The sequence below is a fragment of the Leucopleurus acutus genome (genome assembly GCF_964270905.1).
Source record: "Leucopleurus acutus genome assembly, chromosome: 18".
NCBI lineage: Eukaryota > Metazoa > Chordata > Mammalia > Artiodactyla > Delphinidae > Leucopleurus > Leucopleurus acutus.
The window spans coordinates 55,533,472-55,605,560 of record NC_139160.1 but is presented as its reverse complement, the minus strand read 5'-3'; positions in this window follow the sequence as shown (position 1 = coordinate 55,605,560).

Sequence of the window (72,089 nt, the reverse complement as noted above, 5' to 3'; positions counted from 1 at the left end):
ATAACAGCTCCCTTCAGAGCAAAGGTTGGAGAGTTTACCCCCTTTTAAGATTGGGGTTTCCTATGCTCAGGGTTCCTCACCTGTGACACAAACCCACTGTGTGTGCAGTATCTACCTAGGTCTTCCTCAGCATCTTCCACTATGGGAATTGGTGGACAACAAAAACAGATGCAAACATGAAATTCACACTGTCAGGCTGTTGCTTTTGATTCAGGAGTCACCAGTCTTCTACTAACATCTATGAAACTGTGGCGAAATAAATTGTTGGGTTGCATTAAGGTAACATCTCATACCCTCCACAATTCTTGTTAGTTGTTTTCAAAGAACTACTTTTTTTTTTTTTTTTTGATGAGTATATCTAGATACAAAACATGGACTCCTATTATAACAAATGAATATACATTTTATTTCTTTTTCTAACAAAGAATCTAGGCAAATCTTAAAGCTTTGTGTAAAGTCATAAAAATGCTGGAGCTGCACACACATACATGCAAATACCTATTACTTTAAAAAACTTCATATAAATAATATCTTTAAAAGGAAGTTTTTGATTGGGGGGAGACCTTCAAGATGGCAGAAGAGTAAGACATGGAGATCAACTTCCTCCCCACAAATACATCAGAAATACATCTACATGTGGAACAACTCTTACAGAACACCTACTGAACGCTGGCAGAAGACCTCAGACTTCCCAAAAGGCAAGAAACTCCCCACATGCCTGGGTAGGGCAAAAGAAAAAAGAAGAAACAGAGACAAAAGAATAGGGACAGGACCTGCACCTCTAGGAGGGAGCTGTGAAGGAGGAAAGGTTTCCACACACTAGGAAGACCCTTCACTGGTGGAGATGGGGGATGGCGGGGCGGGGAGGTAAGCTTCAGAGACACGGAGGAGAGCGCAGCAACAGGGGTGCGGAGGGCAAAGTGGAGAGATTCCTGCACAGAGGATTGGTGCCAACCAGCACTCACCAGCCCGAGAGGCTTGTCTGCTCACCCGCCGGGGCGGGCGGGGCTGGGAGCTGAGGCTCGGGCTTCGGAGGTCGGATCCCAGGGAGAGGACTGGGGTTGGCGGCGTAAATACAGCCTGAAGGGAGCTAGTGTGCCACGGCTAGCCGGGAGGGAGTCCGGGAAAAAGCCAGGACCTGCCGGAGAGGCAAGAGACCATTGTTTCAAGGTGCGAGGAGTGGGGATTAAGAGCACCTCCTAAACGAGCTCCAGAGACGGGCATGAGACACTAACGTTGCTGCTTCAGCCACCAGGAAGCCTGTGTGCAAGGACAGGTCACAATCCACACCTCACCTCCCAGGAGCCTGTGCAGCCCGCCACTGCCAGGGTCCCGTGATCCAGGGACAACTTCCTGGAAGAACACACGGCGCGGCTCAGGCTGGTGCAACGTCACCCCGGCCTCTGCTGCCACAGGCTCGCCCTGCATCCGCACCCCTCCGTCCCCCTGGCCTGAGTGAGCCAGAGCCCCCGAATCAGCTGCTCCTTTAACCCCGTCCTGTCTGAGCGAAGAACAGACGCCCTCCACTGGCTTACACGCGGAGGCGGGGCCAATCCCGCCTCAATCCCCTGAACATCAGGAGCTGTGCAAACTAAGAAGAGAAAGGGAAATCTCTCCCAGCAGCCTCAGGAGCAGAGGATTAAAGCTCCACAATCAGCTTCAACCTGCATCTGTGGAAGACCTGAATAGACAACGAATCATCCCAAAATTGAGGCAGTAGACTTTGAGAGCAAAGATATATATATATTTTTTTGTTTTTCTCCTTTTGTGAGTGTGTATGTGTATGATTCTTTGTGTGATTTTGTCTGTATAGCTTTGCTTTTACCATTTGTCCTAGGGTTCTGTCTGTCCTTTTTTTTTTTTTTTTGTATACTTTTTAGCACTCATTACAATGTGTGCATTTGTTTTTTGGTTTGGTTGCTCTCTTCTTTCCTTCTTTCTTTCTTTTTTCTTTTCTTTATTACTTTTTATTTTTTTAATTTTAATAATTATTTTTTATTGTAATAGTAACTTTATTTTATTTTATTATTTTTTTCTTTCTTTCTTTTTTGTCTCCCTTTTCTTCTGAGCCACGTGGCTGACAGGGTCTTGGTGCTCTGGCTGGGTGTCAGGTCTGTGCCTGTGAGGTGGGAGAGTCAAGTTCAGGACATTGGTCCACCAGAGACCTCCCAGCTCCATGTATTATCAAATGGCCGAAAGCTCCCCCAGAGATCTCCATCTCAATGCTAAGACCCAGCTCCACTCAACGACCAGTAAGCTACAGTGCGGGAAACCCTATGCCAAACAACTAGCAAGACAGGAACACAACCCCACCCATTAAAAGAGAGGCTGCCTAAAATCATAATAAGGTCACAGACACCCCAAAACACACCACTGGATGGGGTCCTGCCCACCAGAAAGACAAGATTCAGCCTCATCCACCAGAACACAGGCACCAGTCCCCTCCACCAGGAAGCCTACACAACTCACTGAACCAACCTTAGCCACTGGGGGAAGACATCAAAAAAAAAATGGGAACTATGAACCTGCAGCCTGTGAAAAGGAGACCCCAAACACAGTAAGTTAAGAAAAATGAGAAGACAGAGAAACACACAGAAGATGAAGGAGCAAGGCAAAAACCCACCAGACCAAATAAATGAAGAGGAAATAGGCAGTCTACCTGAAAAAGAATTCAAATAATGATAGTAAAGATGATCCAAAATCTTGTAAATAGAATGGAGAAAATAAAAGAAACGTTTAACAAGGACCTAGAAGAATTAAAGAACAAACAAACAGAGATGAACAATACAATAACTGAAATGAAAACTACACTAGAAAGAATCAATAGCAGAATAACTGAGGCAGAAGAACAGATAAGTGACCTGGAAGACAGATGGTAGAATTCACTACTGTGGAACAGAATAAACAAAAAAGAAAGAAAAGAAATGAAGAGAGCCTAACAGACCTCTGGGACGCATTAAGCACAACAACATTCACCTTATAGGGGTTCCAGAAGGAGAAGAGAGAGAGAAAGGACTAGAGAAAATATTTGAAGAGATTATAGTTGAAAACTTTCCTAACATGGGAAAGGAAATAGCCACCAAGTCCAGGAAGCACAGAGAGTCCTATATAGGATAAACCCAAGGAGAAACATGCCGAGACACATAGTAATCAAACTGGCAAAAATTAAAGACAAAGAAAAATTATTGAAAGCATCAAGGGAAAAAAGACAAATAACATACAAGTGAACTCCCATAAGGTTAACAGCTGATCTCTCAGCAGAAACTCTACAAGCTAGAAGGGAGTGGCAAGATATACTTAAAGTGATGAAAGGGAAGAACCTACAACCAAGATTACTCTAGCCAGCAAGGATATCATTCAGATTCGATGGAGAACTCAAAAGCTTTACAGACAAGCAAAAGCTAAGAGAATTCAGCACCACCAAACCAGCTCTACAACAAGTGCTAAAGAAACTTCTCTAAGTGGGAAACACAATAAAAGAAAAATACCTACAAATACAAACCCAAAACAATTAAGAAAATGGTCATAGGAACATACATATCGATAATTACCTTAAACGTAATGGAATAAATGCTCCAAACAAAAGACACAGGCTTGCTGAATGGATACAAAAACAAGACCCATATATATGCTGTCTACAAGAGACCCACTTCAGATCTAGGGGAAGTGGATTGGATCTAAGCCTGGATTGGATCTCAAATCCTGTGTTAGCCTCACACACAAACTTTCAGTTATTTTTTTCAGGGATAATGAAAGTGAAACTCATCTTAATTATATCCTGAGACATCCAGGGTTCATGATGATCTCTGTGTGGATTCTAGGATCATAACACATGTATATTTTGTTTATGTATGTTTATATCAATAAACTGATCAGGTGCATATGGTTCTCTGATGTTTAATTTTTCTACCATTGCCATTTAGATTTTATAATGAGTACTTATGCAGGCATAATATTAGAAAATTTATCAACATCACATCATTTAAGTAAATAGAATATTTATTATTTACAGTGATTCATGCATTAGAGAGAGAGGTTTTAAATGACTTTCTACCTTTTGAAATTTGAGATACATCTTTAAAATAAGGGTACACCATGAAAAAATAACTTTTGGGGAATATGTAAGTAAACAATATTTTTAACTTATCTAATATCTAGTCAAAAATTATTTAAGGAGTTCTATGTGCAAGGCACGACTTTACACATTGCAATGTCAGTAGCTGACAAAACAGTCAGACAAAGAAAAAAACACTCCTACCTTCATTCTAATGGGAGGAGATAAATGTAAAAACCAAATATATAAACAAGACATACCATATAAACAAAATCAATAAATATAACACATAATATATTAGATGAGGAAAATAAATCACAAAAAGGGATTAAGTACTGTTAGGATAGGATCTTCCATTTTAAATAGCCAGGGTAAGCTTCATTGAGAAGGTGGCATTTTTAATAAAGACCTGAATTTTGCGAGGTATTGAGTAATCTGTAAATTTGGGGGAAGCATATCCCCAAAAAAGAGAGTGAAAACACCGGTATTCTGAGGGAGAAGAATGCCTGATGTGTTTGAGATACTACAACAAAAAAATCAAGGTTGATGCAAAGATATCAATACAAGGCAAAATATGGCTAGTGAGGAGTTGCTGTTAAGTGAGATTAGATGTCTGTAGAAGGAGTAGGCTTTGGAGAAAAGATCAGAAATTCAGTTTGGGGTATGTTTGTGATGCTTAGTAGATACCCACATAGAAAGGCAAAGTAGGAGTAGAGAAGAGTTGAGTAGAAAAGTCTGGAGTTCTTGGAGAGGTCCGGTTGGCAGTGAAACTTTGGGGGTTGAAATACCAACTGTGTTGCATTTTGTTGGCATCAATCCAGCTCTGAGATGAAATATCAAATTTCAAAAGGGAGTGGGTTTAAATAGAGAAGTAAAAGTATCAAGAGTATGATAGGAAGAAAACCATGAGAGTGTTGTGCCCTGAACCAAATGAAGAAAGTATATTCAGGAGAAAGTCGTTATCAACAGAACAAATGCTGTTGTGAGGACTGAGAATCGTCAGTGGCTGCAGCTGCCTGGAGCCAGAGTCACTTCCAGGGATGGGCCTTGAAGTTCATGTTTTATAATATGAATCACTGCGTTTAAAATTAGGTACAATATTATATGTTAATTTAGAGTGACAAAAGAGTTCACATCATATTACAGATTTTTTTAGGGAAGTGGCACATACCACAAATATTATAAAATCCAGACAAAACTAATACAGTGTTTTTATTAAGTAACTACCTGACATAAATCTACATTTTTTTCTGTACATTTTTGTCTGCATATTCGTTGTTAACGTCTTATATGTATGACAAGGATTTTGCAGTATTGTTTCTGAGGAGAAGTAAAAACATTAGTCTTTTCTCTAATTGTTTTTTTTAAATTTTCATTATCATTTAGAAAAGTTTCTTTCATGAATTTTGACAATAAAATTCATAGGTTTCTGTGGAGATATGAGTTTGGGCATTAAAGTTTCTACCAGCCTTCTTTCTATTACTTTACATTTTTTATTAGTCACATGTGAATTTGTACAGGACCAATAATTCTGAATATTAATTTGAAATTAAGGCAAAAAATAACAATTCAAATAAAATGAATTGTAACTATAGTCTATTAAGTAACCTAATGTTCAAACGACTTATTTTTATGTAATACACATTGAATTATTGGTAAATATTTGACGTTTTATCCACAGAATTTTTATTTCTTTAAGCATATTTACTATAAGAGTAGAATCACCATACTCTTCAAGATATGATGTATCATATATGCTCAGATTCAATCCAATAGGTGAAGATTCATTAAAATTTTACTTAACACATAGATGTATTTACTGCTTATATTATGGCCCTGCAAACATATGATTTCTGATAAATTCTGTTTTTCACAATTCACATAGGAAAAAGTACAGTGATTATATACTTACTTGCTCTGCATTGTCACGTATATTCCTGACAGGTGAGAACATTCATTTTGACTAGGCATCTATAAGAACTAAAACATTGCTTGCAATTCTACACATCTGATGACTGGATATATTTCCCACAGTCTAGCATCTAGCACTGAATATTTCAAGATTTATATCTCCTATACTGCCTACATACTTCCAAATTTCAGAGGCACAGGCTATATTCACCTGCACCTTTATGTCACAATTGCAGGTGAATTTGCAAACTAAGTAAGAAAGTATTCCTAGAAGGTATTCCTATCGCACTTTGGCCAGTAATAACCAAATACATACAGAAGTGACTATAGATAATATGATTATGTCCTAATAAGCCAAAATTCAATGTCTCCAAAGTAACTTGCTCTTGGCTGGATTCCTAAAATGCCCAGGACCACTGTTCTCCAACTCAAGGAGAAGTATGAAGAAGAAATATGGAAGGGGAAGAGGGACTGGTCTTAGCAATTTGAGGTAAAATATTCTACTTTTCCAAATTTTATTTAAACATATTGTAATTAGGACCCTCCAAATTACAGAAATAGAAGTGGCCCATGAAAGTGAGTGGTCCCCGACCTTAAGTGTAATACGGTTCACAGTAAATCCACCTTGGCTTGGAGCTTAATTAAAATGTCGATAAAACAATTTGGCACAATGGTGAGAGGCAAAGCCAAATAGTAATGGAATTAAGAGAGTGAGAGGGGGCTTCCCTGGTGGCGCAGTGGTTGAGAGTCCGCCTGCCGATGCAGGGGACACAGGTTCGTGCCCCGGTCCGGGAAGATCCCACATGCCGCGGAGCGGCTGGGCCCGTGAGCCATGGCCGCTGAGCCTGCGCGTCCGGAGCCTGTGCTCCGCCACGGGAGAGGCCACAACAGTGAGAGGCCCGCGTACGGCAAAAAAAACCAACAAACAAGAGCGTGAGAGGAAAAATTTAATAACCTCATCCTCCAGTTCTAACGCTGTCTGCACTCTAATGTTGTCTGCCGAATGAGCTCTAGCACGACCTCCTCTCTGAAGTCCTTCCTGAAACCAGTACCTACCACACCGGAAGCAAAGATCATCACAGCCTCATTTGTGATGACCAGGATTTTCTTTGATGGGGGTGGGGGCAGGTTTGGAACTCACAGTACAGTATTATAGAATTTACATACATATATTTTTTGTAAAATATTCACTATGAAAGAGCAATGCCTTTTAAATTTGAGGTTATTTCAAATTTATGCCATACACCTTAGAAACTGCTCAATGAGTAGCTCTTGAATATAGAAATAAATGTGGAAACACAGGCTTGGGTAATAAAATAAAGGTTATAAATTTTTAGAAATGCTATCTCATCTGCAAAGTAAAAGAAGGCCTGAATATCAGTGAAATAACTCAGGTGGAAAATAATTTTTAAAAAAACAGGTAATTGAGGCAACTTTCTTTTTTATAGTAGTATCTGAGTAATTATTTTTCTTTAATTAATTTACCATGTCTTTGTCATATAATTATTTGCTAAAAAAAAATTCCAGTGTTTAAATTTTTCCAATTATTTTCCATATGGGAACAGTCATTTTCTGTTCATTGGTACCGGAAATAGAACCATGTTATGCATAAAGCATAGTATGATTTTTCTTTGGTTAAATACAATTTAAATTTTCTCACATTTGCTCACAATATACCCTTGATTTTGAATTAATGTAGTATGTGTTAATCTGTATTATACATACACACATTGCATATTATTACCTTCTATTGTGCAACATTTAAACATCAATATTCTGAAGATGCAACAGAAGTCCTTCTCTCTAAGATAATATTCTGGGTCTATAATCAAAAGTTTATATACATTGATGTTCTTTCATTGTCAATAATAAATATTATTAACACAATAATAAAAATTTAAAATCAGAGATTAATGGATCAAGACACTGAACTACATAAAAATAACAAACTATATTAACGCTGACATTTTTTAGCAGTTCTGTTGAAACGTCTAGAAAAATGTGTTAACAATGCACACTATATGATCAGCTTTTTGTCAATGGCTATTATTTCCAATATGTGTATCTTGCTTTTTACCTGCAATGCTATTTAAAGAATAGATACTCTGTGACTGTGTGTAACTTACTAGAAGAGATAACTTACAAACAGAAATCAAAATAAAATTTATTAGGCAACCAGCAAAGATGGTCATTACAAACAGATAATAAAAATACTAAATCATCAATTTCCTGTTTGTCTTGTTTCTTCACCATTACTCTTACATCTTTATTTTTACCTCAAAGAGATAAAATTCCTTGAATAAAAAGAGTTTTATACTTCTTTTTATCTCTAGTAACTGCCTTACTACATAAGAAAATATAGATACTCTAATAATGTTTATTTCCTCTGCTGTTGATTAAACCTGGACCAGCTGATAAATATGAATTGACAAATTCAAAAATGTAAAAATTAGGATGGCTTGGGCTTCAGGTAGATGTCTCAGGTTATTAACCTCCAAAAACTGTGTCCTATACTTTGCCTCAACCATCCACTACTATGGTTGTATGTCACAATCTTTTCCTAACTAATAATTACCTCAATACCAAATCCCAATATCAAGTATTCTGTTCCATTGTATTCATTTCTTTAAGTATTCTTCTTAGTAAAATTATCCAACCCCACCAAGATTTCCAATCCTGTGGGGCTGGTACCTTTTTAATCTCTGTAACTCACGACCTTGTATTTCTCATTACTTCCTAGTACAACTGAATCCATGATCCAGCAACAGAATTAATTGATTGTATATATCATCAACTCTCTTGCCTTCCTTTCCCCCCAGATTACCAGCAAAACCCTACTTAAACTGTATTTAAATTCAACTAAGCCTACTTTATTTCTGCACCAGAGAGGTTTCTCAAAGCTGAAGGAATTCACATAGCGATGCTGACTGGATTTACTCTAAGGTTTTAACCACAAATCTTAAATGCAGAGATCTGCTGCCCCACCTGCTATACTTCCCTTGTGAATTCATTATCTCACTTGCAAGTATGTATTTCACACCCGCTCTTCCTCCTTGAGCCTTTCTCCACCTTCACCCTCTCTTGATTACCTTCTAGTTCACTAAGAGAATATAATCAATCAGAAGAGGATTTTAATTTCCCTCTAAAACTGTCTCCACCTACTACCACATACTCTGTCTTCCCTCTTGGTTCAACAGTTTCTATATTAGGCAATCTCTTCTCTGGCACAATCGATTTCTACTCAAAGACACTGCTCTGGAAATTATTCCCATCCTCTACTATGGCATTAATGTTCATCTCTACTGGAGCATGTTCATCAAAATAAAAAGCTGCTGCAAAAGCTCTTCCTTATTAAAAAAAAATCTGGGGGCTTCCGGGAAAAAAAATAAAATAAAATAAAAAATAAAAAAAAATCTGCTGTCAATTTCTTCAATTACTGTATAGGAAAACACCCAGAAATGTCAAACCTACACTACTGGTCCCACCTTATATGTTATTTCTTTAGTCTACTTCAAAAAGTCTTATGAACCCATGTCTTTTTTAAAAAATTTTATTTATTTATTTATTTTTAATTGGGTTATAGTTGTTTTACAATGTTGTGTTAGTTTCTACTGTACAGCAAAGTAGAGTTCCCTATGTTATATAGCAGTGACCCCAAGTCTTTACTGAAAATACTCCCATTGAGTTTACTGATATCTATATTGTCATGCCAAATGGTCTCTACCTTTTTCTTTGTTGATTTCTGAGCCACTTTTGATTCGATTGATCTCACCATCCTCCCTGAAGCACTTTTTTCATCTAGATTCTGGGAAATCACAATTTCTCAGTACTTATTTTTCTACCTAGCTTGCTGTTTTCGGGCTTCTTTGATGGATATGCTACCTTTTTCCTGCTCCAAGTTGCTGAGTACTATAGAGCTCAGACCTGCAAACTCTTCTCTTGCTTTCACTATGTCTATGGTCATTACCTAAGTAAACCAGATCATGGCAGTGTGCTGAAATTCCACTTATAATCTGAACAATCTATTTTTTAAAAAACTTTCAACCCAAACTTCTTCCAGAAATGCCAGAAATCTGAGAATGAATATCCAAATGTTTTCCCAATATCTCTACATGTTAGGTATAGCAGACATCTCACGCATAACGTATTCAAAACTGAACTCTTGATTTCTTGCCCCTAAAACCTTTCCATTCTCAGCATTCTTATCTCAGTTCTCATCATTCAGTGATTCCTCTCCCCACCCAAACCTGTGCTTTCTATGTCACTTATGAGGCAAAAACCTTGGCCTTAACCTAGACTACTCATTTTGGCTAACCCTCCATATCCAAGCTGTAAAGAAATATTATAATATATTCAGATTTTGAACTGTTTCTCACAAATTCTGTGACTAATATTCTGGTCAAAGCCAGCCCTCAAAACTTACTTGGGGGCTTCCCTGGTGGCGCAGTGGTTGAGAGTCTGCCTGCTGATGCAGGGGACATGGGTTCGTGCCCTGGTCCCGGAAGATCCCACATGCCGCGGAGCAACTAGGCCCGTGAGCCATGGCTGCTGAGCCTGCGCGTCCAGAGCCTATGCTCCGCAACGGGAGAAGCCACAACAGTGAGAGGCCCGCGTACCGCAAAAAAAAAAAAAAACAAAAACAACTTACTTGGAAGACTCCTACAAAATCAATTTGTTGTCATGCCCCTTCTCCTTTTCAATAGTTTCTGCTTGAAACGTTACCAGTTTATATCAACATCCTGAACAAAACACCGCAGTAGGCTTTCTCAAAGAAAATGTAAATCCTCTGTCATGATTCACACGTCCTGCTATTATATCTCTGATTTTTATGCTCATTTTATAATGTTCAAGTTATACTTATCGCCTTATTAATTTTTTTACTTTCTAAGCATGCTCACAACTCAATTTACACTTTTATTTTCTCTGGAAAGATCCCTTCCTTTTATTTAAATAATCTTATCCTTTCTTCAAATAATACCATAAAGAAGTCTTTCAAGTCGCTCTATCTAAAATATCACCCCTTAACCTCTCCATTCTCTTAAATTACCTTACTTTATTTGTCTTCTTCATTGCTCTTATCACTGTCTGGGCTTATATTCCATATGGATTTATTTGTTTATTGTTTATTACCAGTATCCTGAAATAGATTGTAAAGTCCACAAAGGTATAGACTTTATCTCCAGCACAGTTAAAGTGAGCACATGGTACATGTTCAATACTCCTGATAAATTAATAGGAAACTGCCTTAACCTGTAAAGAACATTTTAATTTATTTTTCTGAATTTTTTGAGGTCTATGAGAAGTTGGATTATGGTTTGTATTATTTAGGGTTTGGTCAAAGAAGTAGAATTACTATGAGTAATACTGAATAAAGGATTTATCTTTGAAATTAGCACTCTGCAGTTATGAGAGTTGGTTGGTCATCTTTCTTTGTACATCCTCAGGACCTCTGCATGTGGTGTCTCTGTGTGAGCTAAGTTAGACTTTCTCACAGTATAGTGGCTTTAATGACATAGGACCTTGTATTTTGCCAGCTTAGGTTTCCAAACCAAGTGTCTTAGTAAACCAGGCAGAAGTTGAATTACGTTTTATGATATAGCCTCAAAAATATTTACCTTCACTTCTGTTCTCTTCTGTTGGTTACAAGTGAGTCATAGGCCACCCTAGATACACGTTGAAGGGATTTAGACTCCCTATTATAGGGTAGTGGTAAAGTCACATTGTAGAAGACCTTGTGGTTCCATGTATAATGGTTGCACTCATCTTTTGAAAATATGATTTTCTATCATTCACCCTCTAGCCACAACAATTCATATCCTTCCCACATGCAATACACACTCTTTCCTCCCCCCACTCCAAGTCCGTTCAAGTCTCGATCTATTAAGGAATCAGCTTGAAGTTCAGAAGTCAACTTCTAAATCAGGTCCAGGGGATCATGAGCTCCTCTGGTACAGTTCTTTCTACATCAGTCTTCTTATTTAGAAGATCTGGGAGCTAAAGAGACAAGTTATCTCCCCCAGTCCACCACACACACACACACACACACACACACACACACACACACACACACACACACACTCAGTGGTATGACAGGACAGGATGACCACTATAGATAACACCCATTCAAAAAGTAGAAAGGGAAAAGCACACAGCAATGTCCATAGCACTTATGAAATCCAGCAGGTCACACGTTGCTAATTTCTTGATTAGGGCTCAGTCCTATTTGATAATTTCTGTCTGTGAATATTGGCTCTGTCATCTATACGTTTGATTGCACCTTGTAAGTAATCCTTTCTTCTTCATAAGAAAACTGACTTTGCAACTGAGTAGACTTCTCACCATGCTCCCTGCCAATAAAAGTTTGTGCATCCAAAGGCCCCTTTTCATTTTGTATATTTTCTGTAACTTTATAGTTCTAGCCATAGGTAATCTCCACCAGGAAAAAAAAAATCTTAAAAATGTGTGGGCTTTTTTATTGCATTGTATTAGAGTACATTTAATTTGAAAAAAGGAACAACCAACAATCTCTTTGAGACAAATCCTTGCCTATTTTAGGCTCTGGGTGAGGTTGCTACAGAACAATGTTTTTAGGTTTCTTGTAATCTCCATTGTTTAAGTGAAAGGATCTTGAAGGCATGCCTTTAAGATCCACTGAAGGATTTTGGTCTATTTGAAAATGTGAGTCATTTGTATAAACCTTTCTGAAACCTTAACAAAAGATTTTACAATCGCACTCTGATTTTGATTTTTATACTAAGGTTCTTACTTTCGAACTCTTGCTGGCTGAAAAGATTATTCAGAGCACTTTACATTTTCTCCAAATGTCATTCCAATGCAGAATAACTCATTCTTTAGTATACCTCTCTCCTTATTCCTTTTGTTGTAAACTTCCTCTAGGTGGTAGCCTCAACATTCTGCCTACAAGTGTCCTGAGCAAGATCATCAAGTTATTAGGTATATTTTCTATTTTCCATGTTAGCACAGGTCACAGTTTAGCTGCACTTCCTGGCACTATAACATGGGTCTCCTTTCTAACAGCTTTCAATAAGTTCCTGACTCTTTAATGCCTTATTGATAATGCCTCTAGGTCATTTAAACTTCAGTATTTACTCTGATCAGTGCCATACCTGCTTCAATTAACCATCCCCTCAAAGGCCTTTCAGCTTTGTCCTAACTCTCAGTTCAAAAGCCAATGTCATATTCTTTTGTAAAAACATACCCTTTCCTATGATTAATTTTACGTTTAAGTATGGAAACCAATTTATGCCAATGAACGGAAGACCTGCCAGTTGGATACAAAGAAAAAGCTTTTTTTTTTTTTTTTTCAGTTTCATTAAAGGAAAAAGGGAGTTATCAAATTTATTTTTCTGCTGAATATTTTAATGAAAAATGAAATAACTGGAACTAATATAGCCTTACTACATTTTGAAGGAAAAGTGGCTTGGATGAGGTGATTGATATCACAGGGAAGCTAAATCTCCTTCACACCCATCACAGATCTCTGGCTATATGTATAAAAGGGATAATGATTCCATACAAATAGGTATTTCATGAGGAATAAAGAAGATGTTTTCAGGAGATTTCCTGATAAATTTTATCTGCTTAAAATATTATAGTCCTCTCTTTCTTTTACTAAAACAAACTTCATTTGTTTTAACTATAAGTTGAAGTTACTCAGAACTTCACATGGATCATGTGGGGAATATTCTTGGTGCACAAGACTGAATAGTTTATGATTCATTTATACTCCATTAATAATATACTTAAATACTTGAAACACTAGACATGTGTATCTTCCAACTGTCCTATATTAATAGGTTAGGGATCGGGGCTTCCCTGGTGGCGCAGTGGTTGAGAGTCCGCCTGCCGATGCAAGGGACACGGGTTCGTTTCCCGGTCCGGGAAGATCCCACGTGCCACAGAGCGGCTGGGCCCGTGAGCCATGGCCGCCGAGCCTGTGCATCTGCAGCCTGTGCTCCGTAACGGGAGAGGCCACAACAGTGAGAGGCCCGCGTACCATTAAAATAAATAAATAAATAAATAAATAGGTTAGGGATCATAAAATAACTTCAGAAAGTTACAAAATATGTAAAGTGTCAAAGGCTAGTGAGTTTGGCCATTCAATGAATTGAGCAAATTGCCCTCTTGAATAAATATTTTAAAATTACCAAAACTAATCCTAAAAATATATGATATTTAAGTTAATTTCATCTTACATGAAGAAAGCAAGGGAGAGGGGCGTGTATACTGGGCACTTCCTATTTTTACCTTATTCCTGTTGAGTTCAGCATTTACTCAAGCCATTGCAATGACAATCAGCTTTTCTCAGGTGTAACCTGACTATTCTTCCACCAAGTTGTGCCATGTATTTCTCAGTTTCAGACCCAGACCACTGCTAACACTTCAGTGTGGAATTAAGCCCCAGTTGCCTACACATTGCTGACCAAAGTGATCATGCACACTTGTATTAAATTTCCATTATTGTCTTTTTTAATATACACTTTATTTTTTATAGCACTTTTAGATTCACATCAAAATTGAGTGGAAAGGGACTTCCCTGGTGGTGCAGTGGTTAAGAATCGGCCTGCCAATGCAGGGGACACAGGTTCAAGCACTGGTCCAGGAAGATCCCACATGCCATGGAGCAAATAAGCCCGTGTGCCACAACTACTGAGCCTGTGCTCTAGAGCCCACGAGCCACAACTACTGAGCCCGTGCACCACAACTACTGAGCCTGTGCTCTAGAACACATGCACCTAGAGCCAGTGCTCCACGGCAAGAGAAGCCACTGCAATGAGAAGCCCACGCACCGCAATGAAGAGTAGCCTCCGCTCGCCACAACTAGAGAAAGCCCACATGCAGCAACGAAGACCCAACGCAGCCAAAAATAATAAAATAAATAAATAAATAAGTAATTGAGTAGAAAGTACTACCTGAACCCACACAGGTGCAGCCGTCCCAACTACCAACATCTCTCACTGTAGAGCACATTTGTTACAATTGCTGAACCTACATTGATTGACATATCATCATCACCCAAAGTCAATAGTTTATATTAGGGTTCACTCTTGGTGTCATACATTCTATGGGTTTTGACAAATGTACAAAGACAATAGAAAACATAGGGAATAGTTTTACTGCCCTAAAATTCTCTGTGCTCCACTTCTATTCTCCCCTCTCCACTAACCCCTACCAACCACTGATCTTTTTACTGACTCCATAGTTTTGTCTTTTCCAGAATGTCATGTAATTGAAACCATACACTATGTATCCTTTAAAGATAAGCTTCCTTGACCCAGCAATCCCACTACTGGGCATATACCTAGAGAAAACCGTAATTCAAAAAGAAACATGCACCCGTGTTCACTGCAGCACTATTTACAATAGCCAGGTCATGGAAGCAACCTAAATGTCCATCAACACACGAATGGATAAAGAAGATGTGGTACATATATATAGTGGCATATTACTCAGCCATAAATAGGAATGAAATTGGGTCATTTGTAGAGACGTGGATGGATCTAGAGACGTGGATGGACCTAGAGACTGTCATACAGAGTGAAGTAAGTAAGAAAGAGAAAAACAAATATCATATATTAACGCATAGATATGGAATCTAGAAAAATGGTACAGATGACCTGTTTGCAAGGCAGAAATAGAAACACAGATGTAGAGAACAAACGTATGGACACCAAGGGGGGAAAGTGGCGGGGGTGGTGTGTGGTGGCGGTGGCATGAATTGGGAGATTGGGATTGACATGTATACACTAATATGTATAAAATAGATAACTAATAAGAACCTGCTGTATAAAAAATAAATAAATAAAATAAAATTTTAAAGATAAGCTTCTTTCAATTAGTAACATGAATCTAAGTTCCTCCATGTCTCTTCATGGCTTGATAGCTGATTTTGTTTTAGTGCTGAATAATATTCTGTTGCATGGATGTACTATAATTTATTTATTCACTCACCTACTGAAGAACAACTTGGTCACTTCCAAATTTTGTCAATATGAATAAAGCTTCTATAAACATCTATGTGCAGGTTTCTTTGTGCACATAAGGTTTCAATTCATTTGAGTATCATCTGTTTTTCCATTCAGTCATCCAATCTTCATCCCTGACATAAATATTACATAAATAAACTGCACAATACTACATAAACTACTTACATTCAAACTTTTTATCATTTGCTGCTTTCTGAGAGACCCCTGGGTAAAACAGTTGGTACCAGAGGGGACGACTGAAAGCACACCTTCAGTATGAAATTCTGGAACTGGATCACTCAATAGTTAATTAGCAATACTATCTATTGCTGATGGTAAATAGGGTGGTGGTCACCTCTGATACACAGGAACATCACAATTACTACCATATTCCCTGGTGGCAGGTTGGGATGAGTTGCAAGAAGAAAGTGAGCATATGCAGTAGCATCACAGTTATTAAGACTTTCACTGGCTGAGAATCGGAAAGAGTTTTAGGTGGAAAGTGAAGCACTGATTTATATAGCAGCAGTGGCACCTGAACACCTGTATGGGGGAATGACTTCAGATGCCATAAAAAATAAGTTCAGGCTAGGCTACTGTCAAAAGAATTCTGTAAAAATCAAAATACCCCTATGACAGTGTGAAAAAGACCCTTATTGACTGCAGCTTTAGAACAGACTCTGAAAATCAAGACTGGGATTTATTATGAGACCAAATGACTACAAAGGTGCTGAATGAACAATGCTAACATATCGCCTATGCCTAACTCAGGACTGTGAGTAAAAACTAGTGGAACCCTGGGACAAAGGTAAGAACGTTTGAGTGGATGCACCTGGGAACCATGAATCTCCAGATTCCTTTGAAACTTTAAGACTGAAAGAAATGTTTCTATCATCTTCTTAACAACTCTTACCTCAAACATTGTTCTGGCCATCAGCTTCCAACAACTGAAATACAGGCACCTCATCTAGATGGACCAGTTATCTGTCTTAGAGCTTCTCTGGCACCAGAGTTGGTCACCTACAGGAAACACTGGGGATTTGAGCTCACACAAATTAAGAATTATAGAGACTTAATACCTCATTAGGCAACTCCTGATCAATGTCAGAAGGAGTCATTGGATAAAGGGTTCTTTCAAAACTGCTCTGCTCTTTTGAACTTTAGGTGAACTATTCTAAATTTCATTCTATATTGCTTCTTGAAAGATCCCAGATGGACTGAGCCTCAGCTGCCCACACTGATGGACCAGCTTGATAACACACTCTTATACTGACTATTTTCTGTCTAATTTTCCCTAGTCCCCCACTCCTGGTCTCTAGACTTTCCAAAGAAACAATTTGTGTCAAGGCTTCCACTCAGGCTTTGAGTTTCTAGGAGAATCCAGGAAGAGACCCAGACCAAACAGTAGATACATGTTTACAGCTTAATGAATCTATTAATAACAGGAACTTATTTACTATTCAAAGAGAATAATAACTCAGATTTGTAAACACAGAAACGCCCATCTCTCTTCTTTACCATAGTTCATCCATTTGGTGCTTGATTTGTCAAATAAAAATAAGTTGCTTCAGTCTCTGGGGCCCCATTTAATTACTACAGCACCTAGATAAATTCTATGACTGTTTGCTCAATAAGCAAAGTTTTGGGAGCTGCTTCTAATAAAGTTTTTCTTTGCCTCATTGATTTATATGGTAGACTGTTGCTGCAAATTAAATCTATCAAAAAAATGCTAGCCTTTTCTTCAATATAAAGTCCAGTTTTATATTTTAAGAGAAAACTAAATAAAATTGAAAATGACTCAGAGAAGAGAAATAGCAATAGTTAAAGGAATGGAAAATGGAACTTAGAGTAAAGGCACTATTTTTGTATCTCCAAGACAACAAACATTGGTTAAGGTCTACTTTCTCTTTCAAAAAATGTGTATCATTTACATCTAAAATTAATGTAATTCACTTTTTATAAAAGTTTGATTATAAGTTGGGGATTTCATTAGCTTTTACTGAGGAATAGACTACAACCTTGTTTTATGGTTAATAATGATAGCCCTTTGCTCTCCAATTTTGGATTTTAGTTTTAAACTAACAATTAAACCAAAACAGTTTTGATGAAATTATTAGTCTGGAAAAAAGTGAATTTCAGAAGAAAAATTAACCTAAAGAACACTTAAATTTGTGATGTCAAGATAATATGTTTTATTAAAGCAAAGCAAGTAATACTAAATCTTCAATGTTTGTAATTTCAAAAGTGTTAAGTTAGTCAATATTTTTTATGCTTTCTTATTAGACATCAAAAGCCACATAATATTATAAATTCTTAGTCAAATGTAAAGAATGACATAACATAAATCTAATAATAGAAGATTAATTTAATTGCATAACTTCTCCAACTTTATTACAGAACATTCCTTTTGACTCATTTCACAAATGAAACAGATGAATTATTTTCAAAATTTTAAAAATATATTGAAATAGAAACATTTGTCAGGTAAATGATTTTGCATAATCATCAAACTATGAGAAATATTAAAAAGTGAAGAAAACTAACAAGGCTCAAGCAATGAAGCATAAAAACTAAGGGCATTTTTATCACATGTATAAAGGTATTTTATGTCATATATGTCAAATTAATGTGAGTTCCAAAAACGCTAAAGCAAATGGAAGAAAACCCTGAGCTAGCAAATATGATAAAAGCTCTACAGTTCTCCAGGCCCAAGAGGGCATTATCATTTACATAACGTGGGACTGAGTCATTTTGATCTCTCAGAGAATGTGAAGAAAAATAAGGTAACAAAGGGTACACAGGAAAATAGAACAGAACAGCATCCATAAAATAGATGGTACATTGATTATGGGAATTTCAATTACTGGGAAAATGTCTTGCACAATAGCACTGGAGTCAATAAAGTAGAATGCACAGTCTTAGGAGGAATGCTGGATGATTCGCATACACTATTTGTTATGGAACCTCAACAGCAAAGTAAGAACAAGAGCTCCTGAACAGAATCCTGATGAGCAAAATCAGTCACCGTGAAATTTCTAGAGCCTGGTGATCACTAGACTTTAAAATATTTTTAGTTTCTATTGAAGTAGATAATGTCTGTTGTTTTTAATAAAGTCTGTAAACTACCACAGCTTTGATTCTTTGTCTGCTCTTACCCAGAAATCTTCAATTTTGTTGCCTTTTAAAGCAAAAGTTATTCTCATGCATCACACTCAACAATTTTAAAATCATGACCCACACCTTTGAATAATTGTTTTCTCTAATTTAATTCCCCCCCAATTATCCTAATTCTAAATATGTTTATCATAATTGATATATCTTTTTGAAACCTCCACCTACTTGGCTAATTTCTGTATTTTTCTGCTTCAGAGTGTATTCATATGACAAGTTTAACAATGTTTTTAAAAAGAAATTATTATTTAGTGTAATTTAAAATTGAAACAAAAAAGACACCTATTTTATTCATGTGAAATCCAAAACTAAGTATCTAACATGCATTAGTGGTATTATAAAACAATTAGAGCTTTTTGTTTAGCCACCACCTACCAACGTGTTCAGGTAAGAACTATTTATTTGAAAAACAACCCTCATATACCTATATAAATATATATTTCACTTCATTCTCAGTGAAGAAAATGTAAAATTCTAACTTCCATAAACTTGCCTTTCAAAATCTATTACCACATCTGGGATATCTCAGCATCATGAGCAAATAAAATTGACAAAGATAATACTAAGAAGAAAGAGGAAGAGAAAAGTTTAAATGTAAATTCTAAATATTAGACTCCTCTGATATAACAATATATATGTAAGAACATTTTGTGATTCTTTATGCAATGAACTAAAATCAAATTAATGGTACAACTGATGAATTCAATGAAAATCACATTTCTTCTTTAACTGAATTACCTAGTCATGTTAATATAAATGACTGATCAGCAAATAAAATAAATTGAGTAAATAAATTATGCCTACAATTGGTATTAAAATCTACAGGTGAAATTGTATGTTTGAACACTGATTACATTATATATAAATCATAGATGAATTATATTTTGAACGCTGAGATATATTCACTAACATGCTCTTTTTTGAACACTAATTTTGAGTAGAAACTAATTAACATTGTAGAATACTCACTTTGACTCTATATTGAAATTTTTGCAGATCCTAAACACTAATAAAAAGAACTGCAGTGAAGATTCAATACAAAAATAATTTAAAGCAAAAAAAATTTAGAAAGAAAACTTAAGGTGAGATTTAATGAAAGTTAAATATTGAGTGATTTTTTTTTTTTAAAGGTAAAATAGGCAAAAAACTCTATACAGGGCATTTTTTACTAAAGACTAGAGAACATTTTTATAAATGGCATTTTTCTCTGAAGAAATACATCGCACATTTACCTATAAGAAGGCACATGACTAGCATATGTTCCAAATAATTAAGCTCTTAAATCTGGTAGGGCATCTGTTTTAGGCTCATTCACGGAGATAACAATTGAAGGGCAGCTTGGACTGAAACCTGTTGTCTTGCTAATGAAGAACCTCTCTAACTGTGGGAGCAACAGACAAATGCACTCACATTCGCTTTTTGCTCTATCTTCTCTTTATCATTTACTTTTCTTGTTTTCTCTTTCTCTTTGTCCTTTTCCTCACCTTTGTTTGACTAATATAATACGTAAACACAATTTATATCATCAAATGGGATGCCTTCTATTTCCCTTGGAGATCATTCTGAGAATCTACCTTTCATATCCTGTTGTGGAAGAAGATTTGAGGGACATACAGAAACACACAGACATCATGCACCATGAATGAAGATGGTGGAGTCAGATGGGTAAGAATTCTGGATATGTATTAGATCAATGTAAAGTTATAATCTTGTTTCCACCACCCGATAGGTAACTATGGGGAAGTTACATAACCTTTTTATGCCTCATATTCTTCATTTAAAAATGTATATAATAATATTCGATTGTAGGACTATATACCTATATAGGGTTTTATGAGAATTCAATGAGGTAGCACATGCAACAATTTTTTTTTTTTTTTTCGATACGCAGGCCTCTCACTGTTGTGGCCTCTCCCGCTGAGGAGCACAGGCTCCAGACGTGCAGGCCCAGCGGCCATGGCTCACAGGCCCAGCCACTAAGCGGCATGTGGGATCCTCCCGGACCGGGGCACGAACCCGTGTCCCCTGCATCGGCAGGCGGACTCCCAACCACTACGCCACCAGGGAAGCCCTCATGCAACAATTTTAATACTTTTTCATTAAGTGCCTGTATGTGTCAGATACTATATTGATAAATGTTTAATAAAATTTGTTTCAAATGTTGTCCCATCAGGCATCTAAATGACAGTAAATCAAAAGACACAAATTTAAAAATGACTGGATTCAGAATGTCTATCTGGCAATAAAGGCTAGAGAGATAGCACTTAAATCAACTCATCAAAAGATGGAAGAAATAGATAAACCAATAGAATAATCAAAGAACTGTAAGAATTTTGACATAAGATTTGTATATTGTTGTCCCAGACCTCTTAATATTGGTATTGATAACAGTGAGGATGATGGTTATGAATATAAGAATGCTCAAGATGTTGATAATGATAATAGTAATAATAAAACGAAGTATTCATTATTGCCTTGAATTGCAATATAGTTTTTGCAATTTTAAGTAAAATGCAAGTGAATTTATAACACAGTATATTAACATAAAGCATCGGGATTTAGATTTTCTTTGTATCTCAAGAAATACTATGAATAGAACTACTAAGAATATTAAGACTTTGCCTTTGAACTTCTAGTATTAAAAAGTAGACAAAAAAACTGTGATAGTTATGAGTGGAAGATACAGGAAGAGAGGTGTGTGTGTGTGCATGCGCGCATGCCATGAGAATAAACAGAACTCTGTATTAGTTACTTGTCATTCAGAATAATGATGAAAATCTAAAATAACAGGAACTACCACATTTATCTTGATTACAAATCACTCATAATTATGGCTGATTGACACTGAATGAGTTTCAGGTAGTATATTCTCTCTTCAAATACAGTATCCAGAAGAAAATATTATTTTTCAGATGTAGTCAAGTCATCAGATTAGAGTTATTAGTTCAATTTTTCAGGATATTACTCTACCATAAAAATTGCCTAAATTCATGTTCACATTACACTGTTGTCTCACAACTGAAATAAATGTTGATCATTCTCCATGGAGTTACTTAATCAAACTCCTTCAAGAGTCACTATCAATTTTTCAACTGTGATTTCTTCTCTTCACCATGCTCTTCACTATGTACTTAAGGAAATGAACTTTATATCTTCTATGCTTCTAAAGAAATTTGAACATACTTTTTTTTTTTTTTTTTTTTGCGGTACGTGGGCCTCTCACTGTTGTGGCCTCTCCCGTTGCAGAGCACAGGCTCCGGACGCGCAGGCTCAGCGGCCATGGCTCACAGGCCTAGCTGCTCCGCGGCATGTGGGATCTTCCCGGAGCGGGGCACGAACCCGCGTCCCCTGCATCGGCAGGCGGACTCTCAACCACTGCACCACCAGGGAAGCCCGAACATACATATTTTAATGATACACCATAATTTGTCATTTATTAGCATATACAGTTAAATTGTTATCATTTTTGGTCAATGCCATGTAGTCAGCTTATAGTTCATGTTTACTGAACAACTGAATGTGTATTTAAGGATTGACTCCAAATATCTAATAATTTGGTCATACAAATGCTTGGAGTAAAATATGTAAAATTTTTGAGAAAAAATGTTAACTTAAGGTATAAGCAATTTCAGTTTTATGAAATAATATTACAGTCTCTTATAAAGAAAGATTTTTTAACTTATATTCTATAGGAACAGTAGGGCCTCATAAATATTGTTAAAATACAGACATTTATATGTGATAATTTTAATAAAGTTGGATAATTATCTTATTTAATACGAATTTGATAAGGAGTTGTGATTTTTTTAATTGTATCTATTCAAACTTTGACATAATTTTGGTCATGAAAAAACTGGATTTTGAGGTACCCTATATTAAACTTTTACCCAAAATTAATGCTGCCAGTTATAATATGATAGTTCCCTATTTACCTCTAAACACTGTATAAATTATAGCTAATTATACAGAATGCAATGTTTGCCTTCTTGAATTTAATGGCAGCAGAGTTTGTTTGCTCTTTATTAATTTGATTTTTATTATTAAAATTCAGATCCCTAAATTTCTGGTTGAATTTTTTTTGGTTGAAGAATTTTCATTACACATGATTACATCTAGCTAGAGTTTCCTTGAGCTTAATATACTTTTGAAAGATTTAGTAATAGCAATGTACATTAAATCCAAATAATTTGGCAAGGTTTTAAAAATGCTTGTTTTTGATAACCTTATTATGGTGATAAGAATTTCTTTTATATTTTTTAAAATTGATAACTCTTGAATTACTATTGCTAAGACTATTCAAACTAAAATATACCATATATACCATTTTTCAGCCACAGCTGATCAGATTCTTCATCTTTTCCCAGGCATTCAAAAAGGTGTCAAAACTTCACGATTGATTGTAAGTCTTAATTACAAGATGTGGGTTTTCACATTATTGGCTGGTGGAGTGAAATGACGGACAGATGTAGTAATGCCATGGGAGTCTCCCTGTAGCAGACATTCTAACAGAAATAATGTGTACAGGAGCAGAACACCTGCACTGATGGCTCGGGGTTCACAACCTCCAGACTCTTCTCTCCACACAGTAAATTAATTGGAGCTTACATGGACAGGATTTCTAGATTATACTTCTAAAAGAGGGAGTCTCCAAATTTCAAAAGGTTAAGTTCTGTCTTGGTGGAGAAGTCTTCTCTGCTGATCAATACTTACTGAGTAAGAAATGTAGCCAAAAAAAGAAAGAAACCTGGCCAAGTCAGTTATTCTTTCTTAACATTATTAAAAAGCAATCATATCATTGGGTTCAGCACAACATATGTGTCTTGCATGTCTGAATAGATATAAAATCACTGAGAGCAACCACTTATAAATAAAAATAATTATGGACTAACTAATATTTGATACAGTCATTTGTGCTTCACATACATTTTCTCTTTCTAAAATCTTGCAATATGGCTTACAGTAAAAAAAAAGGAAAGAAAAATAAATAAAAAGTAGGATAAGGAAATAAAAAGTATGACTGTTATTAGGCTAATAGAATTTTTAAGTTCATTTGCTAGGAAAATGCAAAACTGACTAATCTTTAAAAAGATCAGTATGAATTAGTAAAAAATATGGTTATTTAACCCACTCCACTACTCAACTACTTAAACAAATATTTGTTGATTTTTTCCCCAGAAATACAGGTAGACATTGTTAAACAAATTTAAACTGTTTCCCACCAACTGATCCTAACTAGAGTAAATGCTAAAGGATGTGACCGAGTTGACTGCAAAGTGGTTTTCAGGGTAAGGTTCTGATTGGTTTCAATACAGGATGATTAAAACAAGAAACTGTTTCTGGATAAATATAAAAAACCTTTACCATATGTATTAGTTTTCTAGAGCGGCCATGAAAAATTCTACAAAGTGGGAGACTTAAAATAACAGAAATGTATCCTTTTATAGTTCTAGAGGCCAAAATCAAAAGGTCAGCCGGGCTGTCCTTCCTCTGAAGGCTCTGGGGCAGCAACCTTCCTTGCCTCTTCCTGGCTTCTGGTGGTTGCCAGCATCCTTGGCATTCCTTGGCTTGCAGCTGCATTGCCAATTTCTGCCTCAGTCCTCACAAAGATGTCTCCCCTCTGTGGGTGACTGTGTCTCCGTCTTCCTAAAAAGACACCAGTCATACTGAATTCAGTGTGACCTCATCTTAATTAATTGCATCTCCAGAGATCCTATTTCCAAAGGAGGCTGCATTCACCGGTAACTATGATTTTTATTTTCTTTTAAATTTAATCTTTTTCAGATAAAGGCTCAATGCCCATAAAACATGGCACTATTTTGGTAAATTTACTATCTTGCTTAGCCTTGCAATCTCTAAAATCTGATTTTCCAGCAAGGAGGACTGTTCCTTTACATAAACTAATCTTAACCAACTTGTCCTGGTGCAATTGGTGTGATAATTATAGCTACTGTTGGGACTTGATGATCTGGGGGATACATTATCTACATGGAAGGCAAATGATAATTATGAAAGGCCATTTTATGAGCATAAAGTAAGAGCAGGGACTACTTAGACAACAAAACTCTTCATTTCTGTCTCTATGTCTCTTTCTCTCAGCAAGTCAGAGAATCTTGAAGGATGTTAGTGGTCATCTTCTCTAATCACTGACTCTTGGCAACGCTGCATTTTCACACAGAATTTTGATATTCAATATAGGATTTTCATATTTAAATTGAAGAACTATATATCCTTGTCAAAGTCATTTAAAACTAGATGATAAAGTATATCGTATAAAGCCTATAAGCACCCATAAGCAAAAATAGGATTTCAATAAAGCCTACTATATCTATTAAAATAAAGCTCAAAAATATAGATATGTAATCTTCTATTATCATGTTCTCTAAAAAGTTTCTAGGAGAATTCATTGGAACTATTGGAAATGCATACCATCTTCTGAGATGCAGCAGTTCATGTTTTTCATCTTCTACACACATATATATATACACATATACCACTTACACATGTATATATATATTTATACATACAGATCATATACAAATTTACTTGCACACACAGACACACACACACATTCTGTTAAGATTTTATTATAGAGGGACACCATGTTTTCAGCAAACTCAGAAATGCAAACATTACCTACTTCATTTAAGACATATTTTACTATAATATCTCTATCACCTATAATATCTATAATAACTTCTCTATCACCCAAACTATTTGTTTATAATAGAATAGGTACTTCATAGCTGGCTTTGGAGGCTCATTATTTAAGATAAAATTTCTGAATGTGCTTTATTAATGCATTTTTACTCTTTTGAATTCACTATTAATGATTTAGAATAGATATTTAAGGATAAGTTCAATTAAGAATGCATATACTTCTGGGAAGCTTGCATGATAATAGGTACATCTATGCTGGGTTATCCACACTAAATAAATCCAGGGATTATCTAAAGAATATGTGTCGGTACTACAGGATATCACCTCTCTTTTGATCCAAAGTGTGGATTTTCATTTTCGTGGAAAAATCTTTAAAGATAATTGAAAATTTTACCATCTCGATCAAAAAAATTTTTAAGTCCACTGGTAGTGATAGTTACAAATACATACTTGACATATGTCACAAACTGACTGAAACAAATTACATACATTAAAGAACTTTTTTTTGTGCAGTCAAGTCAGGACATCAGATAATTACATATAATTAATATTGTCTTTGTGTATGTACTAAGAACGTGTTATATTGGAGACCAAGATATCAGCAGTCTAGCTGAGCCACTCTTTGCTTACAGTTGCTTGATAAATCCTGAGCCAAAACCATCTTGCCAAGTCCTTCCCAAAATCCTGACCAATAAAAATCCATGAGAGGAAAAGAAATCATTATGGTTGTTTTAAGCTTCTACAATTTGTTATGCACTGTAGATAACTAGAATGAATTAGATCTAATCCCAGTGTGGTAAATGCCATTTCTACACTGTAAGAATCACCCATCCTCTTACTGGTACTTACGTGTTTTGAGTAAAATACCTGGTTGAATGTAAAATTATTTAAAAGTAATCTCTCTCTCTCTCTTTCCCTCCCTCCCCCACACACTCTCTCTTCCTCTCTCTCTCTCCTTCTCTCTCAGCCCAGAATGCATAGTTGAATTCATGTTAATACATAGGGGCATATAATATCCCTCTGTTGTATCTCTCTTAGTTCTAAGTAAAACATGAGTTAGATATTAGGTATCAATCATATTAGTCATATTTAGACATTGGTAACTGAGGCTTGGAGATGTTGAGTAATTTATTAAAAAAAAAAAAAAAGGAAAACCATGCCTTGTGTGCTATGGAGATGGGGATCAAATTCATGGCTCTCTGACTCAAAATAATGTCAATGTTCTTAGTCAAGTTACTAGGGTTTCTATGGTTACTAGTAATTCATTTTTTTGCCATGTCCACTTACGCTCTCATTTAATTAGCAGTTTTCTTAATTGAATCACTTTTAGAAATTTAGTTTATTCTAAAGCACATCAATGATATTACAAGTTTAATATATTTGCAATAAATGTTATCGGAAAGTAATTACTAACTTATGCTTCCTAACATAATCAAGTAATTAGTACCAGAATGACTTTCCTACTGTGAACAAATATAAAATCTGACAAACATATAAAGCAACTGTTTTTTTGCACTACACGGCAAACACTGCAAGAAGGTAATCCTTGAAAAAGGGAAATTCATGAGGAAGTCCAACCATTTCCCAGGCTTCTGTCTGAGGGAAGGCTCCTTTCCACCACACAGGGAGGTAGAGTCAATGCAGAACACATAACTCTCAGTGGGCTGAGGAAGCATGTTTCAAAGTTCATTGCTACTCTAGCTGGATTTGTGGGCCAAAGTCCTGAAGAAAAGAGAGCTGAGCAGAGCAGGTGACAGACACTTCTTGTGAAGATTCATTATGGTTCCTCAGATGAAGGCTAAGCTGCACATGCACAAGGCAGAGTCTGTGAGACCTAGCAGTTTCTAATTGCAACATGGCTGAGACCTGAATGGAATTTGTTATTCAGGGCGAGGGATTCAGGGTGTTGGAATTCTAGCAGAGTCAGAGGAGAGAGACCTCAATGGGCTCTTTAGTCATTCATTTGAGAAACCAGATAGGCCATAACTTAAGAGTTAGTAACACAGCCTAAATGGAGAAACAGTTTCTAGAAATAAGGCCAAAAATCAAATGTATCATTCCTCAAAAAAACTTCATATAAATAAATGAAACATGTATGAAAGCTCAAGAAGAACTGCAAGTTACTTATTTGACCATTAGAACAAAATTCACCATCTTTTAAGTGAAAACAACACAGTTCAGACTCCCTATAATCCTACAACATATCATCTATCATGTCTGGCACACAATTAAAAATTATCAGGCATGGAATTTGTGAACTATTTAAAAATTACAAAAGAATCAAAGATTATTCAAATTTTGGAATTTGTACAAAAGGACAGAAATGAAAATAAATGAGCAATCAATAATATCAATAAATCTTGAAAATCACAAATTATTTAAATTAAGCAATACTCTACTCAATAACCAACTGATCAAAGTAGAAATCATAATGGACATTAAATATATTTTGATTGTCATTACAATATAACAAAACATATCAAAATTCTAGAGTTGCAGCTAAACAGTTCTTAGATGAAATTTCATAGTGGTAAATGGTTATTGAAAATCAAGAAGATGAAGAAAAAGAAGGCGAAGGAGAAAGAGAAGGAAGAGTAGGAAGAGGAGTGAGAAGAAGGGGAAGAAGAAGAAGAGGAAAAAGAGAAGGAGAAGAGAAGGAGAACGGAGTAAAAATTAATGACTTTATTTCACCTAAAAGAACTAAAAAGAGGAGAGAAAATTATACCCAAGGCAGACAGAATGAATGAAATCATAAAAACAAGAGCACACACACAAACAGAAAACCAACAGTTGATAGAGAGGATCAAAACATAATTGATTTTGAAGCTGTTGACCTAAAACAAATGGACTGCCAGATATTTCTTCAGCACAGACAAGTTTATTTGGGATCAGCAGGAAATTGCAATATGGGGTCTGCAATCATGGCCAGGAAAAAAACAGGAGTCTTTCATCTCCCTGTTGGATTCCACTATCTTCACCCGGCATGAGAGCTCCCCCTTCTGGTTTCCCTACTCTATTTAACTGAGTACTACTTTATTTAATCTGTTCATTAATTTTTTTACAAAGTATTATCCGTCTTTATTAACGACTGGATCCAATTTTCTAATATGCTGCTAAGTATTTGAGTGTATGTTTTTCAGATATATTGTTCTGGCATTTCTATCTTATAAGTTCTTTATCATTTTATTAATAGGGTTGATACTAGCCTGATCCAAAGGCCAGGTGTAAAGTACCTGCTTCCTTTACAAACAAATAGTTTGATGGAGAAGTTCAATAGAGTGAGGTAAAAATCCATCTTAAAAGAAGTAATTAGTGTTTGGTTTCCTGGTTTTGCTAAAAATACATGGTGTTTCTGTAATAAAATTTTAATGGAGTGTGTATAGTGTATGTTTGTGTGTGTCTGTGTGTGCTAAGTTTCCAAAAGAACATTGGTTTCATTCTTTTCTAGTAATATAATAATATTGTGGAGCTAAATTAAATTGCAGATTTGTGCATTTGTCTGGTTCTTATGCTGGTTGTGTAATTGACATTAGTGACAACTATAAAATGTAGGTTGAAAATAGCCAGCTTTTCTAAACAAAGATAGACTGGAATCTCAAACACATTTAGAATCACTTATTTGATATCCATATTAAGCTTCTTCAAAGCAAAATTTTAAATTCAAGTAACATTTGAGATTGAAGAATAGGTCATTCCTGTATATTGTAGCCTAGCAATGATTATCATGTTTTCCATGCTAGATGCATTTTTTATTATTTCTGAAAATGTCTGCTATAAAAAAATCATACCATTATCTACGAGATTTAATAGATGGAGATTATTTCCAGTTCCCATATCTGTCCTCTTTCTGTGGTAGCAAATATTTTTGTAAAACTTCAAGTGAGGTATTATGTGAATGTAATTTTACAGTTTAAAATATCCAATTCCATTCTTCACAGTTGATGCTAGTCATTGACACAAAATCATAACAATCTTTAGCAACTGCTAAAATCAAAGGCAATGATAGATATATATCATTTTAAATGTTTCAAATACACATTTTACTATGTATAGATCCAAAATGAACAAGTATTGAGTGAAAATTTCATTTGTTTTATGAGTAAGAAAGTTTTTGAACAATAAATTTTTACAACTATGTTGATAATTAGAATAGATTAACATAAAAACTCAACAAGTCTTGGGATGTGATGGAAATGTAGTAGCTGAAAGTTCTTTAGATATAGGGTCTTTATTTAATTCTGATAATTGATTAGCTATCAGATTTATTTTTATGTGGAAGTCTTGTTGTGGAGTGATATACGAAAGAACAACATACATATAAACACACACATACACATCTCCTACCTATCTTTATGGATATACATACAAATTACATATATACTCAGTATATATGCACATAAATATAGATAGAATACATATATATCTATGCATACATATATATATGTGTATGTCACTACACTTCTATCACAACCTAAGACTTGCTGAATTTTGTTTTATACATACCTATACACAGATAGGCAGAACAAACATATAGATATGTGGGTTTGCACAGTTTATGTATAGGTATATATTTCCTAGCTCATCTACTAAGCTGTGCTTAGAAGCAGTGAAACTGCAGTAGCAAGAGTCACAACTAACACCCGTATCTTGGTTTCTAAATACCATTTTCCAGTGAAAAGAACCAGAGCTCTTTGGATAGTTGGTTGATTCCAGTGCTAGAGGAAGCAAAGAAGGAACAATCCGAACAACAAAATAAATAGCATAGTTTGAGGTTATGACCCAGTGAAACACATATTCGTGAGTCCATGCTGATACAAAGAAATAACAGAATAAATAAATAAGGATAAGAGACAACTGTTCCTTATAGAAAGGATTTCAGTTAATAAATGTAGAATGAATGAGGGAAATAGAAAGTTAATGTTTGAAATGCCACATCAGAAACAATTGCTTTTGGCAAAATCCACCTTCTACAAAATAACTGACCAATACTTTCCAAATATGGCAATAGTATGAAAAATAAACAAGCAAACAACATACTGAGGAACTGTCACAGATTGGGGGAGACTAAGAAAATATGGCAACTCAATGGGAATCTGGGTGAAGGGTTCATGGAACTCTAGCATTTTTGCAATATGCTTTCATATTAAATTATCTCAAAATAAAAAGTGAAATGAGAATAAATATAAGAATTGCATGCAAATAGTCTTTAAACAACTTAAATGTTTTAGTTTTTAAACAAATACAGTAAGTCCCCTACATACAAATGAGTTCCATTCCAAGAAGCATGTTCGTAAGTCCAATAAAGCCTAGGTACACAACTAACACAATTGGCTATATAGTACTGTACTATAATAGGTTTATAATACTTTCCACACAAATCACACATAAAAAACAAACACAAAAAACAAAGAAAACATTTTTAATCTTACAGTACAGTACCTTGAAAAGCACAGTAATACAGTACAACAGCTGGCATACAGGGCACATCCGCATCTTTGAAAGTTCGCAACTTGAAGCTTCGTATGCAGGGGACTCACTGTATTTTTAAAAGTCATTTTCAGTAATAAAAAGGAGGGGAAAAAACTGTAATAGTTAATTTTTAATTTTTTTTTTTTTCGGGACGCGGGCCTTTCACTGTTGTGGCCTCTCCCGTTGCGGAGCACAGGCTCCGGAAGCGCAGGCTCAGCGGCCATGGCTCACGGGCCCAGCCGCTCCGCGGCATGTGGGATCCTCCCAGACCGGGGCACGAACCTGCATCCCCTGCATCGGCAGGCGGACTCTCAACCACTGCGCCACCAGGGAAGCCCTTTAATTTTTGATAATCAATAAAACAACTACTTCTCAATAGTATATTAGGAAAAGAATGCAAAATTATTCTTTAATCGGAAGAAATTGTTTACCTAAACAGTGTCATTTCATTTTTAAAGAAATAAATGTCTTTAGTAGCTGTTTTTTGTCTGCTCCCCTTATCATGTACCTTTCTATAATGTATTCTGCACCCTTATTATAGGGATGGGCATGTGGCCAATGCAGGATCAAAATACCTACCCATCTTCCTAGCAATAACTGGACCAAAAAGAATCTTTTAGTGAAATAATTGGATCTCTTTCCTCCTGTATCCTCTCAACTTTGGTGCTCTAAGGATGTGACTCTAAACGACCTTGTAGAGCTGGAATGAGTATTTGTATTGTGAGGCAAACAGAAACAGAGACTGCAACCCAGGATGCAAATTAATACTAGATACCACCATTACCTCTACTCCCTACTCTTTTCTTGGAAAGAGGATGGGGTGAAGAGGGTGCCTGGTATTATAAGCCTATTATAATTCCTCCTTTTTCTTCCTTTCTTTTTAAGCTAGTTACTCTAATATTAAGATTTCTGTCCTTTGCTGCTTTGTCCTAATATCATGGCTATATATTCAGCTCAGTTTAGCATAATAAAAAACTTGCTTATAACAATTCCAATTTTTGTCTGCTTTCCCAGAATAATAGTGCCCCTTTCTCTCTGAAAAATACCCTAGTTGGAAGGCCAAATTAAACAATGATGATTTTCATAGACAATATAAAATATGAAATTATCTAGAATTTTAGAATCTTAAAATGGCAAGGGCATTTATAAAAGTTAGCACAGAACGTATTTTGAAACTTGTGATTCTGGTGCTGTATCAAGTTTTGGATAGTGATGGCATTCCAGATACTTAAAGTTGTTCCAGATCACTATACCACGTTAACTTTCGCAGATCATTTTGGGTATGCCAAGTTGTTATGTTCTGATCTAACTTCTAAATATACAGGAGGAAGCCATATTTCCTAGCTATGATATGGTTTCCAATAACCTATGACTAGCCAGATTTTCAGGCTGTCATGCCATTTCCAAACACCTTTAGGCATGCCAAAATTTTATACTTGGATTTAATTCCCAAATAGTTAAGAATATGCCAGATTGTTGGACTCTGAAGTCATTGTTTGAACAGTTCATTTCTTGGGAGAGAAAAATCTCATATGAACACAGTACTTTAAAGTTTATAGTCTTGTATAATTTATACATTTGCCTTTTTTCCCCCAAGGAACTCTTTATTATGTCTCTGTGTTTATAATTATACTGACAACCTTTTTACCAATTCCAAAGCTAACAGGTTTAGTAGTATGAAGTCATATTTGCCTATGTTAACTGTTAAGAAAAATTTAAATTCCCCAATTCTAAATTTAATCTACCACTTTCTTACCTCCTGCTAAATAAGCTCCACCTTCTGACTTTTAAATTTAAATTCATAGCAATGCAATGTTATAAAATCCCCAGTTCAAAATATTACCTACTACTCATCCTTCCACTTCTGCTACATTCAATTTGGGAAACTTAGATTATGCTGTCATATTAACCCTAGAGCCAATGCCTGGGTTATGTCCCCACTATGATTGTTATAGAACAGATTTCCATCTCTTCTGTAGTCTTTCACAATAGACTCTCAAAAACATATGAATATAGGTTGGTCCATCTAGAAAATCTGTGTTATAACCATTTTAACAGACAGCTTCTCCTTTCATATGGAATTCCTTGGGACCAAATCGGATCGCTCGCTAATAAAGAATAATGATGATGATGATGATGTTTGCTAACATTGAGTGCCTACTTCACGCTTTACTTACAGTAGTAGTATTTCCATGAGTTAATCAGAAATACAATAACTATCTGAAAAATAAAGAGCTATCAAGTTTTTCAAAAATGCATTAAGACCATAACACAAACATAAATAATATAGTGTTACCTGTTCTCTCCCTTTTTTAAGTAGAATTATTTCCTAGAGCTGTTTTAGGTTCACATCAACACTGAGCAGAAGGTACAGAGGTCTCCTATATATGCCATATCCCCACACATGCATAACCACCTCCATTCTCAACATCCCCACTGAAGTGGTATATTTGTTATAACTGGTGAACCTACACTGACACAGTATTGTCACTCAAAGTACACGCTTTATTTTAAGGTTGACGTTTGGTGTTGAATGTTCTATAGGACCAATTGGACAAATGTATAATGACAGGTTTCAACCACTATAGTATCACACACAGTGCTCTCACTGCCCTAAAAGTGCTCTGTGCCCGCCTCTTCATCCCTGCCTCCCTCCTATAACCCCTGGCAACTGCTGATCTTTTTAACTTTCTCCACAGTTTTACCTTTTCCAGAATGTCATATAATTGGAATCATACGGTATGTAACCTTTTCAGACAGGCTTCTTTCACTTAGCAATATGCATTTGAGTTTCTTCCATGTCTTTTCAGGCTCAATAGCTCATTTCTATATGATACAGAACTCCTTAATCATAACCATGATTATGGGGCAAACAAGGAAAAAGTTACCAATTGTACAAAACCCCGAGGAATAAATGAAGAAATATTAAGCTCATAAAAGACCACATTTGGGTATGTTTCTTTAATAATAAGTTTTCACTAATTTACATTGATTTTTCTCTTTTAGTATATCAATTCCTATTTTATCACTCTCATTGCTTGCTTCTGATATCTTTTGATTTGCCTTGTGTTCTATTTGTCACCCCTTGAGCATAACGTTTAGTTCATTAATACTACTACTTTGTTGAATTTTATAGTAAAGCATCTGTTACTACAAATTATTTTTTCTTATTATCACTTTAGCCAAAATTTTTAAAATGTGAAAATTATTTTTATTTTTCTTTATCTAAATAATATGTAACTGCACTTTGGAATTCCAATGTAATGCAATAATTGTAATGGAGATTATATTAAACTAATTATCTTAAAATTAACTTTCAACTGACTGGGCTTCTGTGTTGATTAAATATATATTTATTTACATTGTTTATTTTTCTTTAAATGCATTAAAATAAATCAGTTTGTTACTTCTTTTTTTAAATTTATTTTTTATTTATTGGCTGCTTTGGGTCTTCACTGATGTATGCGGGCTTTCTATAGTTGCAGCGAGCGGGGACTCCTCTTCTTTGCAGTGCACAGGCTTCTCATTGTGGTGGCTTCTTGTTGTGGAGCATGGGTTCTAGGCACGTGAGCTTCAGTAGTTGTGGTCCGCAGGCTCAGTAGTTGTGGTGCACGGGCTCTAGAGTGCAGGCTCAGTAGTTGTGGCGCACGGGCTTAGTTGCTCTGCGGCATGCGGGATCTTCCTGGGCCAGGGCTCAAACCCTTGTCTCCTGCATTGGCAGGCGGATTCTTAACCACTGTGCCACTAGGGAAGTCTCTGTTCGTTACTTCTTAAACTGTTTCAACACATCTCTCTTCTTGTTGCTATATTTTCTATTAACATTTAATTGTGTGGCAATAATCTAAGACCAGTCTGATTGTAGTAACTTTGTTTTCAACTTTTTTTTAGCTGATTTTTTTTTTTTTTAGTTTTAAATTAAACATTTCATTACAAAATATTCCCTTTCTTTAATTTTATGTTCTGACTCTTCACTCAGAGAGGTAGAATTTTGTTTGGCTGATATTTTTGGTTTCTATTATATCTTAGTTACTGCATTCATAAAAGATTTTTTGTGGCTCCCTCACATGGAAAAATAATTAACTGTAAGTAAATTTATATTTTTGGCTTCTAATATCTTTATTTTAAAGTATTTGAACAATGATCCCTTTGTTCCTTTCTTGTACATCTTGAGGGACTTTCTTGACACTCCTCCACAAAATATTGTGTTTTTTAATAATTTTTATAATATTAAACTTCCTCAGTGAAATGGTAGCCTCTTTACTCTCCTCCTTGTCTTATTCTATTTATCTAAGCTTGTTTTAGACTGCTCCCTTGTCACCTGGATCTGCTATTTTATCAACTGATATTTGGTTTTTCAGTTCTTTTTTTTTTCAATTATGCCAAATCCAAAACAGATCCTATTTTTAAAATCTTTTTAAATGTTTGCCTCTACTTCTGATTATGTTTCTCAAATAAAAGTCCCAGTTTCACCACAAGTTTAATGTTTTCCTCATATTGAAGAATGTTTTCAAAGTTCTATCTTTTAAAAAAAAATTGTTCTCACCATTTGAAAAGAAGAAATCTGTTTAGGCCTTGGTGGCCTTCCCTATCTGTAGATCCTGTATCAACATTTATAGCTGACCACTGGTAAGGGTAAATGTGTTACAATTTTCATCATCTATCAATTAGTGGGCAATTATAGATGAAGTAGGTAATCTTGAACAGAGATGATTCTTTAATATTTTTTTTTCTTATGGTGATGTTAAGGTGCTGTGTTGGCTTTTCCCCCCTATCTAGTTTACATAATGAATCTGGCTTCTGTTAGAAGTACATGTTGTGGCTGTGAGCTGCTGCCAGCTCTGTCAGGGAGAATTGCACTATATTCTAGTTCTTTTTCTTTGAGCTGTATTTCCTAAATGAATAAGGCACAGGCTCACTGTCTCTGCTTTTAATGCTACTAACCTGTGGCATGTATTGAGTAGATAAGTGATCAGCCCCACATAAGCCTCATCACTGGGTGTTGACTTCATTATTTGGCCTTCCCAACATGATTTGGTTATTAGACTTTTTAACCATCCAAAGTGATCTCCTTTTAACCTATAGCAAAATTCCTTTGTTCCCCATAAATGAAGCTTAAGTCCATCTTCTGACCCTGTCTTCAATTTGGTTTAATCCAAACTACATCTTTAAGATTATCCTTGAGGTTTCTGGCCTCTGGATGATTCTCTTCTTCCGTTTATATTCTTGTAATTTTTCCCCTTATATTATATTGGTTGTTTCAGTGTTTAAGATACATAATGGTTTTTAATTTCTTTGTTACCTTCATACATTTTGAGAGATTGTCAACATTTCATTTTCAGAGAACACACTCCCTTACTCCCTACTGAGCATTAAAATCATCCTATCCTTTGGCTACAGCCAAAGAGACTTGGTGGATAGCTGACTTAAGAGGAGCTAATTAGATTATTTTTTCCAAACATTTGAGGAAGTGGTTGTAGATACTTCAAATAGTTTGCTGAGGGCACTATACTCGGGCCCAGCCACTCCGCGGCATGTAGGATCTTCCCGGACCAGGGCAAGAACCCGCGTCCCCTGCATCGGCAGGCGGACTCTCAACCACTGCACCACCAGGGAAGCCCAGGCACTATACTTTTAAGGTTGATATAAACTTGGTGGATGAGAGCTGTGTTTGAATAAATCACGCTTGGCCTGTGAGCCCAGAGTATAAATGCACCTTGGTCAGCACAGGGGTAAAAGAAGGAAGCTGTCACTGAAGAAGGAGTAGCAACAAGAAGCCTTGATTTTGAACTTTCTAGTTCCTGGTTACAGGCCTTGGGGATGGGGGCAGTGCTGAAATTTCTTCCTGCCATTGGGAAATCTGTGAGGTAATCTTTATCTTTAGAATATGTGGGCTTTGTAGATAAACTTAACTAATCCTTGTCAAAAACAAGTACGAACAACCTGAATTAGAGAATTTAGATACTGAACAGAAATAATTAGGTAAAGTAAGTATTATGGAGGGTCTAATTTGCACTAGAGGCAATGTCAATGGAAAAGAGAAGAAATGGGAAGATTTTGGAGTATGTTTTGGAAGAAAGCTCAGTTATTTCTGATGGGTTAATTTTGGGAGTTGAGCACATAAAAGAAATTAAGAAGTTTTACTAGCTTTTAGCTTGAGAATCTAAAATGGTTGGTGGTGCCATTTACAGCGATATATTAGATGAGAAAAAAATCAGATTATGGTGATGAATGACAATTTTTTTTAATGTATTTAGTTTTACATGCTTGGTAGATCTCCAATATCTCAGGCAGAAAGACTGGCAAATGCATATGCCCAGAGAGGTTAGTACCAGAAATATTAATGTGGGAGAAATCACACGGAATGTAAAACTTTAGGAATGGATGAGATGTTTTAGAGACAGTACACATGGAATAGAGAAACAGAAGCCCATGACTGAGCCATGCAGTAGAGCAATGATGGACATTGACACAATGTGGTCATTTAGATAAGAGAAAAAGAATTCAGAAAAGTGAGGTGTCATCGTAGCTAAACCACTAAAGTGTTTTAAGAAAGAAATCATAGTTACCAGTGAAAAATTCCTAAGATAAAAACGCCTGAAAGATGAGGACAGAAAAGTGATTTATTTGGCTACAGGAAGATTGTTGGGGACCTCTATCTCGGCATTTAAGTGGAATTGATAGGATTATATTACAGACTGGGATGAGTTATAAAGAAAATTTTTGCTTTGAAGGAAATCACACAAATGGCTAGATAACTGGAATAAGATGAACCACTGAAGGCTTTTATAACTTGGATGCTAAAGCATGTCCGCCGGCTGATGGTAATGATCAATAGAGAGAGAAAAATTCTATTTGATGATGCCAGGGATAATGGATAACTACATAAGCAAGTCCATGATATGAGACAGATCTGATATTCAGAGCATAATTAATGGCAGGAGAAATACCAAGTCCACTGCAATAGAGAAATGTAGAGAATACAAGTACACATACAGGTAGGTTGATAGATGATTGATGACGACTAAACATTTTCAATAATAGGTAGTTAAGAGAAAGCACCAAAATCCAAACTTCATGAGTCCAAATCCTACCTGTTTTACTAACTTATCAGTATTTATTAAGTATCTACTATTTGGTGATCACTGCTCTAGCTGCTGAGGAAACAGTTGAGCAGGACAGAGAAAGCTTCAGCCTGTATGTAATTTATATGGTATCATCATGCAATGAGGAGTTAGGCAAGAAATAGCAATGGCCATGTTGTTATGGATGGGGTAGCAGAAAAAGCTAAGGGCCTCATATATGAGCCAAGGCTTGAATAAAGTGAGGGAGCCGGGGCTTCCCTGGTGGCGCAGTGGTTGAGTCCGCCTGCCGATGCAGGGGACACGGGTTCGTGCCCCGGTCTGGGAGGATCCCACATGCCGCGGAGCGGCTGGGCCCGTGAGCCATGGCCGCTGAGCCTGCGCGTCCGGAGCCTGTGCTCCGCAACGGGAGAGGCCACAACAGTGAGAGGGCCACGTACCGCAAAAAAAAAAAAAAAAAAAAAAGTGAGGGAGCCAACCATGAGATTATCTGGAAGAAAAGCATTCTTGGCAGAGGAAACAATAAATAAAATGGCCTTGACTTGACAAAATGCTACGCTTGAGAAACAGCAACCAAATGTTTAATAATAATAAAAAAAATGCTGTTATAATATTGAGGGCTGTGGTAAATGTTAAATTCCATAACATATGCAAAGCTCTTCACAAATATGCAACACATAGTAAACATTCAGTAAATGATAAGTACTACGTTATTATTTTATGAATTCACATAGATGTTCTACCGCGATGAAAAAAACTACAGCATATACAGTAGAATGTGGGTTTTCTTCATATTGTGAATATTTAGAGTCTTTATTGCAAGAAGGTTGTTATTACTCAAAATACTCTTGAAATCTGCTTTTGGAATTTCATTCAAAGTTAGTTTATGAAGTACAAATGTGTATCTGGTATACAAATCTTTCCTCTCTATTTAAGAGTCTCCTGGAGAATATTTTACTTATCTCCCTTCCCAAAATGAGAAACCCCATTATCTTTTCTTCTGTCTTTCAAATATACTTCCATTTTAGAATGCACTACCTTTCTCTATTTATTTTTCCATAATTCTAGGAGGACTTTTGTGGCATTTGTTCCTTCAACAAATAGTTACTGAGCATCTAACATATGCTAGGCATTGCTCTACATGGAAGGGACAAAATGAATAGGACAGAGAAGTTCCCTATCTTATCAGTTCTTATTCTAGTTTGCAAGGTTATTCATAAATACTAAAGAAACTAATTAAAATGATCAGGCAGTGATATGTTCTAATTCCAATAGCAGCAAACCCATATAATGTTTTCGCTGTGCAAATGCTGTTCTAATTGTCAAAAATACGAACTAATTTTCATGGAAGAAGTAAAACAGAATAATGTGGTAAAGAATGACCCAGATGGACTCAAGATATGGGGCAACATTACCTAATCACGCTTGAACTGTTAGCAAAAGATCACATGTAGTCACATGGAAGCATTAAATGAAATTTGGAGAAGGCAAGGAGGAAGGGAAGGAGACAGGAAGAAAGAGTGGGGAGGAAGGAAACATGATGGATAGAATGTTAAAGAATTTTACATACCCTGTATCATAATTAAAGGGAGGTTTAAAAAACCTTTTTTGATCATGTGTTGTGGGAGAAGAGTGGTTAGCTGGTCCTTAAGGCAGAGTAGCCAGAGATTTATAAAATTATTTTCCTTTTATTTCCCAGGAAGTTGAGTTATAATATTCATATTAAGGATAGGAGATTCTTATTATCAATTGCAGATCCATGTAAGTGTGTTTGAAGGCCAGTAATGCATATTTAAAATGTCTGCTAGAACATTATATGGGAATAGTTGTAGTATTTGGGTATAAGTGTCCAGTTCGCCCTATTTGAAATATTGCAGATTAAAGCTATTGGACCATAAGAATTCAGAAACAACTCCAGAAGAGTGTAAACTAATAACACTCCCTCAAAATTCCTCCCTGTTGGTATGTGAGTAATTTGATGACTATTCTCAGGGAAGAATTGAAAGGAGCTCAGTTTTTGGTTTATGAAGTCATTTTAAAAGCTTCTTTCTCTGAAACAAATTTGGACTCAATGTTTGATTGAATTCAGATGCTTGAGGGTATAATATTTGCTGAAATAAAATCTCCAGATTCTGCCAGCTATATACTATGTGTCTTCTTTTAAGTTTGTCTGGGATTTCAAAAGTGTAATAACTTCTAGGGAATGGCACATGTTGAACAACAAATCCCCCAACGGTTTTAGATTCTCCAAATTCAGTAGGACATTGAGCATCTTCATGAGTCCCTTGTCATCTTTCCCTTTTCACAAAGTATATTTCAAACTTTGATCACTAAATCAAAGTGATCGTCTAGCCTACTATCTCACCACTGGATTCTCAGAAGACCCAACCTCCCATTTCAAGTGGAGAATAGAATTTATCAGGTAGGATCTATCTGAACTTACTGTTTCCATCTACTGTTAATCATCACACATAAAAATCATCTTTCATTTTTCTTCCAGTTCCTATTTCTCCTTCTCCGTCTTGCTCAATACCTGTGTGCTGAGGGGGCTGCATCTCTATTTGTCAACTGTTTCAGGTTATCTAGTCCTATGTAACCAACTACCCCAAAGTTTAAGGCTTAAAACAATAACTATTTGTTTCACTCATGATTTTGCAGGTCAGCAATTTGGGCTGGTCTCAGGTGGGCAGTTGTTCATATCTAGGCCCCATTACTCATACATCTGCTGTCAGCTAGAGGATGGTAGCTGGGGCTGGCTGATTTCTGACGCCTTGTCTGGGAAGGCTGGGATAGATGAGGTCTCTCTCATGTGTGTTCCCCAGCTGGCTTGTCTGGGCTTGCTCACATGGCATCAGAGTCCCACAAGCAGCCAGAGCGCAAGCTTAAGGCACAGACAATTGTCAAGTCTGCTTTTGCCTCATGTTTGCTACTGTCACTTTGGCCAAAGCAAGTTTTAAAGCTATCTATATTCAAGGGGTAACAAAGATGCCATCTGTTGATAGGAGAAGTTACAAAGTCACATTTCCTTTCAAGATTATAGAAATAGGGAAAGGAAAATGCCTTAATAATTCATCACAATAGCTCACAACTTTTGGGGACAAGTTAAGACACAGCTAGATAACCAAACACAGTACAGGAAATTCATTCACTCATAAAGATGGGTCTTGACTATACCTTTAATTTGTTTAGTTTCAAAACACAGGGTATAGATTCTTTATACTGGATATTTATAATAAAATTAAAAATTGTCTTAACTCTCCTAGGCTTCTAGTAGAGTGTTACACTGAAGACACTAAAGATATAATATTTACTTAGGATATTTACTGTTTATTGAGCAGTACATGCAGTCCTGCTCTTTTATAGTTCTTTCATATTAAATAGTATTTTCAGCTCTACTTACATATTTCTCTCTGTGCAATCTTTTATTATTTCTAAAATTAAGCTTTCTTCTCATAGGAGAAGGAGGATAGTGGGAAGACTACGGGTTTAAGGTTAATCAGATCTTGGTTCAAATCATGGACTTCATAAGCACTAGTTGGATGTGACTTTGGGAAATTACTTGCTTTCTTAAGGCTTATTTTTTTCCATGCATTAAGTATGATAATCATACAGACACTTCAGGATTGCTCTGAAGACTAGAGGAATTTGGGGAATATTAACCTCAGGGACATAGAATGGTGATTCTGGAAGGCTGTGAACTTGTATTAGGAAGCCACAATATGTCATTGTTCTTGATGGAACATTAACGTACCCGAAGGTTTAGGTCTTAAATAATTGAAATGGTGTTTTAAACTGTATATAAATACATGATTATATATAATATAGAATTGTCATGGATTTTTCATATTGGACGTTTTGCTAATGTTGTGGTCACTTGCGGCTAACTTCCTTAGCACATCTGGGGGTATCCTATCTCATCTTCCAAAAAATGTTTTATTCTAGAAAAAATGAAATGCAGTGATATAAGCATATAGCACAGTGTCTGGCACAAAATAAAATCTATATTAGGATGCTATGATTACTTTTCACCACCGAGATGGATTAAAATAATGGTTCAGAGGTTCTGAGCAAAGGTCTTTCAAAGAGTATACTGCCAGAAATCTTTCGCCCACCTCAAATATTAAGTCCCTTAATTCCATAGATACTATATTTCCAAAATATATGTTTGAAAGTGTTTTAAGAGGTTGGGGAGTCTAGTTCCAGAAAGTAAAAGCATTTAAACTTCTTTATTTTGGTTACTACAAAACTAGATGTTCTTTTCTTCACAACAGGCACACTTGGGACAGTTAAATTTTTCAGGTTTCTAGTAGTGAGTCAGCTTCACTAAGAGTTCCAGCTATTCTTTCCACATTTTTCCCAGGAAAAAGAAAATAAACCATATACACAGCTTTCTAAAGATATTCTCCTTTGTCTCAGAACCCCTGAGCATTAGGGAAGCCAGTTACCTTTAAATTTCTATACTGAGTCACATGGTCTGATGATTTGTAATATCTGGTCCTGAAAGACACTGGGTTGGTTGTTAAAAATGCACAGTTTAATGCCTTCACCCCCTCTGGCAGAGGCCAAATCTGTATGGGTTACACTTTGAATCTGTATATTCAACATGTTTCTTAGAGACTCTTTTTCCACTAAATTTGGATGTTCAGTTTTACATAGGTGGACTCTCTAACCTTCATTGTATGTGGGTCATGGCTGGCCTAGAGGTGCTGTAATTACCAGACTGTGCTCCCAGCCAGGTTTTCTGCCCACTAAAAGCACCGCCCATTGCTCACGACCCACCCTGCTCATGTCATCCTATTCTTTCCCAACCTGACTCCATTCATCCTACTAGCAAAGTCTGTGAAGACACCGACAAGGTAGGAAGACTGTTTAGTAAAAGAGCAGGCACCATGGTACTATCACAAAATTTCCCTGGGGGGCCATTTCCCAAGAAAGGGGGAGAATATATGTACATCACAGGGTAATACTACCTTGAATACCTCTCTCTGTCTCAGCTCTTTCCGCCTGGTCTACTGAGGCACGGGCATTTCTACCAGGAACTGTTGATGGTGGGGCCTCACTGACAGATAGCTCAGAATAAGCATTAGTCATGTGATAGTATGAAACACTATATTTAGCACAGGAAATATGCTTTGGGGGTGTTAACACATAACGTGAGAGTTTGTGGGTTGCAGATATTAAAATCAATATTATTCCTAAAGTAGGAAAAACCATTTAAATTTCAAGTTCTTACACATGCTATTGAGATGCAAGTCGCATCATTTTGAAACTACATTGTAGAGGGGCTGAAAGACTGTATATTCACCTGGAAGCCCTGTTCCTACAATTTCAGTCTCACTTTGCCTCAGAACTGTGCTCTAAATCAAGAATAGAGGAGAGGTCTATTGAACCACATGGTATATTTTGAGATTTTAGACACTGCAATGGGATATCCAAGACAGTAAGTTATATCACCTTGCATTTGTGGGAAGCCCTGAAAAAACCATAGTGTAAGTGAAAAGTGCCAAATCAAGGTATAGCATACATTATAATCAGGCATCAAAATGATCATGATAGTTTCTTTTAAAAAATAGAATTAAACTGTCATCAAACAATTTGACTTTGCAAATATATTCACAGAAATTATGGTTATTCTTTGCTTTTTTAGGCTTTAAGATAATGAAGAAAAATGAAGTTATTAAAGTCAGCATCTAAGGTTACCTCAGAGACACATTTTCAGCCCAGGTCTATGTAGTTTTAATGACAATAATTTATTTGGTATTAGTACTCCCTAGGAAAATCAGTTTGTAAGAACAAAGACAGAAAAAAGCCCAATGCATTATGTTTACAGAGAACTATTTTATACTTATTATACTTGTCTCAAGGCTAATGCTTGTAAAATGTATTTTTAGTAGTTATCTATAATTCTGTCCTTTTATTTCCATGATCTGCGCCAGCTCATAACAGCTTTGGCATCATATGAGTATTTGATTGAAAGGTAATAATCAAGGCAAAAGTATAACATTTTCATGTTCTTCCCTCCTCTGAGTTTAAAAGTACAGAGAAAGGCAGAAAAAAAAATCCTCTTAAATTATTTTGAAGTATCATTCTTATATAATCTATACCACAAATTTCTAACAAAAGGGTTACCTTTTAAAATAATACAGCCCTATAGTAAATGTGTGGCTTTCCCAGTTAAATTTGCATTTTCACAAAATAATATTGCTCTTTCCTAATTATTAGACTTTTTATTGTTTACTGAATTTTAGAGTTTGACTCTTTATACATCTAATACATGCACTAGTACATTATTACATGCAGCAAGCATCATAGAACCAGCACTTTGTATTTTATTCAGCTCAAAGAAAGTAAAGAGAAGTAATGATATTAGATTTCAAATATGTGATGGATAGAAATGCTTTAGTAAAAATCTTCAATTACAAACCCTGGAATGTTTATCTAAAATAATGGACATTTATTGGGGGAAATAAATATTCATAGCGAAAACGAGACCCTTTGATGTAGTAAACTTTATTTTTGTGATTGAAAATGTATCATTTCTGAAAGCAGCAAAATAGATTTGGATATGTCTTCTTCAGGTGTCTGAGCCAGATTTTATAGAGGCGAAGGGAATTTCTGGTTTTCCTCTATATACCCCTTTATATATGAGCACTGTGGTGAGCAGAATCCAAAGATGTTCCCTAAGATTCTCCTGATGTACATGCACCATGTGATCCCCTCCCCTTGACTGTGAATGGGACTCAACTGATTGGATGCCTGCTCCCTTGATGGAATTATGTTATATGATCAAAGTGATGGGAGAGTCACATTAGTGAGATTATCATATTATATAGGACTCCATCTTAGCAAACTGGAGAAAGGCTCTACGGTTGGTCTTGAAGAAGCCAACTGCTATGCTGTGGAAAGGGCCAAACCAATGATAGAGAAGGGCTAGTGGTCTCTACTAGCTGAGAAGAGCCCCTAGCTGACACTCAGCAAGAAAGCAGGGACCTTAGTCCCACAACCAGGAATTGAAATCTTCCAAGTAAGCTGGAAACAGGACTCTGAGCTTTAGATGAGACTGCAGCCCTGGGTGGTATGGACTGCAGCCTGACCCCTTGAGATCCCATGTAGCATGCACCCAGAGATGACCTAAGGACCCTGTGAGATAAGGAATTTATATTTAAGATGCTAAAGGTGTAATAAATTGTTATGCGACAATAGGAAACAAAAACACATTTCTTTTCACACATCCTATGGAAATAAAGTGAATACAACATAGTATTACCATAACATAGATATCTATTTCTTTAACAAAGAAGTGTTGAGATTTGTATTTTAATTCATTTTCATAACTGTTTATTAAACCACTCACTCATTCAGTCTTGTGTTCAAAAATAATTACGGAGCACCTGCATTGTATTTAGAATTTGGGACACATCTTTATAAAAGATGTTTTATATTACACATTCCCCGGCATTCTAAAAGCTTGCACTGCAACTAAGCAGACACTTGGTAAAGTAACCTGGGCATAAAGACAAATTTCAACAAATGTTGCCATTAATAATGGAAAAAAATTGCATTTATGCTTTATGGATATTTACTAATATTGGCAAATATTAAACAGAACTATTTCCACTACATTATGATTTGTTTCTCCTTTGAAGTTGTTTTCTAGCTACAAGTTATAGATGGACTTCATCTGTGCCTCTCAAACTTTAAAGTGAATAAGAATCACCTAGGGATCTTGTTAAACTGGGTTCTGCTTCAGTAGGTCAGGTATGGGCCCAGGATTCTATGTTTGTAACAAGCTTCTAGGTGATACTGATGCCACTGGTCTGAAGATCACATTCTAAGTGGCAAGGGTGTACATAAGCTCTGCAGGTTTCTGCTAAGATCAAGGAAGGCACCTCGTTATAACTTATAGTAAGTACACTTTGATGTGGCCTTAAATCAGTGGCCCCATCTTCACAAAAAGTCTAGAGCCAAATAAATATTTTCTTCTAGAGTAAATGTATATAGCTACGAATAAATCTTTGAGTTGTTCATTTGCTTTATTGTCCTTCCTTAAAATTAGATTAAGTAATTCTACACATTTTTACTATGAGATATTGAGCATGTATAGAGACCATTATATTCTCAGGTAGGAAAACAAAATATTGCCAAGTTGTTGTGTATTTCCTTTTTTATATACTTAATGCATCTCCAATCAAAACTAAACGACATCATTTTTGAATCATAGACAATGTATTTTGAAAATATTCAGAAAAAATAACAGGCAAGGGTAACACATCCTCAAAAAACAAGGAAGAAAATTAGATATGACAGTCCACTGGGACTGATTACGAATTGAGAAATTTAATATATTTTTTATTTTCTCTGTTTATACATCTGCCCTTAATAAAATACAATAAAGTTTAAGGTTATTTTAGTAATATTTATAATATGATAAGTAATGTAGATTTTCTTTATTAGTTAGTACCATTTATCATTAAATAGCAGGTAGATTAAATAACTAAATGTAATAAAATAAAATCGTACAAAAACTAAAACAAAATTTGGGAGAATATTTACTTGATTTTAGAATTAAGAAAAATGTTTTAAATGTAAAATAAACAGAAGAAATTGCAAAAACAAGTAAAATAATTTTCTAATCTTTTTTTTGGATTTTTTATTAATAATATATCAAAATACAACTGACCTGTATATTGATCTTGTATTCCATGAACTTGTTAAACTCATTAGTCTTAGTATATTTTTTAATAGATTACTTACAAGATCATGTGACAGGGAAAAAACACACACACATACAAAAATCCCACTTTTAAATTCTTTCTTTCCTATCTGACTGGGCTTTACATTTTCTTTTCTCTGATAACATTGGCTATAACTTCAAGGATGATGCTGAATAGAAGTGGTGAGAACCAACATACTTGCCTTCTTTCTAATCTTAAGAAAAAACCATAGACCTTTTTGCATTAAGATTGCCAGTATCTCTAAATTTTTGTAAATACCCTTTATTAAATTGAGGAGGTTACCTTTTAGTTTTAGTTTGTTCAGTATTTTTTCATGAATATATGCCTACTTAAAAAATTTTTATGTATCTATTGTGATGATCAGGTGGGGTTTTTTCTTTTACTTTATTAATATATCATTTGAACAAAAATGGCACTGGATGAAAACTAGGTCTAGAATGGAATGATCGCCATTAAAAATAACATGTGGGTAAACACAATTATACTTCCTTTTAGACATGTATTAAAATCTTTAATGGTCAACTACATATTTAAAATAATAATATACATACAGTTATATATTTTGTGCTATGGAGTCAATAAATTATGTAGTCAACTGAGTATGATAACTAAAGAACAAAAGAAAGAGTTGTGTACATGACAGTATGCAATGAGTTATTTATTCAGGAGCTGTTATACCGTCAGTTGGAGGTAGATTGTGATAATGAATGATGGATACATAATGCCTAGATCAGTCACTAAAATATAAAAAAGGCAAAACTACAATATAAGAAAGTAAATAAAATGGAATTCTAAACTAAGTACTTAAAACAGATAACAAGCATTGGTGCGGATATGGAGAAAAGGGAACCCTGGTGCACTGTTGGTAGGATTGTAAATTGGCGCAGCCAATGTGGAAAACAGTGGGGAGATTCCTCAAAAAGCTAAAAATAGAATGGCCATTTGATCCAGAAATTTCACTTCTGAGTATTTACCCAAAGAAAACAAAACGCTAATTCGCAGTTATATGCACACCAATGTCCACTGCAGTATTATCTACAATAGCCAAGATATGAAAGCAACCTAAGTGTCCATCAACAATGAATAGAGGAAGAACATGTGATAAGTATATACAATGAATATTACTCAGCCATTAAGATGATGAAATCTTGCCAGTTTGTAACAACACAGATGGAGCTAGAGGATGTTATGCTAAGTGAAATAAGTCAGACAGATAAAGACAAATATTGTATGATCTCACTTATATGTGGAATCTAAAAAACAAAACAAACAAAATGAAGGCAGATTCATAGATACAGAAAACCAAAGGACCAGAGGGGTGGGTAGTGTGAGAGGGGAGGTAAAATAAGTGAAGGGGATTAAGAGGTGCAAACCTACAGTTATTAAAAAAAAATAAGCCACAGGGTTGTAATACAGCATAAAGAATATGGTCAATAATATTGTAGTAAATTTCTATGGGGACACACGGTTACTAGACTTATCCTGGTGATCATTTCACAATGTATGCAAATGTCAAATCATTGTGTAATACACCTGAAACTGTATTATATATACTGTATGTCAACTATATTTCAATTTTTAAATAAATAAATAAAATTTTTGAGTCAAGCAAAATGAGTCAGAAGAAGAAGAATAAAGTAACAAAGATTGGCGGGGACAAGTACACAACTAAGAGCAAGAGCATAGACTTGAACAGTACCATATCAATAGTTTTCTCACATAAATGTAGAATGTATAAACATTCCAAAAAAAGATGGATTTCAGCCTAAATAAAAAGCTGTGTATTATTTACAAGGGACATACTTTATATATAAAGTAACAAACAGATTGAAAGTAGATGAATGGAAACAGCTATACCAAGCAAACACTATACATAAAACAGCATATAGGACAATATTATTAACCAATATAGATTCTAAGACAAGTAGCATTACCAGAGATAAAAAGGAATATTATATAATGATAAGAAAATCAATTCATAAAGAAGAGATAACTATCTTAGGTGGTGATGTGTCTGATAACAGAGCTTCAACATAAATGGACACACAGAAAAACCAAAAAAAATACTGTATCTATTAAATTATTTTAATCCTTAATCCTTATCACTTTATCTACCTAAAAATTGAATTCCTAATGAAAAACATTCTCACAAAGAGTACTTCGGGTCGTGATGAATTCACTGGTAAATTCTATCAAACATTTAAAGACCATCCAGAGAAGGAGGGAATTTTTACCAACTCATTTTCAGAGGCCAGTACTACCTGAAATCAGACAGAGGCAATACAAATATATTTCTATTTACTTATCTATCTATCAATTAATCAATCAGTGTCTATCCTGTGAACATAGATGCAAACAAACATCCAAATCACAAAATATTAGATGATCTAATCCAGTAACATAAAAAGACTAGTACATCTCAAAGATTATTTCAGGAGTGCAAAGTTGTTTTAATTTTTACTGTCTTTCAATTTACTAGATTAAAAGAATAAACATAAAATTCATGTAATTATCTCAATAGTTGCAGAAAAGGATTTGACTTCCTAAAAATGCCCCAGTTGAACACACATTAAGGCAAAAAACGTTGGCAGATATTCTACCATCAATTAGTAATTTTTATTCAATGAAGAATACCAGAAACAAAGAAAACAGATATTAATAACTTTTCACTTCCTAAAACAGACCAGGGATTACTACCTAGAACAGACAATGAATTCCTAACAATCAACAGGACAAGAATAAAAAATCAACTGGAAGATGAGCAGAGGCACACATAAACAATTTCACTGAAGCAGAATAAAGACATTCTCAAAGTCACTGGTAGTCTGAAATTCACATAACAAGTAAAATATATTTACATACCTAAAACTGGCCCCAAAAAATGCAATTCCCAAGGATTGTTGAATGTAAGGTGATCTAAAGAGTCTCATGTACTTCTAATGGAAGTGTAACCAGGTGCAACATTTACGGGAAACATTTTGGGAGTACTTAGTAAAACTATGCACATGCCCCATGACCTAACCACACCACTCCTGGCATTGAGGCATATCTTTTTAGAAATTATTAAGTATAATCATAAAGGAAGTGCATGAAATAGTTATCTGAGCCATTTAATTTTTTATTTATTTACGATTTATTTTACTTAGTTATTTATTTATGATTGATTGTTATCATGGATTTGAACAACACTGAGATGGCAACCAAGGAAGGAATTGATATGTAAACTATAGTAGATGCAAACTTTGGAATAATTTTTACATACTTGGAAGCAATGAAAAATTACATATGGTAATATTGATAGTACTTAAAAGTACTGTGTTGAATTAAAAAAAAATGCTACACAAGATTGCATGGGACATATACACAAAACTACATCCCAAGAAATACAGGACGATATGCACATTTAAGGATTTACATTGAACAGGCTGGTGTAGGGGTTGAAAAGGGGATGGGGTAGGAATGGGGATCAGGGTAAAGGGCAATAAAAACAAAACAAACACAACACCAAACCAGAAAGGAGCCTTGGGTGATCAGAATAACTCTGTTAGGAACTGACTGGTTGACAGAACTATGCACCTGATTTGCTTGATAGTAAAATTTCTGTTACATTTCTAAGCACATGTAAACTGCAGCATATTGTAATAAACTGAAATGAAACCCCTTCTCCATGGAATCCCCACATCTCCATGGGAATAGCTTGAATATTTCATGTGACCTGTGACACATGACAGTCTGACATAAAAACTGAATTAGAGAGCCAGTGACAAATACTGTATGCAATTTAAGTACTCATAAAATTAAGTACTAAATTTAAGTACTTAATTAAATTTAATTAAATTATTCACATAATAAAATTACGTAAATTAAAATTACATTAAATTAAATTTATTTATTACATATAAGTAATAAATGATCTATAATCACCTATAATAAAACTATTTCATCTATAATAATGTGTTGCTATTATAGACCAAAATAAATATAAGTAGTTATGTTTAATATTTCTTTCTAATTATCCTGAAAGATTGCCTAGTATATTCCCTGGATGTACCGGCTCCTTTTTGAATACTCTCACTAACGGATGCTTAGGAAATGGTAGAATAAAAAAGTTGAGTCCTACAGAGATTAAAAACTGTTTTACATTTTTACAGTAGTAACTGACAGAAGGACTCACATTTCTTGTTTTTTCTTATGAAGAGCCAGATTGTGTCTAATGTTTACAGAAAGAAATTTAAAAACTATATATTTGATTTTTAAATGCTTTTCCATTCATCATTTGTTAGATTAAATATATGTATATATGGATATGCATATGAATAGACAGATAGGTAGGTAGGTAAGTAGGTAGATAGATAAAGTATTTTCAGTGAAGAGCAACAAAAAAGAATATAAAGACTGGGAAAACTTGAGTGTATGTCAAAGTTCTCCAAATTGCTAGCTTGTGACATTTTCCATATTGATGAACTGCAGTTTTGTCATGAATAAATTTGATCATGAATAATAATGATGCCATCTTTCTCCCTCAGATACAGTGGGAGAGAACAGATTTCTGTGGCCATTATTTGAGCCGCTGGATTCAGACATGTGTGAGGCAAGGATGATTCCATGAACTTTTCAATTATATGAGGTAATAAAATTCTTTTCCTTTTCAATCATTTGGTTGTGACTTAAAACTGAGATTCTAGATTAGAACATAATACTCAAAAATATAAGTAACAAAAATAATTTCACAAAATTTACTTATGAAGTAAACTGACTGAACTCTTGGTCTACTTTCCACGTGATGATTTCCTAATTTTTGCTTTTTTTTTTTTTTTGGCCACGCCAGGCGGCAAGCATGTGGGATCTTAGTTCCCTGACCAGGGATCAAACCTGCGCCCCGTGCAGTGGAAGCACAGAGTCTTAACCACTGGACCACCAGGGAAGTCCCATGATTTCCTAATATTTAGAAAAAAACTTTATTCGTCCACTCACTACTCCACTCACTTCCAAGTGACGGAAGAAAAAACAACATTCATCAAGAGACAAATATCATTTAAGGTACAAAAATGTTGGTAATTTACAAAGGTAAGTATTTTTCCTTTATTAATTCCATCTATTTACGCAGAAATAATAAAGCTGCCATCAGAAAGGCAACAAGGGTTGCATATGCCTTTAATGGGCTATAACTCACAAAGATGCACACATAATCATACTCACTTTCTCAAGGTAACTGTTGAAAACACTGATTCTCTTATACTGCAAATTGGAAATTGTTTCTCTGTCCTCTCCTCCTTTCTCTCTCTCTCTCTCTTTGCTACTGTTATCAGATGAGTTCCCGCAGATGTTCTTTATACAAAATTGGAGAGCATTTCAGGTAGTGACCTACATTTTTGATATTTTCAGATATTTAAATTTCTAGACTAATTAAAACTTCATGTTCAAATATAGCCTAAAATTTCTTCCTCAGCCCCAGCTCAGGCTGAATCACAGCCTAGCAGCCTGAGCATCTATGAAAGGGGATAATGTCTTTTTTGTAACTTAATTTCCACTCACTTGTCATCTTCTCTTTTGGCTTCACAGGATCCACAAGGTTGATGATGGTAAATAAGACAGAATGAGAGAAAAGAGGGCAAAGGTCTCTTCACTTGATGCTCTTTGTAGTTATCCTTTGGCTGCTGAGTAAGCTTTGCCACTTCTAGCCACCACATGCCTGCCCTTGGGGTTGGCGTTTCTAGTTTTCTGAGGTATTCTTGGTCCCACTCAAGCCTTCTTCACAGAATCATATCCTGATGAGTGCTGACAAATCCAAGCTGAATTCCTGTGACAACTACTTTGCTCCTTCCCTTGATGGTATGCTACCAGTCATTTTCTGCTCCAGGTCTCTTGGTAAAGTTCTTTGAAAATGCTGCATTCTCAGATACCCTCCACAATGTGGCAATATAATTCTTGCCCTGTATACAGAGAAATGAAATTTGAAACTGCTTACTGCTCTCTTCCAGTCATGTCATTGCCTACCTAGAACCTCTTCACATCTCTAAGTGAAAAGCAGAGTCTCTTCTCTGTCTCCCAAACTGTAGGAGGACACAGGGCATGCTTCTTTGTAATGTTCTGGTGCGCCACACCTACCAGGGTACAGAGGGGGCCTTTGAGTGCTTGCATCTGGGGAGTATGATACAAATCTACATTCTTTTGTTTTGTTTTGTTTTGTTTTTTTGCGGTACGCGGGCCTCTCACTGTTGTGGCCTCTCCCGTGGCGGAGCACAGGCTCCGGACGCGCAGGCTCAGCGGCCATGGCTCACGGGCGCAGCCGCCCTGCGGCATGTGGGATCTTCCCGGACCGGGGCACAAACCCGTGGCCCCTGCAGCGGCAGGCGGACTCTCAACCACTGCACCACCAGCGAAGGCCGACAAATCTACATTCTTGCAACAATCCTCTGTCTTTCTAAATGGGCTCACTTGCACCTTCTTCATTTGATTCTCGGAGAATGGGAGAGCATCACCTCCACCACAAAAAGGGACAGAGAAATGCTCCCGAACTCTTATGAATTATCATCAATGTCTAGCTTTCTCTTATATAGTCTAGACAGAAAGATGGAATTGTCATTTGTATCGATTAGAAATATATTCTTCTATAAGAAATCAAATTCCTGACCAACTGCGACTTTAAAAGTAGGAGTTTAAGTTTATTTCCTCATCTTATAGGAAGCCTGAGAGTGTAGAAAAGGTACTAATGAGCACTCTATAAAACTCTTCCAAAGGGCTTTAGTTACTGTTGAGCTAAAATACCCCATTCAACAATGGTAAAATGTCATGGCCTGGAGTCTTGCAAAGAAACTATTTTCCAAGTTATTTTGTTCAATATATGTTTGTTTGAGGAATATGATAAGAATCTTTGGAAAATCTAGGTATATTAGAGAGAAATTTATGCATGTGATTTTATTACAATATGAATGAATAAAAATACAGACTGTAAAAACTTAAAAGACTATATGAAAATATAAAAAAATTATCTAATCGCATATATATTTGATTCATTCCTTTTTTTTCCCTTAAGTGTGAGAAGCGATAAAAGAAATTGCTCAATGTCATAAAAACTGAAAAATAGGACACCTTTTCAAAGAGAGGGAACAAAAATAAAAATGTCAGAGGACATCAAGTTGATCATCAGTGCAACTGGCTTGTTTCTTATATCTGGGTCACATTTCAGTGCATGTAGTTAGTTGACAGACGCACTTCTGAGTTTCCATATGTACATATGTTTCTGAACATAAAGCTGCATCACCATGTGGCACCCATAACACTTCCCTATAAAATCTGCAATGCTTTTTCCAGTGGTAAAATATAAGCAACATGTTATAATAAAAGTGGTATGAAAAGTACACAAACCATAGGCTACTTTATATTTTAAATGATTGTTTTGCCTGAATTATTACTACTGCCTTTCCTAAAGTTTCCTTAGTTACTGAAAAAAATGTTTTGAAATCAATTTATGATCCCCTTCATTAAAAAATACCACATACAGGAAAGAAAAAGTGCAGTGGGGAGTGAAATTCTAAGAGACATCTGTGACAGAGCTTGGCATGCCGGATGTTTCTTGGGAGGACCTGTGTGATCAGCACCATGGAAGCGAACAGAAAGAAGCAGAGGCAGGCAGAGGGAAAGGCTGAGATGCAATGCAGGTACAATTAACAGCCCTCTTCTAAGCCACAGGGACACTGGAACCAGAACGGCCTCTCAGATTTGTCCTGCGTTGGGTCGACACATCCCGGGCTCTTCACCCCCAAACAAGAAGAGGCATGTTCTTAGGCAAAGAAGCACACTGCAAGTGAGGCTGATCCTAGAAGGGCCAAGAGGTACAGACTCTCTGCTGACAGCATTCCCAGCAATTGTGCCAAAAAATCTTTCTCTGAAGGAGCATTTGACTAGTGCATCTCAGTCTAAGTAATAAGTTTATTATTTGATTAAGTTCGAAGCACATTCTTTCCTCCTGCTTCCCAGTTTTTTTTTTTTTACACTGAAGCTTGTTTAGTAAAGGGATTTAAGTTGCAGGGTTTGGTTAAGGGAAAGCAATAAAGAGTAGTGAAACACTTTGGCAACATCAACAGTTGGAAGACTTACTAACCTGAGGTGAAGGGACCCGGTGACTAGATCAGAAGAAGGCACGTGGATGAAGAAGGTCTTGGATAAAGAACGTGAGCGCTACCTCACGGCACCTGTCAGGGAGGAACGGTGGGAGGAGATACACTGACCTCTCTTTGATCCGGCGCCGATCTTCCAGAGCATACAACTGACTGACCCCAACAAAGAAAAGGAGGACAAGGGATCCCACTGACATTGTCTTAAGATCAGCCTCCTGAAGCTTCGAGCTGTGTGGCAAATGGTGGAGCATGAACCTGGAGACGCAGATGGAGAATATTCAATGCACATCTCTCTCCTGTGAAATTCAAGATTTCTAATCTATATCAAAATAGTCTCTGTGTCCATAACAAGTTTGGGACATTGACTAATAGACTAGGTAGTCAATAAATACATGGTTAATGAATCGTTAATCATTGACTAGAGAGCATTTCTTTTTTTCTTCGTCTTTTTTTTTTCAGACATTTTATGGAATTTGGTGACCTCAACACATTTTCTCAAGTATCCCAAGACTGTTCATAGCACTACAGGAAAAAATACTTTCAAAGGCCCTTCTTGCACAGCATAAAAAACCTGCTTTTGAATACCCCTGCATTGTCTAACCCTATCCACCTGTTTCTCAATTCAATATCCATTTTTCCTTCAAAATGCAGTAGATAAAATTAGAGGATTTCTCAGACCTGTGGAAGAACAACAACTTTCTCAAGCAATCAAAGAAAACAGGACAAGAATAACTAATGCAATAATACCAAACTTGTTCAAATGAAATAGTCAAACTAAAATTAAAGGGAAAACTACAGTCTGCATTAACATTGATAATGGATTCAAATCCATATAATTATTTTAAATATATAAGAAAAACTCCTGGAATATAATAGATAGATGATTAATCACTTACTACTATTATTTCTGGTTACCATTGCTTGATCACTTCCTATGTGCCACATCCTGTGATAAAATTTAGTTTAGTCCTCAGAACTATGTTTTACTCAAAATACCATTATTATGTCCCTTCTAGCAGGGAGGAAACTGAAGAACTGAGAGGTTAAGTAAATTGCTGATGTTCTTATTTTTATGTAGTATTGGAATTTAAAACCAGTTCTTGCTGGACAAATAAAATTCACACTATATAAACAAGATATAATAGATATAAACAGTTAACCAATAAGTGGAAACATGTTCCTTCTCACTAATTGCTTCAGAAACTCAAAATACATTACTATCTGAGGGCATTATACACCTATTAAATTGCCAACATGTTCTTTTTTAAAAGATCCTCACTGCAGATTAGGTGGCATTGAAAAGTACGGTCACATAATGTGGTGCCAGCAGAACACACCAGAAACTTTGTTCATACCTTTGCTTCTGTGACCAGTCGCCTGGTATATGTGGCTGAGGAAACAACAAAGGGCCAAGAGGGGAACTCATATTGTCTGAGTAATTCTCTTGACCTCCTTTATTTGAGTCTGTGTACTGAGATTTCTTAATGTCCTAGAATGTACTGAGTTATCCTGTAGTTTTAAGAGATTAATTTTAAATTTTATTTTTTACTATTTAACTCAGTGTAAACGATTTACTACTCTCACTAATTAAAACAGAAAAAAAAATCTTTTAGTTCTTTGAATCTTGGACTTTCAAAAACAATGCTACACCACCAAGGAAGAGAACATGGAAAGCTCATATCTAACTGCCCAGCTGGAAGGGCCTAAGGAATTTCTGAAGATTATGAGCAGTATGGACTTTGCGAACATCTGTCTTTCCTGTGAAAATATTTCTTGAATTTCTCTGGAATATTTTATCTGAATTTGATAATCCGATCATAATGTCTAATCCATATACCTAGTATGGGTTTCTTTACAAAATATTTCTCAGAGAAATTTTTTATATATGATTCTTGGCAGCCTTGCTTATACATTACTGGGCACATTCATCCATTCTACTTTCATTATGAGATTTCTACGGTCTAGAGAGGGTGAAAAAACAAGCATGACATCTGACTTCATAAAGCTTGCACTCTAACCATAAACAGTTATTAATCAAGTCACACAAATAAAAGTAAAATATTAACTGCTATAATAGATATAAAGGTGGAATGCTATGCGATCATATAATAATGAGAATTAATTAACCTAATTAATGAAGTCAATGAAGCCTCTTTTTTACTGGTGACTTGGTTGAAAAAATTGATTATTCTCTAAATCAAATTTAATGTTGCTCCAATCATATGGTCAGATTGGTGGGAATTTCAGATTGCTAGGGCTGAGAACTCTGGCTCCTTGGATTTACCCTTCAGCTAATAGAAACCCCAGATCCATTCCTTTATGAAATTCTGTTACTTTTTAGAGGCACTTACTGGGATTCAGGCAAGGATCTACACTTCTAGTCATATTCTAAATCCTGTGTCCTTCCCTGTCTTGATCAAAATGTCCCTGTCTGGAGAGAAACTGTTACAAATTCTCATGATTCTTTAGTCTTCAAGACCTAGAGCCTCTACCTTATTATGAAAAATGTATTATTTTCCCATTAAATGTTTAGGTTTTATTCAACAAAACCAGTTAATTATTTACTATGCATAAACCACTCTTTTCCTTTGGGATGGAGGCAGGAGTTGATTGAGAGACTAAAGCAAATTTCACTTCTCATTTCCTTACCACTTTCCTTCTATTTATTTGAAGTAGTGAGAATAAAACATACATGGATATTTCAATGAATTATTTTGCCACAAGTTCATCAACATTAATTCTAAAAATATATCTCAGTGCCTATGGTAAAAACTATTGAAAAATCTTGGCTACAACAATGAATGAAGCAGAAGAATCTCTGTCCTCTTACAGCTTACATTTCAGTGAGAAAGATAACTTTACTCTTTTAGAAGCTGACCAAAAGCAGAAACAACTTCCCCACACTGTTTTTCAGAAATAATAAGTAGCATAATGGCTAAATTTTTCAAGGACATCTTGTAAAAGCCAATGATTTGCCTGCAACAGAATTAGAACTTGGCTGTTGTTTTTTAAGTTATTTAAAATTTAATTTATTTGACTTCTAATTGACTTTCCCCTTTGTTAGTCTTCCTTTTGTTATCAAAACTATTAATTGCTTGCCTCTTCTATTTAGTTGTATCCAAATTGCTCTCTTTTAAATGTTTGGCTTTGTTTTTTAATTGCTTTCTTGATTCTCATCAGCTTTCAGGAGGTTGGTTTTAGTTACATTTATGTTCTTGGAGGAATAGAGGAAGCTTGCTATAAAAAAGACATTTGAATTCAATTTTTCAAATTTAAATTATTTCTGCTCTAGTTTAAACTTTAATTTTATTTCTCCTTCATGTGTCTTTGTTTTTGTATTAATTAAAATTCCTTCCTCATTTTTCTTCTCTACTTTTTGCTGTTATTGATAAATTCTATTATTCACCACTTTTCCTAGAAAGATGCAAATTAATGAAAATCTTCCCATTCATTGCCTATACCATCTTTGTCCATATGTAAACAAAACAATCAATCCCTTGAAAAGTGTTGTCAGAGAAGATGTGGCAAAGGTCAGTCAGGTGGTCTAAATCCTATTTGAATGGGCATGGAATAACAAGTGATCAATTTTACTTTTTTGCTGAAATAGAATTGTGGTTTGAATTGACTGAATGTACCATAGAACTAATGATGTAGAAAGCTACCTGTAAGAAACTGGATGAATCCATTCAAATCAAGCACCAATATAAGTAAAGCTAAAGCTTATGGTAAACATTCTTGTGTACTAAGATCAGTTCTTTGTAAGAGACAAAATTTTTTTTCTCTATTTCCATCCTGATAGCATTTATTTTCTTGACTAATAATAGCTTATTTGCTTTTCTGTATCTCTTATTAGACACAAACTCTATAAACAGAGAGAAGATATTTTAATTTTTTTCCCTTTTAACCCCAACATGTTGCATTTTACTTGGTACATTGTAGGCTTTCATTAAACTCTGATAACTCGAGGGATGGTGAGGGTGATAGCCACATCTCCACTGGCTATAAACAAATAAAAGTGTCATTTTCAGGGGAGTTGTAGGAAAGTTGTAAAACTTTCAACTTTGTAAGTTTTTATTACAAAGCTAAATTACAGTAGTTATATCAAAGAGATAAATCAAAGTCTCTTCATAGAATATCATTTGGGGTGGTTGCTGGGTTATACAAGTTTTACAGGGTAGTAACATTCATGGCCTCCTCTAAACCTCTACCAAAGTATGGGAAACCTGAGGGTTGCTGGTCACTGGTGATGCTTCTGTGCTTGAGAACAGAGTTAGAGGATGCTCCCCATAGGAATCTGCATTTCCTTTTAAAACACCTGAGAGAAATCTCTCTCAAAAGCAGAAGAAAATAGGAATAACAATAAATCATTTGCTAGAAACAGCACTATTTTTTTAACCTCTTTATTGCAGTATAATTGCTTTACAATGGTCTGTTAGTTTCTGCTGTATAACAAAGTGAATCAGCTATACATATACATATATCCCCATATCTCCTCCCTCTTGTGTCTCCACCATCCCTATCCCACCCCTCTAGGTGGACAAGAAGCACTGAGCTGATCTCCCTGTGCTATGCAGCTGTTTTTCACTAGCTATCTATTTTACATTTGGTAGTGTATACATGTCAACGCCACTCTCCAACTTTGTCCCATCTGACCCTTCCCCCTTCCCATGTCCTCAAGTCCATTCTCTATGTCTGCGTCTTTATCCCTGTCCTGCCCCTAGGTTCTTCAGAACTTTTTTTTTTTTTTTTTTAGATTCCATATATATGTGTTAGCATACGGTATTTGTTTTTCTCTTTCTGACTTACTTCACTCTGTATGACAGTCTCTAGGTCCATCCACCTCACTACAAATAACTCAATTTCATTTCTTTTTATGGCTGAGTAATATTCCATTGTATATATGTGCCACATCTTCTTTATCCATTCATCTGTCGATGGACACTTAGGTTACCTCCATGTCCTGGCTATTATAAATAGACCTGTGATGAACATTGTGGCACATGATTCTTTTTGAATTATGGTTTTCTCAGGGTATATGCCCAGTAGTGGGACTGCAGAGTCATATGGTAGTTCTAGTTTTAGTTTTTGAGAAACCTCCAAACTGTTCTCCATAGTGGCTGTATCATATTACATTCCCACCAACAGTGCAAGAGGGTTGCCTTTTCTCCACATCCTCTCCAGCATTTATTGTTTGTAGATTTTTTGATGATGGCCATTCTGACTGGTGTGAGGTGATACCTCATTGTAGTTTTGATTTACATTTCTCTAATGATTAGTGATGTTGAGCATCCTTTCATGTGTTTGTTGGCAATCTGTATATCTTCTTTGGAGAAACGTCTATTTAGGTCTTCTGCCCATTTCTGGATTGGGTTGTTTGTTTTTTTGATATTGAACTGCATGGGCTGCTTGTATATTTTTCAGATTAGTCCTTTGTCAATTGCTTTGTTTGCAAATATTTTCTCCCATTCTGAGGGTTGTCTTTTTGACTTGTTTATGGTTTCCTTTGCTGTGCAAAAGCTTTTAAGTTTCATTAGGTCCCATTTGTTTATTTTTGGTTTTATTTCCATTTCTCTAGGAGCTGGGTCAAAAAGGATCTTGCTGTGATTTATGTCATAAGACTGTTCTGCCTATGTTTTCCTCTAAGAGTTTGATAGTGTCTGGCCTTACATTTAGGTCTTTAATCCATTTTGAGTTTATTTTTGTGTATGGTGTTAGGGAGTGTTCTAATTTTATTCTTTTACATGTAGCTGTCCAGTTTTCCCAGCACCACTTATTGAAGAGGCTGTCTTTTCTCCACTGTATATTCTTGCCTCCTTTATCAAAGATAAGGTGACCATATGTGCATGGGTTTATCTCTGGGCTTTCTATCCTGTTCCATTGATCCATATTTCTGTTTTTGTGCCAGTACCATACTGTCTTGATTACTGTAGCTTTATAGTATAGTCTGAAGTCAGGGAGCCTGATTCCTCAAGCTCCGTTTTTCTTTCTCAAGATTGCTTTGGCTATTCGGGTTCTTTTGTGTTTCCAAACAAATTGTGAAATTTTTTATTCTAGTTCTGTGAAAAATGCCATTGGTAGTTTGATAGGGATTGCACTGAATCTGTATATTGCTTTGTGTAGTATAGTCATTTTCACAATGTTGATTCTTCCAATCCAAGAACATGGTATATCTCTCCATCTGTTTGCCTCATCTTTAATTTCTTTCATCAGTGTCTTATAATTTTATGCAAACAGGTCTTTTGTCTCCTTAGGTAGGTTATTCCTAGGTATTTCATTCTTTTTCTGGCAATGGTAAATGGGAGTATTTCCTTAATTTCTCTTTCAGATTTTTCATCATTAGTGTAAAGGAATGCAAGGGATTTCTGTGCATTAATTTTGTATCCTGCTATACCAAATTCATTGATTAGCTCTAGTAGTTTCTGGTAGCATCTTTAAGATTCTCTATATATAGTATTATGTCATCTGCAAGCAGTGACAGTTTTACTTCTTCTTCTCCAATTTGGATTCCTTTTATTTCTTTCTCTTCTCTGCTGTGGCTAAAACTTCCAGAAACTATGTTGAATAATAGTGGTGAGAGTGGGCCACCTTTTCTTGTTCCTGATCTTAGTGGAAATGGTTTCAATTTTTCACCATTGAGAATGATGTTGGCTGTGGGTTTGTCATATATGGCCTTTATTATGTTTAGGTTAGTTCCCTCCAGGCCTACTTTCTGGAGGGTTTTTACCATAAGTGGGTGTTGAATTTTGTCGAAAGCTTTTTCTGCATCTATTGAGATGATCATATGGTTTTTCTCGTCCATTTTGTTAATATGGTTTATCACATTGATTGATTTGCGTATTTTGAAGAATCCTTGCATTCCTTGCATAAACCCCACTTGATCATGGTGTATGATCCTTTTAATGAACAGTACTATTTTTAAAAAAATATTTGGTCTAATTTATAATATATGTAAATTGGCATGTTATGAGCTGGAAAAAGCAAAATCCATACTAAAGAAATAATACAGAAGGACACACAGGTATTTATTTTAGAAACAGGGCTCTAGAGTGCAGGCTCAGTAGTTAGAATTTTTTTCACAATTCTAAAGAGCCTGTCTTACCACAACTGAACACCTCAGGTGCCAAGGCACGGTTTTATAGTTTGTTCTTTCCGTCACCTGGAGAGGTATGAACTGCAGCACAGGAGAAAGATATGTCTAAAACACCATTCGAATAACAAAATGAATATAGACGGAAAGCGCTTCCTTTCTAATCCCAACATGAAGAATTCACAGTGGCTTTGTGTCTTGCTTTTGTTACAGAAACACCTATCCCAGTAGTAGTATCAGTTTCAAGAGTTCTAAGCCGGAATACTGCTCTCTTTCTGCCAGTGGAAGGAGGGACTCACCCAAAGTACTGGGAATCAAATGGCCTGCTTCTGTGAATCTGATCCTGTTTCAGGCAAGATAACAGAGAGAATGCTGAAGTCTGTGATCAAAGTCCAGTGAACAAAGGCTCTCGTGAGTGTGATTTATGGAAGCTGAGACTGTATGGTGTCTGTCCTCATTCCGTCACACAACTGAGATTGGAAAGCCTTATTTTTTCTTAAAGTTTTTGGAGAGAAGAAAAAAAGAGTTTGAGAAATCAAATGTAAATTTATCAACTCTTCAAGTGAGTTTCTTTGGTTGAGAGATGAACAGGAACTTCATACAAAATATTCAGAATCACATCAAATGTGAGAGGAAATACACTTTCTTGTGACTCAGCTACTTTTTCACTCAATTCTTTAGGCAGCCAGCCTGCTTGCAGGAAGGAATCCTGCTTTATCTCCTTCCATGTAGTAAGGAATATTTGTGCAAATAGGCCGAGGCTTGTGATGGTTCAGCTGTGCCTATGGTGGGGATGAAAACGTGGAAAATGCTGGAAGGGAGGAGGTAAACTTGTATAATTCTTAGTGTGCTCAAAAAAAGCCCATTGTTGCCACATTCTCAAACCATATCCTACTGATATGTTATCAGAAATGCCTACTTTTTTGTGTCTTTCTCTCATGTTTAAGGACTCTGGAGGAGAGCTATTCACAGGTTCTCTAAAGCCCTAATAATAAGGACAAGGAAAATGTGTCATTCAGAATGTTGTATTAACTTGTAGTTGTTCTCAAAGTTCTTGACACAATGCAAATTACCAAATAACTATGGTAACACCTATGTTTCTAATACAACAGTAATTATGGGCATCAGAAACACAAGTTTGAACATTTCAGAAAAAAGATGAAATGTGATCATTAATAATGACCGAGATGGACACTAAAGAATCAGAGAAACATGGTCATTCTAAAGACAATAAAGTAACTTCTCCTCAATCATACTTCTATTTATGAAGTGATATTAAGTATATTTTATTTTATGACTTTTACCACCATCAAGATAGTTATAACAACCATCAATAACCAAAAAAGACAATTCTACTTTAAAATATTAGGAAAAAAACAATGTGACAGTAAATTTAGATACATATAATACTGAAATACTTGTCACTATATTTATTATGGTTTATAACACATAAATGCAGACTAGCTTGTTAGCAAAAATAGATTAATAAACCTCTTTGCATCAATATATCACATCTTGCATTTCCCTGGACAATTAATGTCAAGTCGTAAATGAACTTCTTTTAAAACAACTTTGCCCCCTTTTATAAAAAAATAACTTTAAACTTTTTTACATTATATCTATTATGAAAACAACAATATATATTAATGGCAAACAATAAACTATAGAGAAATAGCAGGCATGAATGATATATGATATACAATATCATATATACAATTTATATGATATACAATATTATCTTCTATTTGGTATAAAGTTAGTTGTGGTGTATTCAAAAAATTGTTAACATATCAATCTTATATATCTCATTTTAACAATTTAAACTTTTCTTGAACTCCAATTTTTTTTTCTGATAGAAATGGGAAAAAGACTTTCTTAATTAATGGACTATTCGTTAAAAAATTGAAGTAATCTCTATATGTTCTTAATTATGAAAGTATATTTAGTATTTCCCCTTTGACCTCCTTCCTCATCAGAATCAGTTTCAGAATGCATCATCAGAATCATTGTTTCCTGTGATGCATTTTGTGCACTGATGTTGTCCCAAGAGCTTGCATTTCTGACCTCTTCATTCTAAGTCTTCTCTCCACATGTAGAGGATACAGTTTCCCAAGGTAAACAGTTTAAAATGAAAACAGTCAACATCAGTGCATTTTATGAAGTCCAGACCCATTTGCTTTCATATTCGTACAGAAATATTATAAGAACTCTCCAAAACACAACTAACAGAAAGAGTAATCATAATATCAATGATTCTAGAGCACTAACATAGCTGTCTGAAAACATGTATTTCAACAAGAGTCCTTGTCTTCATTTTGTCATCTGTAAAATGAGAGGTTATAGATCTCTCTCTCTCTTCTTGCCTCTCTCCCTCTCATTCTCTCTCTCTTTCCCTCTCTCTCTGCAGCCATCTTTAGAGAACACCCTTCTCACATTAACAGGTGAGCCTGTCCAAAGAGGATTCCATAAACTCACTCCAGACTCTTTTGGTGCTAGGAAAAGGCATGTCTCATAGGCTCTGTTAAGTACACGTATGCATAAAAGACTTTGGTGTGAAGAGAAAAATATGGAGAAGAACCTAATACAATTTAGAAACTCATTTTGTAGCAAAATATTTGGGGCAATCAACTCTTGTTTATGTATTTACTACTAGTCTTACCATATTTCCCAAATGCCCAAATTTTGGTACCCTCTGGGAGACAAACTGAAGGGCTTGGAGTTAATGATTTTCATGAATAAAAAGTCTATAGTGGGACTTCCCTGGTGGCGCAGTGGTTAAGAATCCGCCTACCAATGCAGGGGACGCGGGTTCGAGCCCTGGTCTGGGAAGATCCCACATGCTGCCGAGCAACTAAGCCTGTGCGCCCCAACTACTGAACCTCCGCTCTAGAGCCCGCAAGCCACAACTACTGAGCTCACAAGCCACAACTACTGAAGTCTGTGTGCTTAGAGCCCTTGCTCTGCAACAAGAGAAGCCACTGCAATGAGAAGCCCGCACACCGCAATGAAGAGTAGCCCCCACTCACTGCAACTAGAGAAAGCCTGCATGCAGCAACGAAGACCCAAGGCAGCCAAAAATAAATAAATAAATAAACAAATGAAAAGTCTATAGTGACATTTTTTTCAAGAGTCAAAATATGTAGATTTGGAAAGGAAGGTGGAGAAGCATAAATTATACATCTCTCTGTTACAACTTCTGATCCATTCATAGAATTTTTGTTATTTATTATAGCAATATGGGCTCTACTCTCTGTAGGTTTTCTAAATTCAAGGAAGTAATATTACCCCAGGGCTCATTTAACTAGATTATGGAACTGCAACTTAGTTAATTCAGAAATTCATACTTCTCATATAATTGGATAAATAGGCAAATATAGATAGATAGATAGATAGATAGATAGATAGATAGATAGATAGATGTATAGATACACAAACACAGTCATCCCTTGGTATCTGTGGGGGATTGGTTTCAGGACTCACCACAGATACCAAAACCTGAGGATGCTCAAGTCCCACAGCCCATCCTTCGTATCCATGGTTCCACATCGCCATTTTCAACCAACCACAGATCATGTCATACTGTAGTATTTATTTAAAAACATCTGTGTATAAGTGGACCATGGAGTTCAAACCTACAATTCCCAACATTGTTGGGAAGGGGAAAATTTCCCTTCCCCCTCCCCTTCTTTGGTTCTTTTTGGCTAGATGAAGAATTAGAATCACAAGAGACATATTAACAGAACAAAATCAAATTTAATTTCGTATTTATAGAAACCCCACATACATGAGAGGTTCAGAGGTAAAATGAAGTGTATATTCCATACTGAGCTAAGGAATGGGATGGGGGCTTTGGGCTTCCAAGAACAGGAGGGTCATTCACAGGATGATAAGAAGATAATTAGATGTTTGTTTTGCCATATGGATGGGGTCACTTAGATAAAATTTATCTCTGGTAATAATTATTTTTCTGGGAAAAATCCCCAATTTAAGTTTTTCCATGCAGTTAAGGGAAGGGCAATAGTTTATCTTGAGTCTCAACTGCTTTTAGCTTGAAATAATCCAAATGCCAAAGTGGCACATCTTGGGGAGGTCTGTTCTGAACCCTTTCTCTGTCTCTCTCTCTCTCTCTGTCTCTATTATTGTCTCTCTGTCTCTATCTCTATATACAGATATAGAGATAGAGATATATTCAAAATATATATAGAAGACCATGACAGCTGCTTAGAAGTAGGGCTACTAAAGGCTCATGTTCCTAAAGAATGAATGACCAGACCACACTACCAGCTATAAAACACATACTAAAACACACCGTTTGAAGGTAAAAAAATGAAGTACAGAGTGTATAATGGAGAAAGAATGCTCATAATATTTGCTGAAACAAGGATTATATATCTAACCATATTTCTTTCTTTCTTTGTTAAACGTTATAATGCTTCTATTTAAGAGTTTTCCCATTTCCCTTCTTTGTCACACAGGTCTGCTGGTGATTAGTAATTTAACAGTTTTATCCATATATTAGAGACTGAATAAGCAGTACGTGGACATGACAGAAGAAGAGGTATGTGGAGACCTGGACTTGACTCTGGACAGAGTAGCTAACCAGACTTTGAAATGTTATCTCTGTAGATGGAGTAAGCATGTATATTTTCTTAGCTTCTTATACCACTACTTTTTTAATGAACTTGATGTTTTAGTACAGTTTAGATTTACAGAAAACTGCAAAGACAGCACAAAGAATTCCCATATACCCTGTACTATTTTTAGTCATTATTAGCATCTTACATTAATGTTACATATTACCATTAATAATAGTAATATTAACTAAAGTCCATACGCTATTCAGATTTCCTTGGTTTTTACATAATGTTCTTTTTCTGTTCCACAAACCTACTTGGAACATCATTTTGGATTTAGTCGCTGATTTATACTCCAGGTGGTCCAGAGTTCAGTCCTAGGTTGTAGTGTGTCTGTGTGTGTGGCTGTGTGTTAAACCAGTTACTCTTTCGAAGGGTCTCTGTTGGTCACCCTAGTAGTTCAGCTGCATAGACAACTTTATGTGAGCAGAACATAGGCAAAACCTAGCCTGGAAATTTTAAAAGTAGCCTGGAACAGCTCTAGTAAAGCATGAATTTTTTTGAACAGAGGACAGCTGAATTACTTCTCAGAAACATATTATTGCTATTTGAAATTTAAGTAGAATTATAGTTATTCCTTCAAGAATTAGATTTTTGAACACCTTGTGTCTGGGATATATATATAATTTGGTATCTCTTGAACTGTTAATAGCTATTGCTTATCTGAATGTGATTGATTATATCTTTCTGTTATAATTTTAAGTTTTATAAAACAATTTATTACTTTATAGTAGAGAATAAATGATCATTACTGTCTTGTCTCAACCTCATCTATGTTGCACTTGACATCATATTTTTAATAAATAAGCATTTTATGATAGTTTGGTTATATTCTTTACAGTACCATTTTTTAAAAACCTTCCTTAGTAGAAAAAATAAAGAGAACAAAGATGTCTAATTTGGATAGGTTTATTATTTGGAAAATGGACTATATTTGCTGATGAAGTTTAAGAAAAATAAAAGAAAATCCAAAAAGCTTAAAAAGAAGTTTAGATTTTCAGACTACAGATTTTATTCATAAAATCAGAAACAAAGTTGTGCGACATCTACCATATAAATTTTAAGCATATGTAACTATTATATGTATTACAGGGTTTCCATATAAAAATATATCCTAAATTCTAAATAACCATGTTTATTCCTGATATCAGCATGAAGAGACTCAGTACTCATGCTATATCCATATAAAACATCACATATATATATACAAATGATGCAAATTTATTCAGCCACTTCCATTTTTATATAATATCATCATATTAGAATGGGTCTATGCATATAATATCTTGAGATACTGGGACAGGGGCTCCAGAATAGAGTCTTTCTGTATGTAAATATGTTTCTTATACCCAGTATTCTAATACTTAGGGCTTTTTTATTACTCAAATTAATGACAATTATTAAAATACGATGTATTTTAGATGAACTCATATTACATATGGAGTAAGACTTTTTTAAATGTCTCTATACAGTCAAAGCTTTTCAAATTTGTTAAATTATTAAATGATTAAGTAAATTAGATTTAAATTAAATGATTAAATAAAACATACTTAAAAATATTTCATCTACCCTTGTTTAAAATACCTCTAATTGACCAATGCTCATTTTGATGTTTCAAGTTGCCCACTAAGAATTTTGCCAGGAAAAAAAAATGTGCAAAAGAAAACTTAACATAATGTCACCAGCATTTTTTCATAATCACAGAATCACAATTTCATTATAAAAATGAACTTTTTGATTTTTATGCAAAAATCAACCATGTTAAGTATAGGGATGCTAATATTTCAGTATTCTTTATTTATTCAGTTTAATAGTTTTTAATACTAGAGAACTCTGGAAATCTATTTGTATTTCATTAGAAGTTCATTGGTTATGTCACAGACATAGAATAGATCATCCTTGTTTTTATGCCTGTGCTTATGATGCTGACACAGGAACTTAACTGAGAGTTCAGTGCCAGCTTTTCTACCAGTCAGCTTGCTAGGCTGCATATGTCTGAAATGAGCTGCTTGGATAGTTCTGAATGTTCAAGCTGTAAACCCTTAAGGCAGGGATTATATCCATGGGAAACCACATGGTACAGTATACTTTACCGGCACACAGTATCAGAATGCCCTAAAATGGAAACCAACTTGGTTTGTGCACTTGACATACAAAGAAACAAATATACCTCAATGCATTTTGTCTATTCATCTTTTTGGCCCTCTTTTTTCCTTTATCTTCTCTTAGAGAAAAGCTATTTAAATTCACATTTCCTTGTCTGATATAAATTCTGTTCAGACACCATGGAGATTTGTTATAAGTTGAGCACAAATTAACCTTTATTTTTATGTGGCCTGAGAATATATTACTGTGTCCGAAAATACATATAGAAGAACAAAAAGAGCTGAGTAATTATTGGCTAATTAAATATTTTATCTTACTACACTATGAGTCCAGGGTTCCTGGGAGATAAACAATTATGATATATTTCGAAGTCTAGAAAATATGACGAAATGACTTTACATGCAAATCTGATGGAAGAATGGTTCAGCCTTAATGCAGTATGTGCTATGTCAAAGGCATTATGTTTTAGTATAGCTTTGCAATGAGTTCACTGCAAAAGCAAATGAAAGTATGTATTTATTAACTTCTTGAGAATGACTCTTAAAAATACTATTATGGAACCTTTTTTTGTCAATGAACTGAACTCCCAGGGTATAGATGGAGAGGGATAGGAGGATCTCATTATTTACAAGAGAGAAAGAAACCTAAAAGCCCACTCATCATTGTGTTGGTTGTTTCATCTCACCTACGTGTTTCTATGGTCCTTTCTCTCACTGAAGCTGACCCAATGTTATCAACAAGGTGCAATCTAAGGCTACCACAGGCAAAGGTTTGCCTTTTTCTCTGAGCTTTGTTCTTTCAGTTATGATTTTTCCATTACTTTTAAAATAGTTAGCATCTGGTAATGCCTACTCTTTCACTGCCCATGTTCTGGATAGTTAGGTGAATCGGAGACGAAAGTGATGCAAGAGAGCATCTCACTTCCTCTCTAAGTAATCACATTTCAGTTCTCAATTGGTATTTTCAAATTTCTGGGATTCTAAAAAAATACTAAATTAATAGATGGTATTAAATACAAAGTGTTAGCAACTTGATATCTATCCCCTTTAACAGTTTTGCATAATGATTTTTATGAAAAAAAAATCTCTTCTCTTCACATCTGTTGTCTCGGGGTATGAGAAAAGCAATCCTAAGAAGTGTCTTCAAGAATTGACAATATGTGTGGCCCATAATTCATCTCCTGTAACAGTGTTGGTCTATCCAATATAGCACCAGTCATTGTTAGATAACTAAGCAGTGAAAGCAGCTATCCCTAGAACCTAGCCTCTATCCCTTATGAAACCAACTCAGATGCCAACATTAGCTGACCAGCTTTTTTAAAGGTACTTAGGAAAATGAATGGATGGAGTGAATGTATGGTCTTCACCTTTACTTGGGAGAGAAATCCCAATCTACCCAGATATCTATTTTCTCTCCTTGAAAGAATACAATTGTCTCAGTCTATAGTTCTACGTTCTTTTCAAATTATAAACATAATTAAATATGATATATCCTTTATATGTGTTATACAGTTTTAGTGATATTTAAAGAATAATAAAATGTTTAAAAATTAAATTTATGACATTGATACTACAGTTTAAAATTTAGTTACAGAAACAAGAAGGGAAATGATATTAACTTGTTCTAATCTTTTCAGAAAATCTCGGATTTTTATTTTTATTACACTTCATAAAGCCCATAGTATTTACATTAATGTGGACTGATATTTTATTCGTGTTGCTAGATAATTACTCAGTATCTTCTGCCATGCACACTAAAATTTCTTCAAATCCACATCTGGTTCTTCCCACCTTCCTGCTTTAGCGTTGGGAATGATTTCTGAGCCTACTGCCCTCACTCAGTATCCAACCCAGCACACTCTGTCATTTCAGAGCCAGAGCCAGAGACTGTGCCAGCTGACTGTTTTTCAGTAAATTTATGAAAATTGAAATCATATCAAGCATCTTTTCCGACCACAACACTATGAGGTTAGAAATCTATTACAGGAAAAAAAAATGGTAAGAAACACAAGCACATGGAGGCTAAACAATATGCTATTCAGCAACCAATGGATCATTGAAGAAATCAAAAAGGAAATCAAAAAATACCTAGAGACAAATGACAACAAAAACATGATGGTCCAAAACCTATGGGATGCAACAAAAGCAGTTCTAAGAGGGAAGTTTATAGCAATACAATCTTACCTCAGGAAACAAGAAAAATATAAAATAAACAACCCAACCTTACACCTAAACCAACTAGAGAAAGAAGAACAAACAAAACCCAAAGTTAATAGAAGGAACGAAATCATAAAGATCAGAGAAGAAATAAATGAAATAGAGACAAAGAAAACAATAGCAAAGATCAATGAAACTAAAAGCTGGTTCTTTAAGAAGATAAAAACACAATAGATAAACCTTTAGCCAGACTCATCAAGAAATAAAGGGAGAGGACTCAAATCAATAAAATTAGAAATGAAAAAGGAGAAATTACAACTGACACCACAGAAATACAAAGGATCATAAGAGACTACTACAAACAACCATAGGCCAATAAAATGGACAACCTAGAAGAAACAGACAAATTCTTAGAAAGATACAACCTTCCAAGACTGAACCAGGAAGAAATAGAAAATATTAACAGACCAATCACAAGTACTGAAATTGAAACAGTGATTAAAAAATTTCCAACAAACAAAAGTCCAGGACCAAATGGCTTCACAGATGAATTCTATCAAATATTTAGAGAAGAATTAACACCTATCTTTCTGAAACTCTTTCAAAAAATTGCAGGGAGGAAGAAACACTCCCAAACTCACTCTATGAGGCCACCATCACCTGGATACCAGAATCAGACAAAGATACCACACAAAAAAGAAAATTACAGGCTAATATCACTGATGAACATGGATGCAAAAATCCTCAACAAAACGCTAGTAAACTGAATCCAACAATACATTAAAAGGATCATACACCCTGATCAAGTGGCATTTATCCCAGGGATGCAAGGATTCTTCAATATCTGCAAATCAATCAGTGTGATACACCATATTAACAAACTGAAGAATAAAAGCCATATGATCATCTCAATAGATGCAGAAA